Source organism: Somniosus microcephalus, chromosome 8 (assembly GCF_052327205.1).
Source record: "Somniosus microcephalus isolate GS21.2 chromosome 8, FLI_Smic_1.0, whole genome shotgun sequence".
Lineage (NCBI taxonomy): Eukaryota > Metazoa > Chordata > Chondrichthyes > Squaliformes > Somniosidae > Somniosus > Somniosus microcephalus.
In genome coordinates, this window is record NC_140994.1 from 6,090,755 (window position 1) to 6,162,094 (window position 71,340).

At 48.5% G+C, this 71,340-nt stretch overlaps 1 protein-coding gene and 1 long non-coding RNA gene across 3 annotated transcripts; one reads left to right on the forward strand and one right to left on the reverse strand.

Annotated features, from left to right (window-relative positions):
- Window positions 1-30,177: 30,177 nt before the first annotated feature.
- LOC147113265 (uncharacterized) lies at window positions 30,178-34,166 on the reverse strand. The gene is made up of 3 exons (XM_085994154.1): window positions 33,689-34,166; window positions 32,425-32,587; window positions 30,178-32,259 (listed from the first exon to the last, which is right to left on the reverse strand). The coding sequence occupies exons 1-3, from the start codon at window positions 33,965-33,967 to the stop codon at window positions 31,421-31,423; spliced, it is 1,281 nt and encodes a 426-aa protein (XP_085850280.1). The 5' UTR covers window positions 33,968-34,166; the 3' UTR covers window positions 30,178-31,420.
- A 110-nt stretch (window positions 34,167-34,276) lies between these two features.
- Window positions 34,277-56,240, forward strand: LOC147113266 (uncharacterized). Of its 2 annotated transcripts, XR_015079174.1 has the most exons (4): window positions 34,277-34,507; window positions 35,898-36,015; window positions 49,191-49,298; window positions 54,095-56,240. It is a non-coding gene; the product is annotated as an uncharacterized LOC147113266 (long non-coding RNA). The 2 variants fall into 2 exon arrangements; XR_015079175.1 differs by lacking the exon at window positions 35,898-36,015 and having other exon boundaries at window positions 34,278-34,507.
- Window positions 56,241-71,340: the final 15,100 nt, after the last annotated feature.

Here is a 71,340-nt window from a genome sequence, read left to right on the forward strand (position 1 = left end):
CTTATAAAATTCTAACAGGACTAGACAGACTAGATGCAGGAAGGATGTTCCCGATGGTCGGGGAGTCCAGAACCAGTGGTCACAGTCTAAGGATAAGGGGTAAGCCATTTAGGACAGAGATGAGGAGGAATTTCTTCACCCAGAGAGTGGTGAACATGTGGAATTCTCTACCACAGAAGGCAGTGGAGGCCAATTCATTAAATATATTCAAGAAGGAGTTAGATATATTTCTTAAGGCTAAAGGGATCAAGGGATATGGGGAGAAGGCAGGGACAGGGTACTGAACTTGGATGATCAGCCATGATCTCATTGAATGGCGGAGCAGGCTCGAGGGTCCGAATGGCCTACTCCTGCTCCTATCTTCTATGTTTCTATGTTTAAGGAGGGAATTCCAGAGAATATAGCTAAGGGGCTCACCCACCAATGGTGAGGTAAAGGAAAGGGTGCACAAGAGGCTGGAGTCTGATGGCTGCAGGAAGCAGGAGGGCATTTAGGGCAGGAGTTTGCAGGGACAGGGCAGCATAACGTCATGGAGGGATAGGAAGACGAGGGCGAGGATTTTGAATTCAACGTGTTGGGGGACAGGGAGATGTCAGCATACATACGACCCTCTAAGCTGTGGATCGTGACTGGCAAGAAAGATGAAGAGGAGAAATTGCCCTTAAAAATGGAAAAGAGAAATCCTCAAAGAAATTCTCCAAACTGAAGTATTTTTTTGCTGCTAAGCAGGATTTTTGACCTGTTTAAAATGTTTAAAAGGTTTGATCGATACGCGGTAACTATTTCCTCTGGTGGGGAAATGAAGAACGGGGGGACATGACCTCAACATTAGAGCTAGACCAGTTAGGAAGGAAATCAGGAGGCACGTTTTCACACAAAGGGTAGTAGAGATCTAGAATTCTCTCCCCAACAGGCTGTGGATGCTGGGGGACAGTCGGAGCTTTCAAGGCTGAGGTCGAGAGATTTTTGTTAGGTAAGGGTATCAAGGGATGTGGAGCTAAAGTGGGTAAATGGAGTTGCGGAACAGGCCCGAGGGGCTCAATGGCCTACACCTGCTCCTATGTCCCTATCTGCCATCTTTGAAATACGACATAAAAATATTTCCACATGGTAAGTTCAGAGGAAAAGGCTCTTTGGCCCATTTAGTCTCATTCTTCCAGACGACAGACTGCGGGAGCCCTCTCCCTGTTACAGTGCTCAGCTATTTCTTAAATGAGCCCAGTGTTCTGGCCTCAGGCACTCTTCTGGCAAACGCTGCTCCTGCTATGGACCGCCGCCCTCCGTGTAGAGAAATCCTTCCCGACATCTGTCGTCAACCTGCCCTTCACAAGGCTGGTCGTAAGTAACTTGCGATTTTGGAAGTCCGCACGTTGGTGAAAACAAATGCGGCAAAAAGCATCAAGTTGCTTCCAATTTTTAGATGGATTGTTTTGTGAATTGTTAGAAACGAGTTTGGAGGTACAAGGACATATGAACAAATTTCTGGCCGCACCTCCCAGACTGTGACCGCGATACTTCCCACACATTGACCATGGTGTGAAGGGCCAAGTCCAAAGTGAGCTCTATCAGGTCACCCCTCAGCCTTCACCATTCTGGAGAAAAAGAGACCCAGCCTGTTCAGTCTTTCCTGATAGTTCGAACCTCTCAGTGCAGGACAGCAGCAAGACTGAAAGGAGTAAAAGAGAAGGCCGGATAAGTGAAGCAGCTGAGATAAGGTGATACCAACCATGGGTTTTAAAAGCCTGCAGATTGTAGGAGGAAGGGGAGACTGAGGGAGGTGCGGAGTTGCACAGTTTGGAGGACCTGGGAAAGAATGAATTGGAAGAGGACAAAGTGCAACGAGACTTAATTTCAGCACAGTGCAGATATAAGTTGAGAGAGCTGTGTTGAACAAACCTGGCTACGCCGCCTCTCTTCAAATAATCACGTGTTCCCTTCATAACTCCATTCCATAATTAATAAACCTCTGCTAGCAAATGTCTAATTTGCCAATACATATGCTGACAGCAGCAGATTAACTGCCGATTGACTTATTGTATTATTGCAGCTCACACAGCTTCCAGTGTACGCGAGACTGCCATTAATCACCATCCTGTTCCTCAGCAACGTCTGGTCTTAAAAGAAGGTTTTACACAGTTGATAAATTTTTCACAATGCGCACCAGGTCCTTTCAGGTCCCATAAATCATCCTCATCTTTTCTCATACCTCATAAAAAAAGTATTGCCTTTTCATGCAGATTGCTTATGTAAATCATATATTTTGCATGGGATTAGAAACCAATGCTTAGCTGAGAATTCAAAGAATCGTCGGAATTTGGGAATAGATGGAGGCACTCGGCTTGTGATTCCTGTGTCAGTACCAGGTTCACCTCTAATCTCAAGCATCCATATCATTGATTTTAAAGTTATGAGGAGTGACTCAACATGTTGGCATTGGAGAAAAGGAGTTTGAAAGGGGACCTGATCCAGGATTTTAAAATGCTGAGAGTGGAGGATAATGTTGATTTTAAAAGTATGTGGGGGAGAAATTCGGTATCGACCCGTTTGGGGTGCTAATTTTTGAAATTGTGAAAAATTAGCACCAGGCGCTAATGAGTCTGGGCTTCCCCTAAATTGGCTATTAGCGCTCCTGAAAAGAACTGGAGCACTAAATCCAGCGCTAATGACATAAGCAGGGCACTACAGGGACGCTAACGGCAGAGTGATAATGAATTTCAGGTGCTGTGCAATCGAGAATGGTCCTTCACACTGACCCCTTCCAGCTTATAAAGGGGAGATTGCATCATTGTGCAGATCCTCATTATCAGCATTGCTGGCTGTGAGGGCGACCTGCAAGGAACTCAATCCCCTGATGGCTGACGTAAGAAAACTACTAGGCACTTGGTCTAAGCGTTAAACAAAGCTTTAATCAACTGCTTTACAACATGGAGGTCTAGTTGTGTCCTTCACTAGTTCCTGTTAAGAATGTCCTGCGCAAGCTGGGCCCGTGCCCGAGTATTTATACTCTCCCTGGACAGCGCCACCCACAGACCGCTCAGTTTTATTTCATAAGTCTTTCTTTCATGAATGACTGATTCATGTCAGTGGCTATGGCTGTTCCCACTCCCAGGGAGAGAGCTCGTCGGTTCACAGACGTGGCATTGGAGGTATTGGTGGCTGGAGTGGAGCGAAGGAGGGCAATGCTGATCCCGGCCACTGGAAGGAGGCCATCACCTCAGGTGTTCAGGGCAATGTGGAGGGAAGTGGCCCAGGAGGTCTCGGCTAGTAGTGTGGGCGTACGCAGCCTGACACAGCGCCGCAAGAAATTCAACGACCTCACTCGGGTGGTCAGGGTGAGTACAACCTTCAACAGGTCCTACATACCAGCATCTGAACCTCAGTCTGTACACACGGCAGAAACCACCACACCCCTGTGGCACCGACACTCAGTAGCCTTCCACCAGCCCTGCTGCAGCCACTGGGGAGACACTACGTAGGAGCAGTAGATTAGGAAATGGAACTGTAAAGAGGGGAAGTAAGGGTTTGCACAAGGGTGATTAGTTAATATTGATGCTGTATATATGTGGTTGGTGAATTTGGATAAATTTATTCTTGGAATGTTGCACATTTGAGGCTGTGTCTCATTTCATGTGGTGTGGTATGGAATGAGAAATTGATGGAATGATGGGGACTGGCTCAGCAACCGGGACGTGGCCTTGAATTTATTGGAACCAAAGTCTGATGAGTCAGTCACGGACCACCCTTCCGCAAGGCCGATGGAGTGGCTAGCTCCTCCGTCGCGGCTGTTCGTGCTCCTGCTCCTCCTCCTCCTCCTTGCCTCCCTCTTCCTCCTCCTGAGGTGGTGCGGCTATGCCTGGTGGCAATGGCTGTGCCCTCATGATGGCCAAGTTGTGCAGCAGGCCATGAGGAAAAGGCAGCAGAACCGTTGCTTGAGCACTCCGATGGTCTGCTCAATGATGTTCCTGGTGGCAGCATGGCTCTCATTGTACGAGTGCTGGGCACAAGTGTTGGGGTTACGAAGGAGAGTCATGAACCAGGTGAAGAGCAGATAGCCCTTGTCTCCGACCAACCTGCCACGAGCTTGATGTGGTGGCTGGGACAGAGCTGGCACACCGGTCTGGTGCAGGATGAAGACATCGTGGCTGCTGCCAGGATAGCGGGTATTGATGGTGAGGATTCGCTGTGTGTGGTCGCACACCAATTGCACACTAAGTGAGCGGTAGCCTTTGCAGTTACGGAATACCTCAGGATTGTTATGAGGTGTCCACAAAGCGACGTGGGTGCAGTCAATGGTGCCCTGCACCATGGGGCAGCCCGCTATCCTGGCAAAGCCACATGCACGCTCGCGCTGCTTCTCTCTGGTCATGGGGCAGGAAATGTAGTCCCTTCTCCTTCTGTAGAGAGCATCTGTGACCTCACGGATGCAGCAAAGGACGGTGAACTGCGAGATGTTCGCTATATCTCCTGTTGCACACTGGAAGGATCCACTAGCATAGAAAATGAGGGTGACGGTGACCTTGACTGCCACTGAGAAAGCTGTGGTGCTCCTGATCTGAGGCTGGAGGTCTGGCTGCAGGAGGTGGCAGGGCTCTGTGACCCTGTCCTTGGTGAAGTGGAGCCTTCTAAGACACTGCTCCTCAGTGAGATTGATGTAGGAGAACTGGTGCCGGAATAGCCTGGGTGGGTAAGGCCTCCTGTTGAGAGCCCTGTTGGCCCTCCTCCCTCTGGCAACATTTTGCACTCTTTCTCTCTGCCTCCGCTGCCTCTGACATTGACGCTGGAGGGCGAGGTCGAGTGCCAGCACAGCCCCCATTAAAGTATGGAAATGTTGCACTTTCAAATCGCACCTAAATGAAAGTGAATAATTTTTCTGAGGCAGACAACTCCTTCAACTGAAAAACGCTGAAATCGCTCAGAACGCGTTTGCCTATGTTAAACTGACGAGGCAGCATTCTTTGCCGATTAAAAATAAACCGGATGTTGACGCCCTGATATAGCATGCCTCCAGCGCTCATCCGACTTCAGACCGCCTCCTCGAGCTGTCGCTGCTAACGGCAGGCGCTCAGGCAGGGGGCGAGAGTGAAGTTCTGAGCTGGGGCACTGCACAGCCGGATGATGCCATGATCTCCAGCCACAGGGGAGCGTGGCGCTAGTGGTTACCGCCGCCACAAACCTCCACTTCAATCTCGCAGGCGTCGGTACTATCGCCGCGCCCGGTCGCTAAGCTGGTAGCGCCCCGTTAGTGCCCCCCCGAGGCGATAACGTAAGCCGCAAAGGTACCCAATTTCTCCCCATATTTTAAGAAATCTAAATAAAGGAAAAGATTCGTATGCAGGACCCACCAACGTCGAGAATAATATGAGAGGAGGTGAGATAAATTACATCGAATTTACAGCATAGAAACAGGCCATTTGGCCCAACTATGTCAGTGTTTAAGCTCCACACGAGCCTCCGCCCACCCTACTTCATCTCACCTTATCAGCATAACCCTCTATTCCCTTCTCCCTCATCTGCTTATTTAGCCTCCCCTTAAATCCATCTATACTATTCGTCTCAACCACTCCCTGTGGTAGCAAGTTCCACATTCTCAAATCAAAATCAAATCAAATCAAATCAACTTTTATTGTCATTGTTAGTGCACAAGTGCATTACAACGAAATGTAGGCTTGCGGCTCCCGAGAGTGTACAATTTGGATTAGGACACTTAAACATTTCAACATACATTTGTACATATATATTAGCATAAATATGACCATAATAAAGTGCATCGGCAGATGTGCAGGCTTTAGTGTTTATTTGTGGAGTTCAGTAGGATGACAGCCCTGGGAAAGAAGCTGTTCCTAAATCTGGTCGTACGGGTGCGAATGCATCTGTAGCGTCTTCCAGATGGTAGGAGGGCGAACAGACTGTGGCTGGGGTGGGTAGGGTCTTTGATGATGGACCGTGCCCTCCGTAGGCAGCGTTTCTGATATATATGTTCTATGGTCGGTAGCCGGGTGCCGGTAATGCGTTGGGCAGTTTTGACTACCCGCTGCAGGGCTTTCCGGTCATGGGAGCTACAGCTGCCGTACCATACCGTGATACAGTTTGTCAGGATGCTCTCTATAGTGCAGCGGTAGAAGTTAGAGAGGATCGGGGGTGACAGATTACATCCCTTCAGCCTCCTCAAGAAATATAGGCGCTGCTGGGCCTTCTTCACCAGAGAGGAGGTGTTGAGGGACCAGGAGAGGTCTTCCGTGATGTGGACTCCGAGGAACTTAAAGCTGGCCACCCTTTCCACCTCCGCCCCATTGATGTGGATGGGGGTGTGACTTCCGCCTTTGGACTTCCTGAAGTCCACGATTATTTCCTTTGTTTTCTTGGTGTTAAGGGCCAGGTTGTTGTCGGCGCACCACTTCACGAGATGCTGGACCTCCTCCCTGTAGGCTGACTCATCGTTGTTGGTGATCTGGCCTACTACCGTGGTGTCATCTGCGAACTTGATGATGGTGTTGGAACCATTAACAGCCACACAGTCGTGGGTGAAGAGGGAGTAGAGGAGGGGGCTCAGCACACACCCTTGTGGGGCCCCCGTGTTCAGGGTCGGGGGGGGGAGGTGTGGTTACCTAATTTGACAGACTGGGGTCTGTTTGTTAGGAAGTCCAGGGTCCAGTTGCAGAGGGAAGTGTTCAGGCCAAGAGTTTGGAGTTTGGTGGCCAGCTTGTTGGGGACGATGGTGTTGAATGCTGAGCTGTAGTCTATAAACAACATTCTGATGTAGGTCTCCTTACCATCTAGGTGATTCAGTGCCGAGTGTAGAGCAGTTGTGATTGCATCCTCCGTTGATCTGTTTGCCCGATAGGCAAACTGGTGTTGGTCAAGGGAGGCAGGAACACTGGCTTTGATGTGGGCTAAGACCAGTCTCTCGAAACACTTCATTATGATGGGTGTGAGTGCGATTGGTCGATAGTCGTTCAGACACGTCACAGCTGCTTGTTTAGGCACAGGAATGATGGTGGCGGTCTTGAAGCATGTAGGGACTACTGCCTGGGCCAATGACAGGTTGAAGATGGCGGTGAAGACATCAGCCAGCTGATCAGCACATTCCTTGAGTACCCGTCCAGGGATGCTATCCGGTCCAGTAGCCTTTCGTGTGTTCACTCTGCGTAGAGCGCCCCTTACGTCGGAGGTCGACAGAGTGAGCACCTGGTCTTCCGGGGGTGGCAAGGCTTTGGTAGCCGGCTCCCTGTTGTCCCTGTCGAAGCGAGCGTAGAAGTTGTTAAGCTCCTCCGGGAGGGAGGCGTCGCTGACCGGGGGACTGGTGTTTTTGCCCTTGTAGTCAGTGATGGACTGGATGCCTTGCCACATGCGCCGGGGGTCCGAGTTGTTGCGGAAGTGATCCTCTATCCGCAGTGTCTGTTTCCATTTGGCAGTCCTGATACCCTTTTTTAGGTTGGTCCTAGCTGCTCTGTAAGCTGCCGCGTCGCCAGATTTAAATGCTGCGTCGCGTGCTTTCAACAGTGAGTGGACCTCTCCGTTCATCCAGGGTTTCTGGTTGGGGTATGACCTGATATTTTTGTGGGTCGTGACGACCTCGACGCAGCTGTTGATGTAGAATAGCACTGTGGATGCGTATTCCTCGATGTCATTGTGGGCAAACATGCCCCAATCAGTGCGTTCGAAGCAATCCTGAAGCTCCGATACTGCCCCCTCTGGCCATACTTTCACTGCTCTCATTGATGTTCTCCCTCTTTTGATGAGCGGTTTGTATGCCGGGGCTAGAAACAGGGAGAGGTGGTCAGACTTCCCAAGGTGGGGGCAGGGAATGGCCTTGTAAGCATCTACAATGCTCGTGTAGACTTGATCCAGTGTGTTCTCCCCTCTTGTGGGGCAGGAGACATTCTGGTGGAATTTCGGTAGTACAGTTTTTAGGTTTGTGTGATTGAAGTCCCCCGCGACGATAAAAGCTCCGTCTGGGTGCGCAGTTTGTTGTTCGCTGATGGCCCTGTAGAGGTCCTTCAGTGCTAGTTTGGCATTAGCGTGTGGTGGGATGTTGACCGCAGTGATGAAAACATTCGTGAATTCCCGAGGCAGGTAGAAGGGTCTGCACCTTACCATGAGGAATTCCAAATCAGCCGAGCAGGATCTATCAATTATATCACTGTTGGTGCACCAGGCATTGTTGGTGTAAATGCACAAACCGCCTCCCTTGCTCTTACCGGAGTCTGCAGTTCTGTCGGCGCGGAAGACCGTGCGTCCTTCTAGTTGTATGGTGGTGTCAGGGATGCCATTGTTCAGCCAGGTTTCTGTGAAGATCATGGCGCAGCATTCCTTTGTCCTTTTCTGTGTGGTGAGATCCAGTTTGATCTCATCCATTTTGTTCTCCAGTGACCTGACGTTGGCCAGGAAGATACTTGGGAGGGAGGGTTTGTGTGGGGCCCTCTTCAGCCTGTTTTGGATCCCTGCTCTCTTACCCCGCTTCTGCTTGCGTTCCCTGCGCGGTCTGCGCTGACTTCCGGCTGGGGGAGGACGCCACGCTGGTCCCGGGGGTCGGGCGATGTCAGGAGGCAGATCGATGTCGCCGAATTTAAGCTTCACACAGTCGGCCCCGATGTCTAGGAGCGTCTGCCGGCTGTACAGTAGGTCAGCCTTTAATTCCTGGATCAGCAGAATCCAGAAGAGACTATCGGATTTATTAGTGACTCTCTTATATTGATGACCTCTAGTTTTGGACTCCCCTCACAAGTGGAAACGTCTTCTCTATGTCTGCCCTGTCGAACCCCTTCTAGCAGGTCACCCCTCACCCTTCTCTTTTCAGCCTGTTCAGTCTTTCCTGATAATTATAACCTCTCAGTTCTGGTATCATCCTTGTAAATCTTTTATTTTTTTTTGCAGCTTCCCTGGTGCCTCGATATCCTCTTCATCTGGCAGCAGTGATTAAATAGGACCAAGATTGGGCTTTAATAGCCTGCAAAAAGGGGACGCCTGAGCGAGGCGAGGCATCCCACAGTTTGGAGCTCCAGGGAAAGAATGAGTTACAGAAAGATGTGGCTCGACGGTTTCAACACAGGCGTACGCAGAGAACTTGGCTACAAATATCATCACAGACTGCAGGATGTGAACACAAAATTGGGAAAGCTAGAGCAAGCTCCGAGACAAGAAATATTTTTTCTCAGAGTAGCTGGTGAGTTGAATAACGGCCCATAACAAGGGAGCTGGGATGAACGCCTGGTTGTGAATTGGATTGAAGGTCAAGGACAGACATCAACAATTACAAGGGGAGCCACAAGGCTGTGGGATCAAGCCCCACTCCATAGACTTGAGCGCATAGTCTAAGCTGATGCTTCAGTGCAGTCATGAGGGAGTGCTGTATTGTCGGAGGTGCACCCTTTCGAATGAGATATTCAACCGCAGCCCCGTCTGCCCTTTCAGGTGGAGGTAAAAAATCCCATGGTACTATTCAAAGGAGAGTGAGGAGCAAGAAAAAAGAAAGACTTGCATTTCTAAAGCGCCTTTCACAACCTCAGGACATCCCAAAGCGCTTCACAGTCAAGTATTTTGAAGTGTAGTCACTGTTGTAATGTAGGAAATGTGGCAGCGTTTGCACACAGCAAAACCCCACAAACAGCAATGTGATAATGACCAGATCATCTGTTTTATTGATGTTGGTTGAGTGATAAATATTGGCCCCAGGACACAGGAAAAACTTCCCTGTTCTTCTTCGAATAGTTGCCATGGGACCTTTTACATCCACTGAGAGGACGTTTCATCCGAAAGACGGCACCTCCGACAGAGTAGCTCTCACTCAGCGCTGCACTGGGAGTGTCAGTCTGGATTTTGTGCTCAAGTCTCTGGAGTGGGAATTTAACCCACAACCTTCTGACTCCGAGGCAAAAGTGCTACCGACTGAGCCACAGGCTGACACCTTGGAGGCCCGGGGACTGTAGACAGAGGGGTCCATGGGAGGCCATGCTTCTCCTGGTTACATAGGATCTAGAGAGAGAGACTATCAGTAGTGTGGCCTGGGGTACAGCCTCAGAAATGTTTCCTATTTTGTTAATGAGGGGGGATGCAGAATTATACAGGAATCAAAGGAGTTTGGGTCAGTGGGCAGGAGAAGCATCTGTAGGAACAGCAAAAACACTTGCTGGAAGATCAGAGAAAAGATGGTGAGTTGCAGCAAAGGTCTGAGATCAGGGAGATTGGTAAGATCAACAAAGCAACATGAAGTCAGCAAAGATCAGAGAACAAGGGCTAGAGCTGGGAAACTGTAGTGTCCGTGTGTAGATAAAGACACTGAAGACAGGAGTTGGTTCATAGGTATTTACTAAGCAAGTCTGGAGGGGGTTTCTAAAGGATATACACAATACACAGGCTTATATAGCCCAAGTGGCAATTACCGGCATTACGCACACCTGGGGCTCGTAAAGGCACATACACCATAATTGCTCTTAAAGGCACATACACCACAATTCCTCCCCTTCTAGCTAACTAGTACATCATATTTTAAGTAATTATTAATTACATGTTATATGCAAAATAATATACATTGCTGTATTAATTAATTATAAGTTAGTCTCTCAGGAGGCTTCCTGGCTCGGTCCGGATAACGCCTCGGGGGTGTAGTAGTTTCTGGTGGTGTAGTAGGTTCTTCTGGCAAGGCTGATTCGGCTTGAAGGCCAGTGTCGGGTTCATCGGGCTCCAGTATCACCGGATCGGAGGTAGATATGGGTATCTCTACTTCATCGTTAGATGTATAGAGTGGTGGTGTAGGTTGTCCCTTTTCGGATGACTTGATGATTTGGTCAGCATGGCGCCTTATTATGCTGTCTCCGATGTCCACGGTATACATCAGTGGTCCTAATCGTGTGCAGATAGTTCCAGGCTGCCATTTCTCGGTACGGTAGTCCCGGGCCAAAACCGGTTGGCCTATCTGGAAGACCCTAGTTGGCCTTTCATTCATGCCCTGAAACTGCCGGTTCTCCACGTCCCTTCGGATGTTGGGCTTGACCAAATCCAGCCGGCATCTTAGGTTTCTATTGTAGAACATCATGGCGGGAGTTTGGTTAGTAACCATATGCGTTGCATTCCTATATGTAAATAAGAAGTTATCCACCTTGTGCTGAAGTTTTATGTCTTCATTACCCATGGCCTTGATGGCCTTCTTGAAGGTCTGGACAAACCTTTCAGCCAATCCATTGGTGGCGGGATGGTATGGGGCGGACGTGTAGTGCTTTACCCCATTGTTCTTTAACTTTCTGAATCCTTCGGACACAAATTGCGGTCCATTATCAGAACATATCTGCTCCGGCAGCCCATTCCTGGCAAATATGGTCCTTAATACTGTGATGGTTTTTTCCGTGGTGGTGGAGGACATCTTTATTACCTCCGGCCACTTGGAGTGTGCACCAACTGCGATTAAGAACATTGAGTCCATAAATGGACCAGCAAAGTCGATGTGCACCCTTTGCCAGGGAGATGAGGGCCACTCCCATGGATGTAGAGGGGCCTGTGGCGGAGCATTTTGGATCTTCTGGCATCCTAGGCAGCTCTTGGTCATGTCTTCGATGTCTCCATCGATACCTGGCCACCATACAAACGCCCTAGCTAGGTTCTTCATTTTCACTCCACCCAGATGCCCCTCGTGAAGCTCCTTTAGCACTTTATCCTGGAGTTTGGGTGGAATCACCACTCTGGATCCACACATCAAGGTTCCTCGGCACACTGCCAGCTGTTCTCTTCTTTGCGAGAATGCTGGCAACAGTGGTTCGCCATGTGCTGGCCATCCCTTCACTGTTAAATCGTAGACCCGTGAGAGAGTAGGGTCATTTCTTGTCTCCCTTTCAATGGCAGAATTTGTCACCGGTAGACATTCCACTATGGTAGAGTGGAATATCTCTACTGGGTCTACTGTAGGTGCCTCTTCTATCGTTGGCAACGGTAGGCGTGATAAACCGTCAGCATTCCCATGCTGTTTTGACCCTTTGTATTCAATGTTGTATTGGTGTGCCCCTAGAAAAAGGGACCACCTCTGTAGTCTTTGTGCCGTCATAATGGGGACACCTTTTTTAGGGTTGAATATGGGGATGAGGGGTTGATGGTCAGTCAGCAAGGTAAATTTTTGTCCGTGTAGGTAATGGTTGAATTTCTTCACTCCCCATACCAGGCTGAGTGCTTTCCTGTCTATCTGGGCATAGTTACGCTCAGCTGAGTTCAATGAGCGTGACGCAAAAGCTATCGGCCGTTCCGAGCCATCAGGGAATCTATGGGACAATACCGCTCCTATGCCGTAAGGGGATGCATCGCACGCCAGTCTGATTGGTAGTGATGGGTTGTAATGAGCCAAAATTTTCTCGGATGTGATTAAGTCTTTACATTTATGGAAGGCACGTTTACGGTCTTCGTTCCATTTCCAAATCACTCCTGTCTGTAGAAGATCATTAAGAGGGTGTAGAATAGTTGATAAGTTCGGTAAAAATTTATGATAGTAATTTATTAATCCCAGGAATGACCTTAATTGTGAAACATTTTCAGGTGCTGGGGCTTTTATAACTGCTTCAATTTTCTCAGGTGACTTATGCAACCCTTCCTTATTAATTATGTGGCCACAATATGATATCTGATTTTGGAAAAATTCGCACTTGGGGCGATTTGCTCGTAGGCCCCGTTCTTTCAGCCTAGTGAGCACCTGCTCCAAATTGGCAAGGTGCTCGTTGTCGTTTTCTCCTGTTATAAGGATGTCATCTAGGTAGCATTGAGTCCCCGGAATCCCTTGCAGGACTTGCTCCATAGCTCTTTGCCAGATAGCTGGAGCTGATGCTATTCCAAAAACCAGTCGATTGTACTGGTACAGGCCTTTGTGTGTGTTTATTGTGAGATACTTTTTAGAGGTCTCCTCAACCTCCATCTGTAGATATGCCTGTGCCAAGTCAATTTTTGTGAAACGTTTCCCTCCGGATAGTGAGGCGAAAATATCTTCTATCCTCGGAAGAGGATACTGTACCGTGTGAAGGACCGGGTTTACAGTCACCTTAAAGTCCCCACAGATGCGAATTTTTTCTGTTCCTCAGAGTTATTTTTCAATGTTTTTTTCATGACTGGAACGATGGGTGTTGCCCATTCGCTCCAATCTATTTTGGATAATACGCCTGCCTTTTCCAAATTCTTCAGCTCTGCCTCGACTGCCGGACGTATTGCGTATGGCACCGGTCTTGCCTTAAAATTTTTTGGAATTGCTGTATCTTCCACTTTTATTGAGGCGGTGATGCCTTTCAAGGTTCCTAGTTTCTCTTGAAACACTTCTTTGGCGTTGGCCAAGATGTCTTTTAATCGCTCAGGTATGATGTCATCATTGTTTTTTTCCTTACTGGTCACCGTCAGTGCCTGAATGGAGTGCCAGTCTAAACGTATCTTCCTTATCCATTCACGTCCCAACAACGGTGGACCACCATCTTGTAGAATGTATAAATACAACTTTTGTATTTCTTTGCCGTTGTATACCACAGGCACCCTTATTTTTCCTTTGGGGTAGACTTTCTGCCCCGTATATGTTTTTAAGATAATGGATGTGTCTTTTAGAGGTATATGCGAAAATAGCCTCTCGTAATCTCGTCGATTTATTACGGTTAGAGCTGATCCTGTATCTCGCTCCATTTTAACTGGGGACCCTGCTATTGTGAGAGTAACCCAAATGGTTTGGTAATCCTCTTTGGCAAGTACATTATGTAATTTGAGACAGCTTAGTCTCTTGTTTCCGGAGTCGCTATCGCTATTCTGGTCTTCGGAGCTATTGTCCGTCATCATTTGTACCTTCCTGTACTTTTCTTTATTGATTTTTTGTTTTCTGTCAGTGGATTTATTTTGTCCAGATTGGCATACCTGTGCAATGTGTCCAATCTTACCACATTGCCTGCATGCTTTGCCCTTGAACCAGCAGTCCCTCTGGTTATGGGTGGATCTGCCGCAGCGATAACATCTTCCGAACTCCTGTGTCATTTTATGGGTGCCGAAGTCCTGTGTCTCTTGTTGTATCTCTGCAGCTCCTTTTGCTGCTGCTTCGTATGATACAGCCATACTGAAAGCTTTGTCCAATGTTAAATCTTTTTCAGAAAGCAGTCTTTTTTGTGTTCCTTCACTTAAGAGACCGCAAACAAATTTGTCTCGAAGATAATCCGATAGTCCTGCTCCGAATTGGCAGTACTTTGATAGCTTTCTTAATTCGGTTAGGTAATCAGCGTTACTTTCATTCTTGTGTTGATTTCTCTTGAAGAACTTGAATCGTTCCGCTATCAGCAGCGGTGTTGGGTTTAAATGCTCCTGCAGGGTATCAACAATTTCTTTAAAAGTCTTGTCCTTTGGTTTGGCTGGAGTGATTAAATTTCATAACAGCCCGTATGTCTTTGCGCCCATTAAGTTCAGAAGTACTGAAGCTTTTTTTTCATCTGTTATTCCATTTGCAGTGCAATAAACCTCTACTCTTTCCATGTATGTGGTCCAATCTTCTATTTCACCATCAAAAGCCTCAATATTACCAGATTTAGGCATTTCAGAAAAGATATGGCGCTTCCCGCGCTTTTTTTTTTCTCTCTCTCTGTAGCAAAAAGATATGGCGCTTCCCGCGCTTTCCCGCCGCTGCTACCGATAACAACGCTGTTTTACTGTGGTTTCCGTTTATTCACTGTTGGAGACTCGTTCCCGACGGAGGTCTTAAACGCTGACCTGCTTGCCGCGCCGGCCGTCTCCCGAGTGCACCCTCCCAGTCCGTTATTGCTTGCCTCCGATTTCGCTGCCTGTCTCAGCTGCAGAGCCCGCCGCTGGAGCCCCAGCCTGACGCCCAGGAAGGATTAGCGCAGTACCTGCCACCAGCTTGGCCAGCTGGTGAAACCACAGTTTCTCTTACTTCCTTGAGTCTTCTGGACGCTGGAGGAATCGATGTCCTTGAGGTGCTGCCGAATTGCAGGTAAGTCCGTTTCCACTTCGTCGCCACTGTAGTGTCCGTGTGTAGATAAAGGCACTGAAGACAGGAGTTGGTTCATAGGTATTTACTAAGCAAGTCTGGGGGGGGTTTCTGAAGGATATACACAATACACAGGCTTATATAGCCCAAGTGGCAATTACCGGCATTACGCACACCTGGGGCTCTTAAAGGCACATACACCATAATTGCTCTTAAAGGCACATACACCACAGAAACGTCACAGGCAGCAAACAGAATTTTTTCCCCAATATTTATTTAAATTTTTCCCAAAATTTATTTAATAATAATTGTAACATTTAACACAGTAGATTGACTTACACTTTTTTGAATTTCATCCCTGTACAGTGCAATGTTCCTGTGGAGTTATAATGCAATGGTCCTCAGGAATTTTAATCATAGAATGGTAGCACAGGAGGCCATTCGGCCTGTCGAGTCTGTGCCGGCTCTCTGCAAGAGCACTTCAACTCGTCCCACTCCCCCGCCCATTCCCTGTAGACCTGCCATTTTTTTTCCGTCAGGTAATTATCCAATTCCCTTTTGAAAGCCACGATTGAATCTGCCTCCATCACCTTTTCAGGCAGTGCATTCCAGATCCTAACCACTCGCTGCGTAAAAGTTTTTCCTCATGTCGCCTTTGGTTCTTCTGCCAATCACCTTAAATCTGTGTCCTCTGATTCTCGACCCTTCTGCCAATGGGAACAGTTTCTCTCTATCTACTCTGTCTAGATCCCTTATGATTTTGAACACCTCTATCAAATCTCCTCTCAACCTTCTCTGCTCCAAGGAGAACAACCCCAGCTTCTCCAGTCTATCCACGTAACTGAAGTCCCTCATCTCTGGAACCATTCTTGTAAATCTTTTCTGCACCCTCTCTGAGGTCTTCACATCCTTCCTAACGTGTGGTGCTCAGAATTGGACACAATATTCCAGTTGAGGCCGAACCAGTGTTTTATAAAGGTTCATCATAACTTCTTTGCTTTTGTACTCTATACCTCTATTTATGAAGCCCAGGATCCCATATGCTTTTTTAACCGGTTTCTCATCCTGCCCTGCCACCTTCAATGATTTGTGCACATATACCCCCAGGGGCCCCAGGTCTCTCTGTTTATGCACCCCCTTTAGGATTGTACCCTTTAGTTTATATTGCCTCTCCTCGTTCTTCCTACCAAAATGTATCACTTCGCACTTTTCTGCGTTAAATTTCATCTGCCACGTGTCCGCCCATCCCACCAGGACTATGTCCCCTTGAAGTCTATCACTATCCTCCTCACTGTTCACTATACTTCCAAGTTTTGTGTCATCTGCAAATTTTGAAATTGTGCCCTGTACACCCAAGTCCAGGTCATTGATATCTTCTTCTTCTTAGGCAGTCCCTCGGAACTGAGGATGGCTTGCTTCCACACTAAAAATGAGTTCTCAGGCGACTGATGAGTCCAATGTGGGACCTACAGTCTCTGTCACAGGTGGGGCAGACGGTGGTTGAAGGGGCGGGTGGGTAGGGTGCTTGGGTTGACGTGCGCTCCTTCCACTGTTTGCGCTTGGCTTCCGCTTGCTCCCGGCGAAGAGACTCGAGGTGTTCGGCGCCTTCCCAGATGCTTCTCCTCCACTTTGTGCGGTCTTAGGCCAGGGATTCCCAGGTGTCGGTGGGGATGTTGCACTTTTTCAAGGAGGCTTTGAGGGTGTCCTTGAAGCATTTCCTCTGCCCGCCTGGGGCTCTCTTGGGAGTTTCATATCGGGCATGAGGACGATGTGGCCCGTCCATCAGAGCTGATCGAGCGTGGTCAAAGCTTCGATGCTGGGGATGTTGGCCTGAGCGAGAAAACTGACGTTGGTACGCCTATCCTGCCAATGGATTTGCAGGATCTTGCGAAGGCAGTATTGGTGGTACCTCTCCTGTGCTTTGAGGTGCCTACTGTACATGGTCCATGTCTCTGAAGCATACAGGAGGGCAGGTATCACTACTGCTCTGTAGGCCATGAGCCCCGAGACCGGAGAGGCAGCGGATCTGCGAGGGATCACCAGAGGCGGCGGAGGATAAAAGGAGCAGCCCGAGGCAGCGAGGCCCAGAGCCCCGAGCGGAGAGGCAGCGGACCTGCGAGGGAGCACCAGAGGCGGCGGAGGATAAAAGGAGCAGCCCGAGGCAGCGAGGCCCAGAGCCCCGAGGCCGGAGAGGCAGCGGAACTGCGAGGGATCACCAGAGGCGGCGGAGGATAAAAGGAGCAGCCCGAGGCAGCGAGGCCCAGAGCCCCGAGTGGAGAGGCAGCGGACCTGCGAGGGAGCACCAGAGGCGGCGGAGGATAAAAGGAGCAGCCCGAGGCAGCGAGGCCCAGAGCCCCGAGGCCGGAGAGGCAGCGGACCTGCGAGGGATCACCAGAGGCGGCGGAGGATAAAAGGAGCAGCCCGAGGCAGCGAGGCCCAGAGCCCCGAGTGGAGAGGCAGCGGACCTGCGAGGGAGCACCAGAGGCGGCGGAGGATAAAAGGAGCAGCCCGAGGCAGCGAGGCCCAGAGCCCCGAGACCGGAGAGGCAGCGGACCTGCGAGGGAGCACCAGAGACGGCGGAGGATAAAAAGAGCAGCCCAAGGCAGCGAGGCCCAGAGCCCCGAGACCGGAGAGGCAGCGGACCTGCGAGGGAGCACCAGAGGCCCGACCAATCCAGGTTCCGGGATAGAGGTAAAAAGTAATCCAAGTGTGACGTCAGCAGGAAGCAGGTAAGTGATTGGTTGGTGAGTATTTCTCTCTTTTTTAAACTTTAACTCTGGTTTATAGTTTCTAAGGTCTCTCTGGTGTAGCGGGGACTGTTGGTAAACTATTTAACTGTAGTGTAATTAGTGGGATTGATTGATTTAATTTAAACTCAATTAATTAAAGGGTAAGTCATGGCAGGACAGCCCGGCCCTGTGATCTGCTCCTCCTGCGAGATGTGGGAACTCAGGGACACCTCCTGTGTCCCTGACAACTACGTGTGCAGGAAGTGCACCCAGCTGCAGCTACTGACAGACCGCATTGCGGCACTGGAGCTGCGATTGGATGCATACTGGAGCGTTCACGATGCTCGGGACATCGTGAATAGCACTTTTAGGGAGTTGGACACACCACAGGTAGAGGTTGGACAGGAAGAAAGGGAACGGGTGACCAACAGGCAGAGTACTAGGCGCAGGCAGGTAGTGCAGGGGTCCCCTGTGGCCATCCGCCTCTCCAACAGATATACCACTTTGAGTACTGTTGGGGGGGATGGCTTATCAGAGGAAGGCAGCAGCAGCCAACTTCCTGGCACCAGGGGTGGCTCTGCTGCACAGAATGGGAGGAAAAAGAGTGGTAGAGCTATAGTAATAGGGGATTCAATTGTAAGGGGAATAGATAGGCGTTTCTGCGGCCGCAAACGAGACTCCAGGATGGTGTGTTGCCTCCCTGGTGCAAGGGTCAAGGATGTCTCCGAGCGGCTGCAGAACATCTTGGAAGTGGAGGGTGAACAGCCAGTTGTCGTGGTGCATGTAGGCACCAATGATATAGGTAAAAAGCGGGACGAGGTCCTAAAAGCGGAATATAGGGAGTTAAGAAGTAAATTAAAAAACAGGACCTCAAAGGTAGTAATCTCAGGATTGCTACCAGTGCCACGTGCTTGTCAGAGTAGAAATAGAAGGATACTTCAGATGAATACGTGGCTAGAGGAATGGTGCCAGGGGGAGGGATTCAAGTTCCTGGGACATTGGAACCGGTTCTGGGGGAGGTGGGACCAGTTCAAACCGGACGGTCTGCACCTGGGCAGGGCTGGAACCAATGTCCTAGGGGGAGTGTTTGCTAGTGCTGTGGGGGAGGGTTTAAACTAAAATGGAAGGGGGTTGGGAACCTGAGCAGGGAGACAGAGGAAAGGGAAACAAGGATAAAAGCAAAAGATAGGAAGGAGAAAAACAAAAGTGGCAGTCAGAGAAATCAACGGTTTAAATCAAACGTGGCCACAGTAAATAATAATTCTAATAGGTCTAAGAGTGTTAAAAAAACAAGCCTGAAGGCTTTGTGTCCTAATGTGAGGAGCATTTGTAATAAGGTGGATGAATTGGCTGCGCAAATAGAGGTAAACGAATATGATTTGGTTGGGATTACGGAAACGTGGCTCAAGGATGGCCAAGACTGGGAACTCAACATCCAGGGGAATTCGATATTCAGGAAAGATAGGCAAAAAGGCAAGAGAGGAGGGGTAGCATTACTGGTTAATGAAGGTATTAACACAATTGTAATGAAGGATATTAGCTCTGATGATGTGGAATCTGTATGGGTAGAATTGAGAAATACTAAGGGGAAAAAAACGTTAGTGGGAGTGGTACATAGACCTTCAAAGAGTAAGGCGGCGGTTGAGGATGGCATTAAACGGGAAATTAAAGAAGCGTGCAATAAGGGCACAGCAGTCATCATGGGTGACTTTAATCTACATATAGATTGGGCTAACCAAATTAGTAACAATACTGTGGAGGAGAAATTCCTGGAGTGTTTACGGGATGGTTTCCTGGACCAATATGTCGAGGAACCAACCAGAGATCAGGCCATCTTAGACTGGGTATTATGTAACGAGAAAGGATTAATTAGCAATCTTGTTGTACGAGGCCCCTTGGGTCGGAGCGATCATAATATGATCGAATTCTTCATTAAGATGGAGAATGAAGTAGTTGACTCAGAAACTAGGGTCCTCAATTTAAATAAAGGAAACTACAATGGTCTGAGGAGCGAGTTGGGTAGGATTGATTGGGGAATGGCACTCAAAGGGTTGACGGTGGATAGGCAATGGCAAACATTCAAAGACCGAATGGATGAACTACAGAAGTTGTTCATCCCAGTTTGGCATAAAAATAAAACAAAAAAGGTGACTCAACCATGGCTAACAAGGGAAATTAGGGATAGCATAAGATCCAAGGAGAGGACATACAAATTGGCCAGAAAAAGCAATAATCCTGAGGATTGGGAGCAGTTTAGGATTCAACAAAGGAGGACAAAGAGATTAATTAAGAAAGGGAAAATAGAATATGAGAGTAAGTTAGCAGGGAACATAAAAACTGACTGTAAAAGCTTTTATAGATATGTAAAGAGAAAAAGATTGGTGAAGTCAAGCGTAGGTCCCTTGCAGTCAGAATCGGGGGAATTTATAATGGGGAACAAAGAAATGGCAGACCAACTAAATACATATTTTGGTTCTGTCTTCACAAAGGAGGACACAAATAACCTCCCAGAAATACCGCGGAACATAGGGTCTGATGAAAGGGTGGAACTGAAAGAAATCAGTATTTGTAGGGAAATGGTGTTAGGGAAATTGATGGGACTGAAGGCCGATAAATCCCCAGGGCCTGATAATCTACATCCCAGGGTACTTAAGGAAGTGGCCCTAGAAATAGTAGATGCATTGCTGGTCATCTTCCAGAACTCAATAGACTTTGGAACAGTACCCATGGATTGGAGGGTAGCTAATGTTACCCCACTATTCAAAAAAGGTGGCAGAGAAAAAGCGGGGAATTATAGACCGGTAAGCCTGACATCGGTAGTGGGGAAAATGCTAGAGTCCATTATAAAAGATGTAATAGCAGAGCACTTGGAAAGCAGTGACAGGATCGGACAAAGTCAACATGGATTTACAAAAGGTAAATCATGCTTGACCAATCTACTGGATTTTTTTGAGGATGTAACTGGTAAAATAGATAAGGGAGAACCAGTGGATGTGGTGTATTTGGACTTTCAGAAGGCTTTCGATAAGGTCCCGCATAAGAGGTTAGCGTGCAAAATTAAGGCACATGGGATTGGGGGCAAGGTATTGACTTGGATAGAGAACTGGTTGGCGGACAGAAAGCAAAGAGTTGGAATAAACGGGTCGTTTTCCGAGTGGCAGGCAGTGACTAGTTGGGTACCGCAAGGATCAGTCCTAGGACCCCAGCTGTTCACAATATATATTAACGATCTGGATGAGGGAATTGGATGTAATATCTCCAAATTTGCAGACGACACAAAGCTGGGTGGGAGGGTATGCTGTGAGGAGGATGTCATGAAACTCCAGTACGATTTGGACAGGTTGGGTGATTGGGCAGAAACATGGCAAATGCACTATAATGTGGATAAATGTGAGGTTATCCACTTTGGTGGCAAAAACAGGAAGGCAGGTTATTATCTGAATGGCAATAGATTGGGAGAAGGGGAAGTGCAAAGAGACCTGGGTGTTCTTGTGCACCAGTCGCTGAAGGTAAGCATGCAGGTGCAGCAGGCGGTTAAGAAGGCAAATGGTATGTTGGCCTTCGTAGCAAGAGGGTTTGAGTACAAGAACAAGGATGTCTTGCTGCAGTTGTACAGGGCCTTGGTGAGACCGCACCTTGAGTATTGTGTGCAGTTTTGGTCACCTTACCTGAGGAAGGACGTTCTTGCCATGGAGGGAGTGCAGCAAAGATTCACCAGGCTGATACCTGGGATGGCAGAAATGACGTATGAGGAGAGATTGTGTCGATTGGGATTATACTCACTGGAGTTTAGAAGATTGAGAGGGGATCTCATCGAAACCTATAAAATTCTGTCAGGTCTGGACAGACTAGATGCAGAAAGGATGTTTCTGATGGCCGGGGAGTCCAGAACCAGGGGTCATAGTCTTAAGGATAAGGGGTAAGCCATTTAGGACTGAAATGAGGAGGAATTTCTTCACCCAGAGAGTGGTGAACCTGTGGAATTCTCTGCCACAGAGGGCGGTGGAAGCCAGTTCATTAAATATATTCAAGAAAGAGTTGGATATATTTCTTGAGGCTAAAGGGATCAAGGGATATGGGGAGAAGGCAGGGACAGGGTACTGAATTTGGATGATCAGCCATGATCTCATTGAATGGCGGAGCAGGCTCGAAGGGCCGAATGGCCTACTCCTGCTCCTATCTTCTATGTTTCTATGTTTGCTGCTGGGTTTGATGTCCTGGTCTTCAAACACTCTCTTCCTCAGGCGACCGAAGGCTGCACTGTCAAACTGAAGGCAGTGTTGGGCTTCATCGACGTCTGCCCTTGTTGGCAGTAGGCTCCTGAAGTATGGAAAGTGGTCCACCTTGTCCAAGGCCTCGTCATGGATTTTGATAATCGGGGAGCAGTACTGTGTGGCGGGGGCAGGTTGGTAGAGGACCTTTGTCTTACGAATGTTTAGTGTAAGGCTTATGCTCTCGTACGCTTTGGTGAAGGTGTTAACGATGGTTTGGAGTTCGACCTCAGAGTGTGCGCAGACGCAAGCGTCGTCTGCATACTGTAATTCGATGACAGAGGATGGGACGACCTTGGATCTGGACTGGAGGTGACGGAGGTTGAACAGTTTCCCGTTTGTTCTGTAGATTAACTCCACTCCAGCGGGGAGCTTACTGAGGGTGATATGGAGCATTGCAGCCAGGAAGATCGAGAAGAGCGTTGGTGCGATGACACAGCCTTGCTTGACCCCAGTTCGTACGTGAATTGGATTTGTAGTGGAACCGTTGGTCAGGATCATGGCTTGCATGTCGTCATGAAGCAGGCAGAGGATGGTGACAAACTTTTGAGGGCAGCCGAATTTGAGGAGAACACTGCATAATCCTCCACGGTCGAAGGCCTTTGTGAGGTCAAAGAAGGCCATGTACAGCGGTCGGTGCTGTTCCCTGCATTTCTCTTGTAGTTGATGCGCGGTGAAGATCATGTCCATTGTGCCCCTTAGTGGGCAGAATCCGCATTGCGACTCTGGGAGGAGCTCTTCAGCCACTGGTCATCGCAAGAATCCTCCTCAATCGCCTTCTCCCAGTCATTAATATACATCAAGAAAAGCAGTGGTCCTAGTACCAACCCCTGGGCAACACCACTGTATACCTTCCTCCAGTCCGATAAACAACCATTCACCACTACTCTCTGTTTCCTGTCACTTAGCCAATTTCGTATCCATGCTGCCACTGTCCCTTTTATTCCATGGGCTTCAACTTTGCTGTATATGTAAAGTTATTATGTGGCACTTTATCAAACACCTTTTGGAAGTCTATGCACACCTCATCAACTGCATTGCCCTCATCAACCCTCTCTGTTACCTCATCAAGTTATTTAAACACGATTGGCCTTTAACAAATCCGTGTTTCCTTTCCTTAATTAATCCGCACTTGTCCAAGTGACTTAATTTTGTCCCGGATTAGTTTCTAAAGGCTATCCCACTACCAGGGTTAAACTGGCTGGCCTGTAGTTGCTGGGTTGATCTTTACACCCTTTTTTGAACAAGGGTGTAACATTTGCAATTCTCCAGTCCTCTGGCACCACCCCCGTATCTAAGGTTGATTGGAAGATTATGGCCAGTACCTCCGCAATTTCCATTTTTACTTCCCTCAGCATCCTAGGATGCATCCCATCCGGTCCTGGTGACTTATCTACTTAAAGTACAGCCAGCCTTTCTAGTACCTCCTCTTTATCAATTTTTATCCCATCCAATATCTCAACTACCTCCTCTTTCACTATGACTTTGGCAGCATCTTCTTCCCTGGTGAAGAGAGATGCAAAGTACTCATTTAGTACCTCAGCTATGCCCTCTGCCTCTATGTGTAGGTCTCCATTTTGGTCCCTAATCGTCCCCACCCCCTCCTCTTACTACCCATTTATTATTTATATGCCTATAGAAGACTTTTGGATTCCCTTTTATGTTAGTTGCCAACCTATTCTCATACTCTCTCTTTGGCCCTCTTATTTCCTTTTTCACTTCCCCTCTGAACTTTCTATATTCAGCCTGGTTCTCACTTGTATTCTCAACCCGGCATCAATGCCCCCTTTTTCTGCTTCATCTTACTCTCTATCTCTTTCGTCATCCAGGGAGCTCTGACTTGGTTGCCCTACCTTTAACCCGTTGTGGGAATGTACCTCGACAGTACCTGAACCATCTCCTCTTTAAAGGTTCAATTAGTTTTGCCTGCCAATCTTTGATTCCAATTTACCCGGGTCAGATCCATTCTCAACCCACTGAAATTGGCCGTCCTCCAAAATTAAGTATTTTTACTCCAGAATGCTCCCTGTCTTTTTCCATAGCTAATCTAAACCTTATACTATGATCACTGTTCCCTAAATGATCCCCTACTGACACTTGCTCCACTTGACCCACCCTTCCCCAGAACCAGATCCAGCAATGCCTCCTCCCTCGTCGGCCAGAAACGTACTGATCAAGAAAGTTCTGCTGAATACACTTCAGAAATTCTTCCCCCTCTCTGCCCTTTACACGATTACTATATTAGGATAGTTGAAGTCCCCCATTATCACTAGTCAATAGCTGAAGCCCAACTCAAAAAAAACATCCAATTTCCCTTTGAAAATCAGCTCAGCTCAGGGTCAAATAGCACGACAAGGTTGCAAACGGTCTGCTTCAGCCTCAGACAGTGGCCAGGGAGAGGGATGGAGTCGGTGACGGGCCGCATGCGAACATGGCTCTTGACTTGTGCCAGTACAATTTTCTAAGTGTTGTATAGCTGATCTGGGCCCTTCAATTCTTTCTCTTTTCCAGTAGTTTCCTCAATTCCAGTTATATACTCTTATCAGGATTTGGTAAACTCACTCCTTAAAACAGGTAAGGATTGGGCAAATCTTTGGATCCATGCTTTCTTTCGCTCAATTAGTTTCTCCAGAATCACTTTCTGCTTCTTGATAATATGTGAGAGTTCTGTGTAAGAAACTGTGGGATTAAGTTTACCTTCCATCAACATTGCCCATCGTAATCCTTGATGTAGCCAAAATACCACCTTTGGGGGAAAAAAAGGACTTGCATTTATATAGAGCCTTGACGATTTCAGGACATCCCAAAGCACTTTACAGTCAATGAAGTACTCCTGAAGTGTTTGCACCATTATAATGTAGGAAATGTGGCAGCCATTTTGCACACAGCAAGCACTCACAAACAGCACTGAGATAAACAATCAGATTATCTGTTTCTTAGATGTTGGTTGAGGGATAAATGTTGGCCAGGACACCAGGCGAGCCTGAGAGAGCAGACAGGCATTTGGTTTAACGTCTCATCTGGAAGACGGCACCTCCAACAGTGCAGTACTGAGGGAGTGCTGCACTGTAGTGCCAGCCTAGATTATGTGCTCAAGTCTCTGGAGTGGGGTTTTTAAATGTTGTGAAAAATCCATTCTTTGAAGTAGCCAATGCCACACTCATTGGCTTTTGTCGGAATGTTAATGAGGCCCAGGAGTTAAAATCTCCCAGGCATCATGCTCTGGGGGGGGGGGGCGGGGGGGGATGAGGGTGAGGGGGGGCTGGATGGTTCATTGTCTGTTTCTGCCCCCACACGCACGAAACCTGGCCCCAGAATATCTCCAGCGGTCTGAACTTTACAGAAAAACATCCAGTCTCCGCTCTGGGTATGTGCAGTGCTGTTGTCACTCCCACTATAGTTTGTTTAGATTTCGATTTCAACAAAGATTAAAAACAATCAATCAGTGGGGGATAATTATAACCCCCCTTTAGGAAGGTTACACTGGATTCATCTGGACATCCCATGCCTTAAATGTTACTAAGCCTGAATAATCACAGAATCACAGAAACCCCACAGTGCAGATAGAGGCCATTTCGGCCCATCGAGCCTGCACCAACACATATCCCACCCGATCCCTGTAACCCCTACACCAACACATATCCCACCCTATCCCCGTAACCCCACGTATTTAATCCCCCTAACACTAAGGGTCAATTTTATCATAGCCAATCAACCTAACCCGCACATCTTTGGACTGTGGGAGGAAACCGGAGCACCCGGAGGAAACCCACGCAAACACGGGGAGAATGTGCAAACTCCACACAGACAGTCACCCGAGGCCGGATTCGAACCCGGGTCCCTGGCGCTGTGAGGCAACAGTGCTAACCACTATGCCACCGTGCTGCCCTACTGTCACTTTTACCATCACTAAACTGCAATAGCTTAATATTTTTATTAAGCACTAATTTCCTGCTTTATAGAGCAAGATGTTATAAACTCCACAGAAATATGACTTTTTCCTGGAGAAAAATTCCACATCACGTACTAAATGTGTAAAAATCTGTTTGAAGATATTTAATAGTTTTTACACAGAAAGCAGTCTGTACTTGGGGGGGGGGGGGGGGGGATGGCCTTCACTCTGCGACTCCTTCATTCCGATGAAAAGCCGATTTTCTGCACATTTCCTCTTTGTGGGTTGAGAGGGCGCTTGGCCAGACCCAACTTGCTGGTAGGAAACTGCTGGACTCTCGATCTCTCCACGGACAAACGGCATGTTAGTTCAGACATCAAATGTGAACACACGTGTACAGCCTTGGATTAACAGCGTCTCAACTTCTTCAGATCAAACTCCAGATACAATCGTGTGTGGAACAAAGTCTGGTTAATAATAAATAAATCATTCACCCACCAGCTTCTTTTCAAATTATTTGGAGAAACAAACTCAAACTGTTGTAGCTGGAAGAAAACCCTTCAACATCGAGAAACTGAGAAAAATACAATTTCAGTAAATAATCATTGGTTACAATTTTTCGGTATAAACAGGTGGTAAAAATCACTCCTCTCTCTCTCTCTCTCTCTCTCTCTCTCTGAGCATGGCTTGCTCTCTGAAGTAAAATAGAGCATTTGAGCCTGGTCAGATTTGAAACTTTACTTGAAAAAGGATCATAAGATTCAGTCACCAGCCTGCTTTTCAAATCATTTGGAAAAACAAAGAAACCGAAAAAAAGTTTGCTAAAAGATTAAGTGACAAAAGTTTCAAGTTATACACTGAAAATTATGCTGAGGCAGGTTTAGAAACTGCACACTCAGACTAAGGCATCCTAAAAGTTGCCGTCATGGTAACTGCCATCAGCCAATAGAATTTTGGGTAACCCATCATCTTTAAGCTGCGGCTTTTAAGAGAAGCTGAGGCTGAAAAGTAAAAACCTGAACGATGGTATAGAAAAGGCAAGTTTAGTTTAAACATTAATACAAAAGCAAAACACTGGCAATCTGAAATAACAACAGAAAATGTTGGAAATATTCAGCAGGTCAGGCAGCATCGGTGGAGAGAGAAACGGAGTTAATGTTTCAGGTCGATGAGCTTTGGTCAGAACTCATAATGTTTTAATATTATGGTAGACATCTTATTTTAAACCCGTAGTCAGCTAAGGAGCTAAAATGGCGCACAAAAAACATTTTCATGAAGTATTTTGAGTGGTTTTATTGGTTAACATTCTCCTTTTTTATTAATGGTAGGTTCTCCTGACCGGACAATAAGGATTCTCCTTGGAGCAGAGAAGGTGAAGGGAAGACTTAATATTGGCGTTTTGATAGAGTAGATGGGGAGAAACTGTTTCCAGTGGCAGGAGGGTTGGTAACCAGAGGACACAGATTTAAGATCATTGGCAAAAGAGCCAGCGGGGAGAGGAGGAGACACTATTTTACGCAGCGAGTTGTTGTGATCTGGAATGCGCTGCCTGAAAGGGCGGTGGAAGCAGATTCAATAGTAACTTTCAAAAGGGAATTGGAGAAATACTAGAAAAAGAAACATTTGCTGGGCTCTGTGGACAGAGCGGGGAGCGGAGTGAAACTAATTGGAGAGCTCTTTCAAAGAGCCGGCACAGGCACGATGGGCCGAATGACCTCCTTCTGTGCTGCGAGATTCTCTATTAGTTTTTACGTAAGTCCTTTGTAGTTTCTCATTGATAGTTTCCTGGCTGGTTTTGATTTGTAGTTTTTCTGCCTTCTCAGCCCTGATTTGCTGCTGTTTCAGTTTGAGTCACATCTACAAAGTGTGGCCCCAGAATCTGGCCCATGTAGTGCGACTGACAGAAACATGCACAGATAAATCATTTTTAATATGTGAGATATTATAGATATATAAATAAGACAGATGGATTTCGGATCATGATTCTCCTGTTCAGAATGATCCCGGGGCTAAAAAGGTTGAATTATGAGGACAGGTTGCATAGACTAGGCTTGTGTTCCCTCGAGTTTAGAAGATTAAGGGGTGGTCTAATCGAGGTGTTTAAGATGATTAAAGGGGTTGACAGGGTAGAGAGAGAGAAACTATGTCTTCTGGTGGGGGGGGGGGGGGGGGAGTCCAGAACAAGGGGGCAGAACCTTATAATTAGAGCCAGGCCGTTCAGGGTTGAAGCTGGGGGTCAATTGAAAATTTCAAAACTGAGATTGATAAGTTTTCTGTTAGACAAGGGTATTAGGGGTTACGGAACCAAGGCGGGTAAATGGAGTTACGATACAGATCAGCCATGATCCAACTGAATGGCAGAACTGGCCCGAGCGGCTGAATGGCCTCCTCCTGTTGCTATGTTCCAGTTCTTTCAGTAAGCTCTACAATTGGGGACTGTTATTTACTTTTGGATATACAGGAAACTTTGTGCTATCCGGCACCGACGGGACCGAGCTGTTGCCGTTCCCTCAAAACTGCCGGACACTCCAGCGTTAATGTTGAAGCATACGGAGCTTTTCATCTCCGTATCTGACAACAAACACTGTTGCTTAGCAACAGCTTCTAAACAGTCGGCCCGTACCTTGGAAGCGTCTCTGTAGCTTAGCAACAGCTTCAGAGAGACTTTGCAGAGCCTGACTGTTGGAAAAAAAAAGCCACGAGAAGAAAAAAAACCTAACAAAACGGCTCCTGATTTTTGCCAGTGGCTCGAGCTTGCCGGACACTTAGCCTCCGGATAAACCAAAGTTTCCTGTATTTACAACCACCAAACTGCTGTATAGATAAATGTGTACTGGTGCATTTTGGTAGGGAGAATAAAGAGGCCACATACTCCTTGGAAAATAAGTGTCTAAATGGGGTAGAGGAGCAAGGGGATCTAGGGTCCAGATAGACAAATCACTGAAAGTAGAAATGCACTAAAAGGTTAGTAAGACCATAAAAAAGGTAAACAAAACACTGGTACGATAGCAAAATACTGCAGATGTTGGAAATCCGAAATAACAACAGAAAATGCTGGAAAAACTCAGCAGGTCAGGCAACATCCGTGGAGAGAAATTTGAGTTGACGTTTCGGGTCGAACCCTTCTTCAAAACTGGAAAGAAAAGAAAATAGATCGAAGGCAGGGCTGCGATCGGACAAAAGAAGTGAAAGAAACAAAAGAGCTAGACGAGATGGTAATAGGCTGAGATTAGGTGCAAAGTGTACTGGCAGGGCAAGAGATAGCTGCCAGGTGTGAGAGAGAAACAAAAGGAAAGGGGGGGGGGGGGGAAAAGGAGTGGAAAAATTGCAAGAAAAAATGTGTAATAGGGGCCGAGGTTATGATCTGAAATTGTTGAACTCGATATTGAGTCCGGAAGGCTGCAGAGTGCCTAATCGGAAGATGAGGTGCTGTTCCTCGAGTTTACGTTGAGCTTCCGTGGAACAATACAAGAGGCCAAGGACGGTGAGGTCCGAGTGGGAATGGAGCGGTGAATTAAAATGACAGGCGACCAGAAGCTCGGGGTCACCCTTACGGACTGAACGGAGGTGTTCCGCAAAGCGGTCACCCAATCTACGTTTGGTTCATTTCTGGAGGAATAGAATTAAAAAGCAGAGAAGTTATGTTAAACTTGTACAGAACCTTGGTTAGACCGCACTGGGAGCAACGTGCACAGTTCTAGTCTCCATATTATAAAAAGGATAGAGAGGCACTGGAGAAGGTGCAAAAAACAAGATTTACAAGGATGATACCAGAACTGAGAGGCTATACTTATCAGAAAAAATTGAACAAACTAGGGCTCTTTTCTCTAGAAAAGAGAAGGCTGAGGGGTGACCTGATCAAGGTCTTTAAGATTATGAAAGGGTTTGATAGGGTAGACATAGAGAAGATGTTTCCACTTGCAGGAGACCAGAACTAGGGGCCATAAATATAAGATAGTCACTAATAAATCCAATAGGGAATTCAGGAGAAACTGCTTTACCCAGAGAGTGGTGAGAATGTGGAACTCGCTACCACAGGGAGTGGTTGAGGCGAATAGTATAAATGCATTTAAGGGGAAACTAGATAAACACGAGGGAGAAAGGAATAGAAGGATCTGCTGACAGGGTGAGATGATGAGGGGTGGGAGGAGGGTCGTGTGGAGCATAAATGCCAGCATAGTCCAGTTGGGCCAAATGGCCTGTTTCTGTGCTGTACACACGATGTAATTCGATGCTATTCAATTAGTCATATTTTGTCTTTTCCAGAGAAGTGAATATGACCCCCATTAGGTTTGCTTCTGGACAAGACCCTTCAGATTCTGAGCAACGAAAGAAGGAAAGACCGCAAGCTCTAGTAAAAGTAAATTAAATTTATTCAGTTGAGCAGTGCTGTACATGCCTAGTGTCTGCCACTCCCACATTACCCCTTTGTGTCTCTCATGCGGGTTCTCCATGTTGCTCGTGTATAGTGCCTACTACTAAGTGATTTAAGGAATAGCACTGGCGGATGGCTGTGTAGCCAACTGCATAGGTGCCGACGCAGGGAGCAGGAGTATGTAACTGCCTCCCTGGTGTTAATATTGGGGGTGCATTGAAATCCCCCCCCCCCCCCCCAATAAGAATGATTTCCACTGCCAAGCCTGGGCCGGTTTGTAGCCTTCCCAGCGTACAGTTCCTGGGGCTCTCTGGAAGCAGCACACTTACTGACGGTACAATCCATTGTCTAATTTAGTATTTGTCTTTTAATGCTGGGAAGGCGGGGAGGGGAGGGGAGTGGGATGTTAATCCATGTGAAGTTGGTCAGTCTAACAATGTAGAAAGGCATGCCAATAAGCAACGCGAGCGGAGGGTAAAATTTCCGGGCTTCAAAATTCAAAACGCAAATGCTTAACGCGCCCGTAATATATTCCTGCGCGTGCTACTTAAATAGGTTAATGCTTGTGAAGAAATGGCACACAAGAGTATCAGGCGGAGGCTTTAAGCGTTTGCTGGTGAACTTCACCGATCGGATGTTTTACCCTTCCCAAACCGCCAGATTCAAATAGACAAACCCCCAGCAGCATTATTCCGCGTATAATAAAAAACAATCTGAATTAATAAAGGGAACTGCAGAAGGGTGAGTCACTGGTGTGTTATCCTGCACCATTCTATCCTCTGCCTGCTCACTTGAGTCTCAATGGTTTGTTTCCCGCACCCACCCAAGTACCGATACTGCAGACGCTCCCCTCACCCGCCTGCTCCAGTTCTGCTGCACACCCTGTCCCTGCTGACCTGGCCGCGGAACAAGCCACCCAACAGGTACTTTTCTCACTGGGTCTCAAAACATTTTAAACTCCAATTTTAAATAAAAGCCCGTTTTGAAACACACCACACTGAGCAGAGCACGTGTTGGCTGCGACTGCAGCCGACTGCTGTACCAGCTGCTAACGGTCTGGCAGTGACAGACTCAGCATCAGGATTGGGGCAGGGAGATTGGGGGGGGGCAAAGCATCAAGACTCGGTGCTGATGCCCCAGTGTTTCTACACAAGTTAGCACCTAGAGCCAACTTTGTAGCTGCATAGAATACAGAAGTCCCGCTACCTGTATCTGCAACTAACCCTGATGGACCTGCATCAGTGCCAGAGGTCTCTGGTGCTGAGTCGCTCTGGACTCAAGACTTTCCGAGACAGCACCTGCACTCACCTGCGTGGGGTTTTTTGGTGGCACCAAACCCCCGCTAGAATGACTGCCAACTGGCCGAGCCTGTGCTACTCCACTAGTGGAGGCCATCCTCTCACGCTGACCAATAATCTGTGTGAGCATAGAGCACTGGGCTTCTATGAGACTTTGGAATCCCTCTGCCATGGTTGCCTGCAATCGCTCTCCAAGTGAGTTGAAGCCTGCCTTGACAGCTTCTTGCAGTTTTGACCCCAGAACGTCTATAGCAGCAGTGTGAGCATTCATAAGCGACGACCCGACTGTGTCTAAGGCCTGCGTAAGCGAGGTCTCCACTGCAGACGCCACAGGTGTTGCCACATGCTCAATGGCAGACTGTAGTGCACACAACCGTTGGTCCAACATAACCATACCATCTTCCACTGTTGTGTGTATGGAGGCAAGCGACTGTTCAACACTGAACTCATGTTCTAACAGCCTCCGCTTGAAAGCAGGCCCACTGAGATCTGTATCTGCATCTGCCTCAATTGGAGGGCCCAGCACGTGGGGCCTCCACCCTTCAAACGAGGACCTCTCATCATCTACCAATATTGGTCCCCCTTCCTCACTAATGTTCAGTGACTCACCCAGCTCCTCCTCATCCTCAACACTACCATCTCCTCCAGTGGGTGTATCTGTGCTGGTGCCTGCTTCATGTCGAGGGGGTGACATTTGGTACTTGGGTGTATGGTGCTGTTTGGCAGCTATGGTTGATGATCCGCTTGTTTCTCCTTGGTCTGCGAAGAGATACAGATGGCAAGGTATGAGTAGGGAGGCTCACATCCATCTCAGCTCTGCAGTTTCATTACAAACAGTCGGATGCACTTGTACACAATCAGTGCGTACGGATACGTTAGTTACCTTTTTGCAAAAATCATAAAATATTTTATTTATACACTCACCACTGAGTCTTGACAGGACACCAAGATCCACAGTATCAAGGCCTTCAAAGCTATCCTTGCCGAATAAAAGGATCATGTCATTCTCGAACTCTGTCAATGTTTTGATGTCTGGCCGGCCGCCACCCGATACCTGGCGTGATCTTCGGTTATAAGCGAGTTTTTCCTTTAAAGATAAAAGCAGCGGAGATTAGAACAGAGCGATTCGCACCATACAAATGCCTTCCTGCAGTTCCAACACACATTGTCCATCATGCCGTTTGCATAATGCTGCTGTATTCACTTTGAACACTTGGCACATTCTTGCTCACATTTCTGTGTTGTCAGTAAAGTCTTTGTGCATGTGTGCGCCTTTAATAAAAGTAACAGTCAAGCTTAGGTTTGTGCTGGAGTCTCCAGGAATTAAGGATTAATCTCCAGGACACTGCTGCGAGCAGGACAGGGAAAAAAATCACAGGGGTGTTAAAACGACAGGGTGTAGTTGAGGCGAATAGCATTTAAGGGGAAGCTGGATAAACACATGAGGGAGAAAGAAATAGAAGGCTATGCTGATAGGAGGAGATGAAGAGGGGTGAGAGGAGGTGGGTGTGGAGCATAAACACCGGCACGGACCAGTTGGGCCGAATGGCGTTTCCGTGCTGTAAAATGTATGTAATGTAAAATTGTGTGTACTTCTCATTTTTGTTAGTTGTAAAACATAGAAGATAGGAGCAGGAGTAGGCCGTTCGGCCCCTCGAGCCTGCTCCACCATTCAATGAGATCATGGCTGATCATCCAAATTCAGTAAATATTGGACACCATTCACAACTTTGATTGCTGTGATTATCTCTCTGCCGAGGTGTGATAAAGGGCAGTTAGAAAGATTACCTGTAATCATCTGGCAGTGTTCTCTGACTATATATGCTGTGCCTATATGCATCTCTTCACTTCACCTGATGAAGAAGCAGCGCTCCGAAAGCTTGTGATTTCAAATAAAGCTATTGGACTATAACCTGGTGCTGTGTGACTTCTCACAGTAAATATTGGGGAGGGTAAAAAAAAAAGAGGCTGTTTAACTGGGCGGGGCAGCTGGAGGACATGTGATGAAAGCTGGAGTAAATATGTCCAACCAGAGAGCTGCCTCCCCAACACTCGGACCTTGGAGCAGAGGCCAGAGACTGTGGCACCATGTGGGAGGCAGATGGAGGTTGAGACTGGAGGGCGAGCGGTGCGGGGCGCGAGGTGGAGGAGCCCCCCCGGTGAAGCCGCCGGTGCGGGGGGGTCTTACCTTGGTGCTCTTCTTCAGGTCGTGGACCTTCTTGCGCACCTCCTCCCAGGTGCGGCGGGTGCCCGACACGGCGTTGACCCTCTCCATGACGAAGAGCCAGGCCTGGCGGCGGCTCTGCATGGTGGGCGGCTGGCCGCCCTCGCCGAAGATGTCGCCCCGCCTCTCCATGACGGAGTCGATCAGCACGCGCAGGTCGCGGTCCTTGAAGCGGGCTTTGCGGATCCGCCGGTCGGGCACCTTGCGGAAGGGCGGCGCGCCGCTCCACAGCTGGTTCCTCATCCTCGCCCGCCCCTGCCAGGAGGTGGCAAGTCAACCAGCCCAGCACCACTTCTCAAGAGTTTCCGTCAGGAGAGGAAAAAAAATTTCGTTAACAGCCTCTCACATTTTCGTTCGGTAAGAGCAATGTCGGCAGCGGGCGGCTCGGCACACGGCGCGCCCGCCAACTACAGCTCCCGGCGGGCACAGCGGGCGCCGGCCAGCCCCCCCGCGCGCGGCGCCTGCCGGGAGCTGTAGTTTCCCGGGCCCCGGCACATGCGCGGCGGGGGCGGCCGGCGGGAGCGGCGCGGACTACAACTCCCGGCGAGCAGCGCGGCGGGGGCGCGCAGGCGCAGGGGACGCCGCGGCCTAGCTGCGGGAGGCGGTGTTGTCCGACCGGCCGTCCTTCGTCGTCGTCGTCGAAAATTTTTTTTTACCTCAAGAGACCGAGGCCTCGAGGGGGAGGAAGAAGGAGGCAAGGACTTCCCCTCCCACTGTGGGACATCAACCCCACGCACAATGGAGCCCGACTCCATCTTACACGACAAGGCGATGAAATTGATGGTGAGTGCGGGCCGGGGAGGGAGAGGCCGCTGGGCCGGTCACCGGCCGCGCCGCCATTTTGGCCCCTCAGCCGGGCCTAGCGGGCAGTGTGGAGCCTGGGAGTCAGTGTTGGTGCAGGGGCCGGGCCTAGCGGTCAGTGTGGAGCCTGGGAGTCAGTGTTGGTGCAGGGGGTGGGCCTAGCGGGCAGTGTGGAGCCTGGGAGTCAGTGTTGGTGCAGGGGGTGGGCCTAGCGGGCAGTGTGGAGCCTGGGAGTCAGTGTTGGTGCAGGGGGCGGGCCTAGCGGGCAGTGTGGAGCCTGGGAGTCAGTGTTGGTGCAGGGGGCGGGCCTAGCGGTCAGTGTGGAGCCTGGGAGTCAGTGTTGGTGCAGGGGGTGGGCCTAGCGGGCAGTGTGGAGCCTGGGAGTCAGTGTTGGTGCAGGGGCCGGGCCTAGTGGTCAGTGTGGAGCCTGGGAGTCAGTGTTGGTGCAGGGGCCGGGCCTAGCGGTCAGTGTGGAGCCTGGGAGTCAGTGTTGGTGCAGGGGGTGGGCCTAGCGGGCAGTGTGGAGCCTGGGAGTCAGTGTTGGTGCAGGGGGTGGGCCTAGCGGGCAGTGTGGAGCCTGGGAGTCAGTGTTGGTGCAGGGGGTGGGCCTAGCGGGCAGTGTGGAGCCTGGGAGTCAGTGTTGGTGCAGGGGGTGGGCCTAGCGGGCAGTGTGGAGCCTGGGAGTCAGTGTTGGTGCAGGGGGTGGGCCTAGTGGGCAGTGTGGAGCCTGGGAGTCAGTGTTGGTGCAGGGGGTGGGCCTAGTGGTCAGTGTGGAGCCTGGGAGTCAGTGTTGGTGCAGGGGGCCGGGCCGGGCAGTCAGCAATGTAAAGGCACCCTCATCACACACTGACCTTAAACTGCACAGCATGTGCAAGGTAGGTGCTGTTATTATTATTCTACATTAAGTCAACACTTGTCAGCACTGAAATATTTAACATGGCTGGTTAATGTGCAAGTTGTTGTACATTTTCATACATGCAGCAAAAAATGTATAAACACTGCATGCTAATGTGGTGCACACATTATCTATATTTATGCAGCAATATATATCTGCAATGATCAGCCATGATCGCATTGAATGGCGGAGCAGGCTTGAGGGGCCGAATGGCCGACTCCTGCTCCTATCTTCTATGTTTCTATACTTTTATTGATTCCCTTGGCGTTGCACACAGGGAGTCAAATGTAAAAAACAAAGAACTTGCATTTCTATAGCGCCTTTCACGGCCTCAGAAAGTCCCAAAATGTTTTATAGCCGGTGAAGTACTTTTTGAAACCTAGTCACTGTTGTAATGTAGGAAACGCGGCAGACAATTTGTGCACAGCAAGCTCCCATAAACCGCAATGTGATAATGACCAGATCATCTCTTTATAGTGATGTTGGTTGAGGGATAAGTATTGGCCCAGGACACCGGGAAGAACTCCCCTGCTCTTCGAATAGTGTCCTGCGATCCTTTACGTCCACCTGAGCGAGCAGACGGGGCAGTCTTCAGGTAGGTTTGCCAACTCTGGTTGGAGTCATTGCTGGAGGTTTTATCAGGTGACGTCTCGCCGTGTGACGTCCGACCACATGGCGTCTCATCATGTCACATCTGATCACGTGATGTCTGCAAATGTTCTTGCACGTCTCTCCCTATCTCCTTGGACTCTGGTTCCGTTTGAAGGTAATCACTCTGAACCGGGGGCCTCAGTCAGAGCCAACCTGTACTTGGACTTCAGACGTCAAAACCGAGCAGCATCTGAGCCAAACCGAGAGATCGCACAAAGGGCGGCAGGCTCGGTGTTCGGGCACTGCTCACAGGGCACATCGTCCCAAACTCAGCGCCAGCATTTCTAAGCCACTCCCTGGGCTCGGACTCAATAAAAGAGTTTTCATAGAATGAAAGAAATTGCAAGAGAGGTGGAGGACATTCGACTCTCTCCTGTAACCCAATCCCCCATTTCTTTTATATTTCTTCTTTTCAATACTTTTCCCGTTCCCTTTTGAATGATATTCCAGTCTCAGTACTTGTGGAAAAGCATCCCACGGTCTAATAACTCTATCTCTGTAACATCCTACAACCCTCCGAGATCGCTGTGTTCCTCCAATTCTGGCCTCTTGCACATTCCCCAATTGTCATCGACCCACCAGTGGCGGCCGTGCCTTCAGCTACCTGGGCCCTAAGCTCTGGAATTCCCTCCCTAAACTCCTCTACCTCTCGCTCCTCCTTTTAAGACGCTCCTTAAAACCTATCTTTTTGACCACGCTTTTGGCCAGCTGTCCTAATATCTCCTTATCTGGCTCGGTGTCAAGATTTGTTTGATAATGCACCTGTGAAGCGCCTTGGGATGTTTTACTATGTTAAAGGTGCTATATAAATGCTAGTTGGTTTTGTCCAATCATCCCCACATCCGCCACCTCAATTTCACACACCACCATCAATCCCACATAGCCCAATCCCTCTTCAATTGCGCCTTTACCCACCCACGCTCAATCCTTTTCTACCTGTTGTCCAGGTGTGACAGTTTAGTGACACAAGAATTGTGCATTAGAAATCTATGGCTCACTAATGTAGAAGGTGTACTATCACATTACTTAGTAATATTGAAAGTATGTTATGCATTAACACAATCATACACTGTATAATATCTATATAAAATGTGTTTATGGTGATGTACTTAATGTACAATAGCTTCTACATTTATGCATAAGAATTGTCAGAATATAGATTGTATAGTATATTAATGTGTAAAAGCAAATGCCTTCTAGATATATTGAGAGAATGCACATTGCATTAAACAGATACATAACACATTGTATCTGATGCATTGTCAAAGGATATGCATAATATCCTTTGACAATGTATATTATTAGACGTGTGTGTGTATATATGCTATATATCTCGTATAGTTAATAATTAGTGTCAAATAATTATTTACACTGCTACAGATGCATTCATGCAATTATCATATACTTTCAATATACAGTACATATTAGCTCTACCAAGGAGCCGGCACAGGCACGATGGGCCTCCTGTGCTGTATCATATTATTATGATGTATATATCTCTATAATATACTGAAAATTTTACATCTGCGCATTTCCAGTCACCTTTTTTCCATTATAAATTGCTGTGTCTATATTAAAAATGTAAACTGTATATGTAAACATGTCACGCTGTAATTACACCCTCTCTCCAACAGCGAGGTGCTGAAGTGCCACCACTGGCAGGAGGGTGTAATTACAGCGTGACAAGTTGACGTAGGAAATTTCCATTATACATGACATTGGAATTTATAATGGGTGTGTAAAAACAAGGTCCGCACGCGTGACCTTAAAATGGGTACTGAATTACGTGTGGACCAATGTTCCCGTTACGCTGCCAGGCGGTCTGGAGCGCCCACGCATGCCGCGTGCTGGCTTTCCAATTGGAATAACCGCACATGGGCAAACATTTGAATGGGCCACACAGCCACTTAAAGGGGCCGCCGACCCAAAACAAATGATAGGGAACATTGGTCTGCATCCCCATGTCCACTTACCTGCCAGTCTGCTGACCCGCTTTACATGAAGACTACACTTGGTCCTGATTTCACCAATAATGCTGCAACCCTTTTCCAATGGCAGATCAACTAAAAGCCTTGCGTTTTCTGTAAGTGTTGTACTTAAATCCTGTAGCACTTTCTTCATCACACTTGTCAATTGGATCAAAATAAATACAACAGCAAATTAAAGCTAAAAAGTTATGGAATGCACAAATCAAAAGTGAGGAAAGTGGCAGAAAAACTACTAAGGATTTGTGAAACCCACCAATCCTGAATGACCAGTCAGCTATATCTCCTGATTGGTCAGTGAGGTCTGATACCTATTAAAAAAGATGAACCAATCGGATCACTGAACATATTTTACCCATTTTTTCTCAGTACTGTAACTGAAATTTCTAATATCTAAAAACAAGGTTTGAAACAAAATAAAAAACATCATAGATATTTCATGACATGATTTAAAATTTACCCATTGAATTGTCTTTTAAAACCTTCATTAAATGTTTTACATGAAGGACTCGGCCTCTCCCAGAAGTCTGCATTTGGCCGTGCTATTTTTGCCCTCAATTAGCTGACGGCGGATCCTTCAGTCTGACCGTGTGCACATTTCCCAGGCTGCAGCAGTTGCATTCCGTCACATTTCCCTTCAGCTTTTAAGTCTCTGTTTTGTTTTTCAAAATGCTTTGAATAGAAGCTAGAGGACAGATTTCCAAAGCTTTGTTTGGGTAAGATTTATATTGAGTATTTTTAAGAGGCTGAGGGAGAAAACACAGTTCTCTTTCAAGTGTGACAGAGTGTACTGATTACACACCTGTTGCAGCTTTTTTATGTTCAGTTATAAATAATCTTATTTATTTTTTCTCAGTGGAAAAGTCAAATTGTGTTTCTGTCAATAACAATATTTTAGAATGTGTATTTTTGAAATTGATTTAAGTACAAAGTAGACAATGAATTTAAATAAGTTTTCAATTAACCTTTTACATAAAAGCTATTCATTTTTACTTTCGAAGGTGTTAAGCTGGGGGAGAGGTCATAGAGAAACGGTGTCTCTCCTCATCCTAATTTGAGTTCTTTTTTCATTCCCATACAAATAAATGCAATTTTAAAAGCTTCTCTGGCAAATGGAAAGGCTCTGATTAACATCACCTGTATGTTAATAGAAAACATAAACATTCTAATCAGTGACTGCTACAAGGCAGTAATGCAACAAGGCACACCTTCTGAAACTGATCACAAAACACTGATATCAGTGTTTCCAGAGATGTTGTAGAAACACACATTTCTGCTGCCAGATCCAACCTTCCCCTCGAGTGCTGCCTTCCCCCACCCCACACTAGTGGCAGACCCCAGGAATCCATCAGTGAGCTAAACCCCACATTCCACCCTCCAGTTCTGCCAAACACCATGTTCCCCCTCCACAGTCGTGTCAGGCTACATAACACCCTCCTACTGCCAAAACCCAACACCTCCACCCCAATGTTGCCAAACTCTCGGACCCCACCCCAGCTCTGTCAAACTTTAGGACCATCCCCTCAGTACGACCAAAGCCCAAACTTAGCACTCTCGCTTCTGAGTCAGAATGTTGCAGGTTCTTGGGCAAATAGAAAGGCTCTGAGTTAGAGATTATACAAGTGTATTTATAACATTAAAGCCTATTGGTGTAAGTGCAAATTTTACAATACTTTGTTCTGATGCAGTAAATAAGCCCAGTGTCAATGCTGAAGGCATATTCTTCGATAATGGTTTGTAGATGTGTGCAAAGACTGCATTAACTGTGTCTATTGGTGAATATATCCAGGTGTAATCCATAGTCGAGATGTTCAAACTGCAGCCCTCTGAGTCCTCCTCTACATTGGGGAGACCAAACGCAGATTGGGTGACCGCCCTGCGGAACACCTCCGTTCAGTCCGTAAGGGTGACCCCGAGCTTCCGGTCGCCTGTCATTTCGGTTCACCGCTCCATTCCCACTCAGACCTCACTGTCCACGGCCTCTTGCATTGTTCCACGGAAGCTCAGCGTAACCTCAAGGAACAGCACCTCATCTTCCGATTAGGCATTTTACAGCCTTCCGGACTCTCTATCGAGTTCAACAACTTCAGATCATAACCTCGGCCCCGATTATATTTTTATCCACACTTGGTTTGTGCCTTTTCCTTTCTCTCTCCCACACGGCAGCTGTCTCTCACTCTGCCAGCGCATTTCACACTTCATCTAGAGCCATTGTTTGTTTCTTTACCTGTCCTATTACCATCTCGTCTCACCTTGAATATCTCTTAATGTCTCTTCTTTCATCCCCTCCCCCATTTCCCAGCCCCCAAACTGCCTTTTAATCTTTTCATTTCCTGCCTCTTTTTCTCGGTTCTGTAGAAGGGTTTCGGCCTGAAACGTCGACTCTGTTTCTCTCTCCACGGATGTTGCCTGGCCTGCTGAGTTTTTCCAGCATTTTCTGTTATTTTGGAATTCCAGCATCCGCAGTATTTTTCTATCGCCCTCCGAGTCCTGTTCATTCGGGTCACAGAGCGTGATCCAACCCTGTTGGTGCGTTGTTTTACTCCTCAGTTTGCCCTGTTTGAATTTCAGGGTCTGGAGATTTGGAAAAGCACTGCAGCATTATTGGTGAATAAATGTTAAATCCGAGCACCAAGATCTGTCGGTATCTGTACGTGATCTAGAGGAACATGGATTTAAACTTGTATGTCGTTCCAGCTCTCCTCCAGATTCCCTGCTACATATCTGCACGGCCCTCAAAGACTATAAGCAATATCAAACATGATGTGCTCCTGACCTACAGCACGCAGTTTGATGTTGCTTATGTGAAGTGCATTCGGTATGTAGGTGTGCGGATTGTACGCGGATTAGACTGCTTATGATGTATACAGATTGTGACACATCTTCCGGTGTGATATTAGGAAGGGTTGTAGATTCCGGTTATCATTGGAAAAACAGAATACAGGCCCCAAAATCCCAGAAGGCCATGTAACGAGACTGAAGTTTGACTTATTCAGTCGTTGTATAAACCAGTGGCCCTGATTATAGGGAAACGCAGCCTAGTACATTACAGCAAAGGTCATCAGGTTTCTGTTTTCACAGAAAAAGAGGGACTTGCAGAATACAATTCCCAGAGCATCAGTAAATCGATACACGGCTGCAGTCATTCTGTTGGTGGTATATGTTGGGCTCGGTTCAGTATCTGTAAAATTATTTAATTGCTGGCTGATTATGGCTGCTCATTTACAACCATAAATATTGGAACATTTTCTTAAATATAACATTTACAAAGCAATAAAAAATTAAAAATGTAAACCTAATTTCTGGCAGGGTCAGAATATAAATATTAGAAAATGTTTTTAAATATTTATATAATTCTATTTTTGTTGTCTCTATCTTAATTACATTCAAAACGATTTGTGTTGGGATTAATAGGCGGGTTAAGGATTTCAGGACCAGTGTGGTCAAAGTTGATGTACAGAGTGGGGGGTTGAGCGATGGAGGTGAAAAGGGGCAGAGTGTTTTAAGAACAGGCCCTTCAGCTATGTGTGCCAGTGCTTTTCTCCACATGAGCCAAATAGTCTAATCCCATCTTCCTACTCGTTCCGTGTACTCTTTTAATATTCCTCTTTGTTTAATCAAGCAACTATCTTTTTGAAGGAATTCCTGGACTCTGCTTCAGCGAGGGTTTGTGGTGGGGAATTCCACATTCTAAACGCAGTCTGTGTCAATACATTGTTTGAAATTCTCATTGCCTGTTGGTTTCTCTCTGGGGATTGGGTGGATTTCCTCCTGGTGAAGCCTCGGATTTTTAAAGTACATAATGCATTTTAAATAAAAGACTTCCACAACTCAGTACTGGGGAATTCCTTTTCATCTGCTGCTGAAATCCTCATCCATGCTTTGTTACCTTTAGACTCAACTATTCCAATGCTCCCCCGCCGGGCCTCCCATCTTCTACACTAAATGAACTTGAGCTCATCCAAAACGCTGCTGTCTGTGTCCTAACTCACACCAAGTCCTGCTCACCCGTCACCCCTGTGCTTGCTGACTTACGTTGGCTCCCGGTCCGGCAACGCCTCGAGTTTAAAATTCTCATCCTTGTTTTCAAATCCCTCCATGTCCTCGCCCCCTCCCTATCTGAGACTGGTCAGCTCCTAGCTTTAATGTACAGATATCTGTAAGGCTCATGCGTCACATATCTGCGAAGCTTCACACTTCAGTAGGTTGTGGAATTGAGTCTTGCTTAAGAGACTTGAGCACGTAATCTAGGCTGACACTCCAGTACTGAGGGAGGGCCGCACTGTCGGAGGGGCAGTGCTAAGGGAGTGCTGCACTGTCGGAGGGGCAGTGCTGAGGGAGGGACGCACTGTCGGAGGGGCAGAGCTGAGGGAGCGCCGCACTGTCGGAGGGGCAGTGCTGAGGGAGTGCTGCACATTTACGTTCATGGTATGTGGGCATCGCTGGCAAGGCCAGCATTTATTGCCCATCCCTAATTTCCCTTCAGAAGGTGGTGGTGAGCCGTCTTCTTGAACCGCTGCAGTCCGTGTGGTGAAGGTGCTCCCACAGTGCTGTTAGGAAGGGAGTTCCAGGATTTTGACCCAGTGACGATGAAGGAACGACGATATCCTTCCAAGTCAGGATGGTGTGTGACTTGGAGGGGAACTTGGAGGTGGTGGTGTTCCCATACGCCTGCTGCCCTTGTCTTTCTAGATGAAAGAGGTCGTGGGTTTGGGAGGTGCTGCCGGAGAAGCCTTGGCGAGTTGCTGTAGTGCATCTTGTAGGTGGTACACACTGCAGCCATGGTACGCCGGTGGTGGAGGGAGTGAATGTTTAAGGTGGTGGATGGGGTGCCAATCAAGCGGGCTGCTTCGTCTTGATGGTGTCGAGCTCCTTGAGTGTTGGAGCTGCACTCATCCAGGCAAGTGGAGAGTATTGCATCACACTCCTGACTTGTGCCTTGTACATGGTGGAAAGGCTTTGGGGAGTCAGGAGGTGAGACATTCGTCACAGAATACCCAGCCTCTGACCGGCTCTTGTTGCCACAGTATTTATGTGGCTGGTCCAGTTAAGTTTCTGGTCAATGGTGACCTCCAGGATATTGATGGTGGGAGATTCGGCGATGGTAATGTTATTGAATATCAAGGGGCGGTGGTTAGACGCTCGCTTGTTGGAGATAGTCATTGCCTGGCACTTAAGTGGCAGGTAACATTCGCGCCACACATCAGCCCAGGCCTGAACGTCGTCCGGATCTTGCTGCATGCGGGCATGGACTGCTTCATTATCTGAGGTGTTGTGAATGGCGCTGAACACTGCAGTCATCAGCGAACATCCCTAACCCTGACATGATGGAGGGAAGGTCATTGATGAAGCAGCTGAAGATGGTTGGGCCTAGGACACTGCCTTGAGGAACTCCTGCAGCGATGTCCTGGGGCTGTGATAATTGACCTTCAACCACCACAACCATCTTCCTTTGTGCTAGGTATGTCTCCAGCCAGTGGAAAGTTTTCACCCGATTCCCATTGACTTCAGTTTTACTAGGGCTCGTTGACGCCACACTTGGTCAAATGCTGCCTGATGTCAAGGGCAGTCACTCACCTCACCTCAAACTGTCGGAGGGTCAGTACTGAGGGAGCGCCGCACTGTCGGAGGGGCAGTGCTGAGGGAGCGCCGCACTGTCGGAGGGGCAGTGCTGAGGGAGCGCCGCACGGTCGGAGGGGCAGTACTGAGGGAGCGCCGCACTGTCGGAGGGGCAGTACTGAGGGCGTGTTGGAGGGGGCTGCACTGCTAGAGGTCTCGTCCTTTTGATGAGATGTTAAACCAAGGCCCTGTCTGCCTTCTCTGGTGGTTGTGTTTCCCCTCTGTAACGTCGCCCGTCTCCGCCCTTGCCTCGGCTCATCCACTGCTGAAACCCTCATCCATGCCTGTGTTACCTCTAGACTTGACTATTCCAACGCTGTCCTGGCTGGCCTCCCACATTCTACCCTACATAAACTTTTAGACGCTCCTTAAAACCTAGCTCTTTGACCAAGCTTTTGGTCACCTGCCCTAGTTTCTCCTTATGTGGCACGATATCACATTTTTTGTCTTTTTAATACTCCTGTGAAGCACCTTGGGATGTTTTACTACGTTAACATAAGAAATAGGAGCAGGAGTAGGCCCTTCGAGCCTGCGCTGCCATTTACTAAGATCATGGCTGATCTTTTACCTCATCTCCACTTCCCCGCACTATCCCCATATCCCTTGATTCCCTTAATGTTCAAAAATCTGTCGATCTCTGTCTTGAATATACTCGACGACTGAGCCTCCACAGCCCTCTGGGGTAGAGAATTCCAAAGATTCACCACCCTCTGAGTGAAGAAATTTCTCCTCATCTCAGTCCTAAATGGCCGACCCCTTATTCTGAGACTGTGACCCCTGGTTCTAGACTCCCCAGCTAGGGGAAATATCCTCTCGGCATCTATCCTGTCAAGCCGTGTAAGAATTTGATATGTTTCAATGAGATCCCCTCTCATTCTTCTAAACTCTAGAGAATATAGGCCTAGTCTACTCAATCTCTCCTCATAGGACAATCCCCCCATCCCAGGAATCAGTCTGGTGAACCTTTGTTGCACTCCCTCTATGGCAAGTATATCCTTCCTTAGGTAAGGAGACCAAAACTGTACACAATACTCCAGGTGTGGTCTCACCAGGGCCCTGTACAATTGCAGTAAGATGTCTTTTCCCTTCAACCAACATCACTTTAAAAAAAAGATGATCTGGTCAATATAACATTGCTGTTTGTGGGAGCTTGCTGTGCGCAAATTGGCTGCTGTGTTTCCTACAGTTCAACAGTGACTACACTTCAAAAATACTTCATTGGCTGTAAAGCGCTTGTGGTCGTGAAAGACGCTATAGAAATGCAAGTCATTCTTTTTTCAATTTACAGGAAACTCTGTTTGCCGGCACCTAAATAACCGGAAACCTCTCTTAACTGGCAAAATTCAGGAGTAGGTTCAGGTAAGTTTTACTTCATATTAGTGGCCGTGTAACCGGGGTTCCTGGATCTGTGGCCGTGTAACCGGGGTTCCTGGATCTGTGGCCGTGTAACCGGGGTTCCTGGATCTGTGGCCGTGTAACCGGGGTTCCTGGATCTGTGGCCGTGTAACCGGGGTTCCTGGATCTGTGGCCGTGTAACCGGGGTTCCTGGATCTGTGGCCGTGTACGGGGCTCTTGTACCTTAGTAAGTATACCTCTCTGTAATCTGGACTTTTTGATCAACCGGCACCACGCCGGTGCCGGATAAAGAGTTTCCTGTACTTATGCTTAATGTGCACTTTAGCGTTGTGTGATATGCGCTCACAGACCACTAACTGCCAATACTTGGCTCCAATATTGCACAGTTCAGAATTCTCTCTCTCCGGACACCATCCATGTTTTGAAGGACAAAATCTATAATTGTACAGCTGCGTATTTTTTATGGTTCAAGTGGAGTTCGCATGAGAATTTCACGTGTTTTACTAAAATCCGAGTCGCAATACTGAGATTTTTTAATTCATTCTCGGGATGTGGGCGTCGCTGGCAAGGCTGGCATTTATTGCCCATCTCTATTGATACAACTGAGTGTCTCGCTGGGCCACTTCAGAGGGCAGTTAAGAGTCAACCACGCTGGTGTGGGACTGGAGTCACATATAGGCCCAGACCGGGTAAGGACGGCAGGTTTCCTTCCCGAAAGGACATCAGTGAACCGGTTGGGTTTTTACAACAATCCAACAGCTTCATGGTCACTCTTACTGACAGCAACTCTTGACTTCCAGATTTTTTTTAACTGAATTCAAATTCTCAAGCTGCGTGGTGGGATTTGAACTTGCGTTCTCTGGATTACGAGTCCAGTAACATCACAACATTCCCGCTCTACTCACCAATTCTGTCATAGTTGGTCCCTTGTCTGAGTTTAAACCAGAAATTCTTCCACTCCTCGCTGCAGACAGCTGTCTACACATCTGATGCACATGTGTCTCCTGCTCCTGAGGAACCCTCCGTTATATAGCGGAGCTCTAAACTAACACCGCTCTGCTCGACTGTGACCTGCTCACTTGGCAGCGCACCAGGCAGTGAGAAGTGCGACTGCTCCACTGGACCGATGAATGCATTCCAGCATCGACACATGCTCCCTGCGTGAGGTTTTGCATGAGCGGCAAGCTTCCTGCGCTTACTATTACTGCAAAGCTCCCTCCCTACAAACACCTGTCTGTGCGGGCAAGGCACATGTTGAAATTCTGTTACATCGGAGGATGGTTGGTTTTTACTACGACCCACTCTCCCACGTCTGGTAGCTCAGCGACTCAAGACAGCTGTCTGCAGAAAAGTGTGAATGGAGTCTGGAAATTCAGATGAATGGTTAGAGGGTGGCACGGTGGCATAGTGGTTAGCACTGTTGCCTCACAGCGCCAGGGACCCGGGTTCAAATCCGGCCTCGGGCGACTGTGTGGAGTTTGCACATTCTCCCCGTGTTTGCGTGGGTTTCCTCCGGGTGCTCCGGTTTCCTCCCACAGTCCAAAGATGTGCAGGTTAGGTTGATTTGGCTATGATAAATTGACCCTTAGTGTTAGGGGATTAAATACGTGGGGTTACGGGGGTAGGGTGGGATATGTGTCGGTGCAGGCTCAATGGGCCGAAATGGCCTCTATCTGCACTGTAGATTCTGTGATTCTGTGAATTACAGAATTATTAGCTGGAAAAACACTGCAGATCCTTCACACTAAGGGGTGACCCTGTCAGCGATCAACTGACCGCAGAAAACGCCGCGATACCAGAGCGGGGAAGGAGAAGGCAGCAAGATGGGGATGAGGGAAAGGAGAAGGCAGCAAAAGACCATTTGATGTTCTATATTGGTGCAGAATTTCCCACTGATGCCACTGCTACCTTGATTGTACATTTGTCACAGAGATGCTGAAAGTTCATTGAGATTTCTAACAGTTGAATTTTTTTACATCAACTGCAACGGTGGTTTTACAATGCTTTGTAATGTCACCAGGCCTGCTTAATATATTGGGGAAAATATGTCACTGTAGTGTACCTCAACTAGCTTTTTGTCTGAGCTTGCAATCCCAATCAGTATCACTTTCCGGGGCCAGTCATCAATGTTCCAACAGGCGGCAGCACAAACCAATGGGATGCACATTCACACCAGCGATTTCCCCGACACAGTGATGGGATGTGGGTCTGTACCGGTGATTCCCTCACGATGGGACGTCAGTCTGTACCTGTGATTCCCCCACACAGTGATGGGATGTGGGTCTGTACCTGTGATTCCCCCACACAGTGATGGGATGTGGGTCTGTACCTGTGATTCCCCCACACAGTGATGGGACGTGGGTCTGTACCTGTGATTCCCCCACACAGTGATGGGACGTGGGTCTGTACCTGTGATTCCCCCACACAGTGATGGGACGTGGGTCTGTACCTGTGATTCCCCCACACAGTGATGGGATGTGGGTCTGTACCTGTGATTCCCCCACATGGTGATGGGATGTGGGTCTGTACCTGTGATCCCCCCACACGGTGATGGGACGTGGGTCTGTACCTGCAATTCCGCTCCCCACTGATCTGATTTTAAATGTGCTGCTGTGGAATTCACCAGTTGAGACCAGGCAGTTTCACAGAGCAAGAGCTGAGGTGTGGGGAGGGTAAATGCTTTTGAAATAAAGCTTCATTATTATTGCAACCTCTCTGTGGGGATAACCCTCTTTTTCCTAATAACGTTCCCTTGCTGCTTTTTGCTGGAGAGAAAGAGAGAGGCCCTGATTTCCACTTCTGTCAGCATCTCGCGGTTGGAAAGGCAGCCTGTGAACGGAGAGCCGAAGGCACACTGAGCAACAGGCCATGGGGAAAGGGGCTGCGAGTGGCCACGGACAGCATTATGTATATCACTGCATTGTAGGAAATGTCAGTACACCCGAATGTTGATGTGCTTCATGTATGACAGTTCTTTTCAAGTTTCTCCGAGCACGATAGAGAGAGCCCTGTAACGCCCCCAATACTTCACTCTAAATTATACAGCTCAATGCACTCTGCAGGCACAACCCAAGTTTGGAAGGACAAACATCTGTAATTGAAAAGTAGTGCTTTTCACTGTTCAATTAGACACAGTATAAAAGGTTCACCAATACGACACTTCACTGAAATTCTAATGCCAGCAATAGCTTTGTGCTGCTTGCAGTTACTATTTAAAGCTTTACTTTGTGCATCAACTGTGGCTCAGTGGGCAGCACCCTCGCCTCTGAATCAGCAAGTTGTTGGTTCAAGTCCCACACCAGAGACTTGAGCGCAAAAATCTAGGCTGACACCCCAGTGCAGTACTGAGGGAGCACTGAGAATGTCTGAGGTGCCATCTTTCGGATCAGACGTTCAACCCCGAGGCTCCCTCTGCGCTTTCAAGTGGACGTAAAAGATCCCATGGCACCATTTTGAAGAAGAGTAGGGGAGTTCTCTCCAGTGTCCTGGCCACTATTTATCCCTTAATCAACGTCACTAAAACAGATTATCTGGTCCTCATCGCATTGCTGTTTTGTGGGAGCTTGCTGTGTGCAAATTGGCTGCTGCATTTCCAACATTACAACAGTGACTCCACTTCAAAAAGTACTTCATTGGCTGTAAAGCGCCTTGGAACGTCTGATGGTCGTGAAAGGCGCTATAGAAATGCAAGTCTGTCCTTTTTTTATCACTGGGATTTTATCTGTGAAAAGATTTAGTTCCCCGTTTTCTTTTGAGATATATGAACTTTTTGCAGAGACACTATATAACGGGCACTCTGCAGTAGACAGGCCATGCACTGCTGGTACCTAACCCAGTTGTAAAAAGTCAAAATGCTCTTGGTGCAAGGAGCATGATCATTTTCCAGCTTTTCATGTGGGCTCCTAACCTGCACAAGGGGAAAAGAGCCCGGCGCCTTTGACTGATGAATTCTGTTTGTGACATTTCTGATGTGACGGATACAGTTGCCGGGAGTCGGACTGACTCTGTGGTTCAGATCTGAACATGCTGGGTTTCTCGTTCTGTAGGGGTGGACTCACGAACCTGTTGTAGAATGCAGGCGGTGTCATTCTGTGCTCATCTGATTTTTATGTTGTCTTTTCCCCCTCCCCCCATCTCATTGTGCTCCTTTCTTTCACAGTGTTCTGTGCCCAGGTCTCTCTGGTTAGGCTGCTCCAGTCTGGCGGACAGCATGCCCTCGCTGAAATGCCTCCAAACCTCGGGGACTGGCACTTTCGCCACATTCCAGGTACTCTTTCTGTTCACTCACTTACAACTGGTGTGTCCGCTGCTTGTCTGTAGCGTCTTGAGTTTACAGGAGAAGATCTGACCCTAGCTGTGTTCTGTGACCTCTCCTTCCCCAGAGACCCGTCTGTTGAGTCTCGATAATATCGCAGCAGCTTGACGGACACCAGTGTCATTTTTTCATTTATAATCCTTTTTATCTATTCTGTTTTTTTTTAATTGTCTGTTATATTTGCCTACCAAACAACACTTAATTTGTCAGCTGTAAGGCACTTTGGGACATGCTAGCAATGTGAAGTGCACAATGGCCCAGAAATTCGGGTCAGGGGCTTCCCGTGGGTGCAAGCCCCCGACCTACACTTGCCTAGCGCGCCGGCCGTTGAGCTGTGGGATTCCGATCCGGGGCCTGGTCCAGCTGCCGGCGCGCAGTGCTTGCGTATCCCAGGGGCGCAGTTAGTTCGAAGCGTCCCCTGGGATCACATGAGCCATGGGGAGCCAATCGGAGCAGGGAATGCTCCATTCATAAGTCTGACAGGAAGTGCTGTCAAACTTAGAAATACTACGGGCCCCTTCTTGCAAAACATCACTAAATCTTCAAATAAATTTTTTTTTTAAATCACATTTTTTAAATAAACTATAAATTAAATGAAATAACTATTTTAAACAATTTAAATTTTTGAAAAAAATAATTTAATTTTCTAACAGGGCTAAAAATAAACTTACCTTGCTTTAAAGTATTTAAAAATAATAAACCTGTGGAAAAAAAAATGTTTTAATTTTAATTAATTCACCACTTACCTTGTCAAAAGTAGGCCTTACGCCTGCTTTTTGCATTTCTAAATTCTGCAGACTTACCTTCCCGGGAAAACCTGTATATAAAAAAAAAACGAAGTTCGATGCGCACGCGCAGCCTCCCCCGCGCACGCGTTTCACCTCTTAACCCTACTTTCAGGGGAACGGAAGTGTCGGTTTCCCGTGCATGCAGGAAACCGGCACTTCCATTGGGCTTACGGGTGAGTACCCTGTGCGTACTCACCCGTGGAGACCCGAAGTTCTGGGCCTATGTAAATGCAAGTTCTTTGATTTCTACACTGCGTGAGTGTGGCACTCTTTCACCAGCAGTCAACCAGAGTGTGATTATTCGGTTAGTGCCCAGTGAGATGTATCAGACAATCACAGCACAGAAGGAGACCATTCGGCCCATCGTGCCTGTGCCAGCTCTTTGAAAGAGCTCTCCAATTAGTCCCATTCCCCTGCGCTTTCCCCATAAGCCCTGCAAATTATTCCGTTTCAAGTATATATCCAATCCCCTGGTTTTGCGGTGTGGACCCAATCCCACTAGGAACGGGTTTAAGCCTGTCTAAACTCTGATCCTGCAGGACCCTTGTAACCTGCAGCCAGAGGAGACGTTCATCCCCTCAGTCTGGACAGGGCTTGTACTTGTGACCTGCTTCGCCACTCACTGCATTTTATTTTAATCTGCAACATTTATCTCCCTTCGGGGATGCAAGCAACAGCAAGTGTCGCCCCTGATTATTAACCCGCACTGGCAGAGTATTCTGGAACAGCATACTTCAGATAGTCGCTTCCACTTGGGAGCTCTTCTCAATGAACAACTTCACTGCTGTGTCATAATGACCAGTCGGCATTGCTGCATTAAACGGATTGTAATACCTCAGCCTTTGTTTGAAAAGTAAATTGACAGCCGCAAACACTTAAAATCCTGATGGGTAATGGGCTCTTATTAAAATGGTGTAAAAGTTCATCCTGATTTTTTTTTTGTTAAAATGCAACCTATACAGCACCGCCCCCCCAGCCCCAGTGGATGGTCCCGTTGATGATGTCACGTGTAGAATCTTGGCTGTGGGCTCATGTTCTTCGGTTAACCCATGACATCGTTTGGTGGAATCGCTCAGACGAGGAGAAGGGATTACCTGAGTTTTGGCCGTAAAGTGTTAGTGCCACTTCAGCTTCAGCCAGTCCAGGGAGCAGTTAGCTGCTGTTCTGGAAGGATGCTCTTACCACGGATCATTGATTTGTTTTGAGGATGTTACCTTTGATTGCAATGTCAGCATTCCGATGGTGCTTTGATCTGTGGGGTTTTTTCTGCCTAATTGCAATTTGCATGTCACGCGATGGAATCCCTTAATAGTGAAGAGCTGTCTGCTGTGTGTAAAGAGATGCTCCCACAGTACTGGAGCACAGCTGACTGCAGGCGCACCGTTCATCCTCATCGACTGCACGCCACAGCATAAGCCAGCCAGCTGACTGGTCGGATCACAGCAACTAATGGAAGTAAATGAGCGGAATGGGTCCTGCATGTAGGGACTCAAAGCCTCCCTATTAATAGTCGAGCCCAGCAATAGTGCAGGGCAGAGCTCCCCATCACAGTTATAAAAAGGGCGAGTGACACACGGCATTTACAAAACACCACCAGGAACTCTGTCAAATATGACTTGGAATTACTTAGAATTTTACAGGCCCGAAACAGGATATTCAGCCCAACAGGTCTATGCCGGTGATAATGGTCCACACGATCCTCCTCCCACCCCTCTTCATCTCACCCAATCTTCATAACCCTCTATTCCTTTCTCCCTGATGTGTTTATCCAGATTCCCCTTAAATATATCTCTGCTATTTGCCTCACCCACTCCCTGTGGTAGTGAGTTCCACATTCTCACCACTCTCTGGGTAAACAGGTTTCTCATTAATTCCTTACTGAATTTATTAGTGACTATCTTAAATTTATGGCCCCTCGTTTTGATCTCCCCCACAAGTGGGAATATCTTCTCCTACGTCGACTCTATTGAACCCCTTCATAATTTTAAAGACCTCTATCAGGCTGCTCCTCAGTCTTCTAGAGAAACGAGTCCCAGCCTTTCAGTCTTTTCTGATGGGTATAACCTCACAGTTCTGGTATCATCCTTGTAAATCTTTTTTTGAACCATCTCCAGTGCCTCGATATCTTTCCTTGGAGACTAGAACTGTTCCCAGTACTCCAAGTGTGATCTAACCACGGTTCGATACAAGTTTAGCATAACTTACCTGCTTTTCAGTTCTACCCCTCCAGAAATGAACGCCGGTGCTTTGACTGCTTATTTAATGACAGCACCTCGAGAGGGGTTTCATATTAGAGGGCCTAGTGGCTCACTGAGTTTGGGTGCCAGTGCACTGTACCAAGCCGTACTGGCATGCAGGGTGATTTCTCACATTAGCGAGTTCACGGCTCGGGTTGGGCTGTCGAGTGGAGAGGGGCGGCAACCAATGTGCCCTGTAATTTTTTGGGGGGGCCGTGTGGACCCTCTAACGGGCTGGCCGGCCCATTCAAAAGTCTGCGCATGCGTGGGTTTTATTTCAATTTCAAAGCTGGCTCACCGGCTGTACGGGACCCCCGGAGCGATGTGCAGCTTAAAGAGAACATTGGCAGAGAAAAAAATACATTAAATCCATAATAAAATTAGAACTTGCTGAAAACATTCAGGCAGCGTCTGGAAAAGAACAAAAAATGACCCGAGTGCACAAGAAAAGAAGAATAATCAGCTGTAAAGTCATTAGTGATTTTCTTTTTTTCTCCCACCCCTTTTCCCTGGTTGTGTTTTTCCTTGTATAAGCTGTTCATCGCCACACGCAACATCTTCCCATTCACTTCCAGGGGTGGGAAAGGGAGTCAGTGGAAACGTTCATTGACAGAACCCTATGGTAGATGTTAGTGCAGCTTGGGGCTTTGTACAGCCTGAACAGTCAGGTACAGCAATCCCAATCTTGATTCCAACTCATGGGAAAAGGATTTGGTGTGAGACGTAACCAGGAGGGGGCTGTCGTCTCACGCCACCCTTCCCATTCGAACCTACCTCTTTCAATGGAGACAGCCTGATGCACAACATCATTTTTGCTTGTATTGCAACATTTTATTTCTGCGTGATGGTGAAACACTCTGGATACTTTAGTGTTGCAGCTGCCAGCTTGGCTCGGTTGGTAGCACTCTCCCTTCCTGAGTCAGAAGGTTGTGGGTTAAGAACATAAGAATTAGGAGCAGGAGTCAGCCATTCGGCCCCTCGAGCCTGCTCCGCCATTCAATAAGATCATGGCTGATCTTCGACCTCAACTCCACTTTCCCGCCCGATCCCTAGAGTCCAAAAATCTATCGATCTCGGGTTCAAGCCCCACTCCAGGACCTGAGCACATAATCTGAGCTGACACTTCAACTCCAGTGCTGAGCGAGTGCTGCGCTGTTGAAGGTGCTGCCGTTCGTTGGAAGATGCATTAAAGTGATGCCCTGCCTGTTCAGGGTTCAAGTGGAAGTTAAAGCTCCCATGACGCCATTTGACGAAGAGCAGGGAGTTCTCTTTGTTATACCCCATGTTCTAACACTACAATATTAACTGCTAATTCATCTCATTCCTGCCTGTGTGATCTTTCTGTATGCAAATCGGCTGCCCAACAGTAACTGTAATTCCTTGGCTTTGAAGCGATTCGGGGAGACACGATAAGGTGCTGCATAAATGCAAGGCTTCCTTTTCCAGTCTGACCCAGGCCCGACCTAGTTCCTTCCAAAAACACACAAACCGGACAAGCTGGAAATACTCAGCAGGTCAGGCAGCATCTGTGAAGAAACAAATCAGTCCGCCCACATTTCTGGTCTCCTCGGCACCTGCCGAGTATTTCCAGCATTTCCTGTTTTCCTACCGATCGACACTTAGTCGCAGTCATTGACTTGGAGTTTACTGATCACAGTTAAAATCAGGTGTTTTTTTCTTTTTGTTCTTTCATTTTTTAATGTATTTTCTTTTCCTCCTTTAGGTGTCCTTGTGCCATGCACCGTGCCCTGGCTGAGAGGGCAGCTGGGCGACCTGCTGCCAGGGCTTGGTGCTGCTCCCGAGCTGGCTGCTTGAATGTATGAGAGCTGACCAAGGCAGCTCCCCCTAACCTTTATTTTATGTTTCCAGTTTGTTAATAAATGACAGCCAGCACGGATTTGTTAAAGGCAAATCGTGTCTGACAAAGTTGATTGAGTTTTTTGCTGAAATAGCGGAGAGGGTGAATGAGGGTAGTGCGGTTGATGTGTATATGGACTTTGGAAAGGCTTTGATCAAGTGCCACAAAGTAGACTTGTTAACAAAATTGAAGCCCATGGGATTAAAGGGGCAGTGGCAGCGTGGATACAAAATTGGCTACGGGACAGAAAGCAGAGAGTAGTGGTGAACAGTTGTTTTTCGAACTGGAGGGAAGTATAGAGTGGTGTTCTCCAGAGGTCAGTATTAGGACCACTGCTCTTTTTCATATTAATGACCTGGTCTTGGGGTATACAGGACATAATTTCAAAGTCTGCGGATGACACGAAACTTGGAAACGTAGTAAACAGTGAGGTGGATAGTAACAGCCTTCAGGAGGACATAGACTGGTGAAATGGGCAGACGTATGAAGTGCATTTTGGTAGGAAGAATGAGGAGAGGCAATATAAACTAAATGGTACAATTTTAAAAGGGGGTGCAGGAACAGAGCGACCTGGGAGTTCTCACACACAAATCTTTGAAGGTGGTAGAACAAGTTGAGAACGTGTTTTAAAATTAAAAGCATACAGGAACTTGGGCTTTTTAAATAGAGGCATAGAGTACAAAAACAAGGAAGTGATGCTAAACCTTTATAAATCACTGGTTAGGCTTCATCTGGAGTATTGTGTCCAATTCTGGGCACCACACTTTACGAAGGATGGCAAGGCCTTGGAGAGAGTGCAGAGGAGATTTACTAGAATGGTGCCAGGGATGAGGGACTTCAGTTATGTGGAGAGACTGGAGAAGCTGGGGTTGTTCTCCTTACAGCAGAGAAGGTTAAGGGGAGATTTAATAGAGGTGTTCAAAAATATGAAACGTTTTGATCGAGTAAATAAGCAGAAACTGTTTCCAGTGGCAGGAGGGTCGGTAACCAGAGGACACAGATTTAAAATAATTGGCAAAAAAGTCAGGGGTGGAGGAGATGAGGAAAAATGTTTATACTCAACGAGTTATGATCTGGAATGCACTGCCTGAAAGGGTGGTGGAGGCAGATTTAGTAATAACTTTCAAAAGGGAATTGGATAAATACTTGGAAAAAGAAAAATGTGCAGGGCTATGGGGAAAGGGCGGGGGGGGGGGGTGGGTGGGACTAATTGGAGAGCTCTTTCAAAGAGCCGGCACAGGCACGATGGGCTAAATGGCCTCGTTCTGTGCTGTGAGATGCTACAACTGAGGCTCAGTGTGTAAAGGCAACGTCTGGAGTGGTACTGAGTAACAGCGCCAGCTTTAATTCCTGGTCTGTGCTGATCTCCATCATGGGGCATTACATTGGGCATGGTGCTTCTGAGCTGTAGAGGGGCAAAGCTCAGCCATGCTTCTTGCCCCCGATTGCTATGCTGTGCCCCCAGCTTGAACATTTGTGTGTTAGCTAAGGACAAGATTGAGTTGAGCTGCGATGCCCCACTGGAGCTTGCTGTCTAGGCTCACACTTGATGAGTAGCTACCTGGGGGTGAAGCAGTAAGTCACAAGAACAAAAACAATAGGAGCAGGAGTCGGCCATTCGGCCCCCCTCGCCTGCTCCACTGTTCAGTAAGATCATGGCTGATCTTTGACCTCAACTCCACTTTCCTGCACTATCCCCATATCCCTTGATTCCCCTAGAGTTGGCAGTCCTTGGGATGGGGGGAGGAGGAGGAGCAAAGATGGAGGAGCAAACCATATAAATTGGATGGATTCATGCCCTCACTCAGAACCAAATTTTCAATGTATTAGACATCTTTTCATTGCATGTCTTGCTAAACAATGTAACTTGGTTATTGTAATCCAGGTGACTCCATATTGTATCTGTTGGGCCATCACAAGTACTCTGAAGAGTCATGGCAATCCTTTCCACTGTTCATACTTGAAGAATGTAGAACATTTATTTTAATAAAGTATTTTTATTTTAAAAAAATCCTCCATTTACTTTTTAAAACCTCTATTTACTTTTTAAGACACTTTTTTCTGACCCTGTATTTATTTGGGGCCTCTCAGTTTCTTTTCTACCCCTTTCCCCAGTACCAGGCACTGTTCCTCCTTGGCCAAGAGCAGGTGAATCACTCCAGAATGCCGTTCTGTAGCCCGAGATGTTTGAAGCACGGCCGCAGTTAATTTATGGCAAGCTTGTGTCTCCTTGTGGGGGTGATGAGTGATGCCTTGCACCTCTCCTTGGCAGACCAGCCACCATCAGGAAGTCAGTGTCGTGCGGCGCAGGCACTGCTAACCCTCATAACCTAAATGCCATGAGACCAAAAGGTGTTGCCTTGGGAATCGCAAAATGAGGGGGCTAAATTGAGAAAGCTGGGTGAAGGGTCAAGGCCCACAGTGCAAGACATTACCACATGAGGTTGAAGGATGAGGTAACTTGAGTTGTAGTTGGGTAAATTCAAGCGGGAGTGTTAAACCTGCAGAACACAAAAGGAAAGAGCATTTTCAGGTCCTGGAAAAGAATGGGTGGAGTTAGAGGTGGTAAAATGAGTCTTCAGTCTGCAAAGGTGCCTCAACAATACTTCATTGATTGTCACTTTGGGACATCTAACGACACGATAAACTGCTATATCGATGAAAGTTCCTTTCTGTTTTCTTGTGCTCCAAAACGATTCGCGTTTCTCTTTGGTTTTCTACACTCCCTTTGTCTCTCTGTCTCTCCCTTTTTCCGCCCCTTCAAAACAGTGAGGATACAGGAAAGAGGAGGATGGTGTAGTTGGAACTGGAAGTAATGAAGAATATTCAGAGGAATACTGACCATAGTAGTATCAATCAATAGAGCAGAAAGATTGCAGTGAGCGCTACTGGTTTAGAGGTGAGAGAAACCCATCGGTTGATGATCGTTTGTCCCATCTAGAAGTGTGCGAGAGGTATTAGAAGAGTTTCCCAGATATGGGAACAGATTTGGAGCCTTGGACAGACTTGTGCTTTATAGAGCACTAGCTGGGGAGCCCCGCATTGCGAGGGCAATTTTGGGGCGCTTGGTCTCCCTGCCCCTGTGTGTCCCCCCTCTCCCTGTCATGCCCTCTCCCTGTCCTATCCCTCTCTCCCTCCCCTCCCCTGTCTCCCTCCCCCACCCCCACACCTACCCTCCCCCACTCCCCTCTGTCCGGCCCCTCCCCCTGCCTAGCGCCTGAGGTCCGGTGCCGTTGCGATAGCGGCCGTGCGGGGCCTAGCGCTTAAGGCGTGGTCGGGTTCTGAGGCCGGGACGGACCGGAGCTGAGGTCCCCCGCGTATCGCGCGACTGATGGACGGCCGCTGCGGGCGGGCGGCGCATGCGCGGTCAGTGCGGGCGGCGCGAGGCGGCCTGCGGGGAGCAGGCAAGGGCGGCTTGGCGGCCGTTAGCGAGCGGGAAACTTTGGGCGGTCCGTCCGCGACACCGTGAAACCTGAGAGGGGGAAGTAGAGAGAGACAGAGGGAGAAGGAGAAGGAGAAGGAGAGAGAGGGAAGAGGAGAAGAAGAGGGGGAAATTTTTTGAGCTTCAGGCCCTGCGTCCCCCCTGCGCAAGGGTGAGGAGGAGGGGGGTGGTTGCTAAACACAATATAAAACTCAAATAAATTGTTAATTAATTCCCTAACACATAATTCAAATGTTTACGTTACTTCCCTAACACACTGAAAGTGTGGGTGAAAAATCAAGATGGCGGCCACTCACCTCGGTTCAGAAGGATAAGGCCCGCCCACACACGCACCGATTGGTCGACCGGTCAGGTCACCGAAGCGTAGGATTAGTCAATCGTCGAGTCACTCAACTGTAGGAAGGAACCCGCCGTCCGATTGGTGGACCTCGACGTCACACGGTCGCTAATGAGATGCTAATGAGCGGAAGGCTGAACGTTTTTGGGATACCGCGAGCGGGATTTTTGTGCGGCCGAAACGTAAATATGCCTATGACCGGTCCGGAATCGCAAGCTTTCTTTTGAGGCGACGCGCGCGTCGGTACGCTCTGTAACTTTCAAACGTATAGAGAACGGACAGACAGACAGACATCGGGACAGACAGAAGAGCTCTTTTATTTATATATATATATATATATAGACTAGCTGGGGAGCCCCGCGTTGCGAGGGCAATTTTGGGGCGCTTGGTCTCCCTGCCCCTGTGTGTCCCCCCTCTCCCTGTCATGTCCTATCCCTCCCTCCCCTCCCCCACTCCCCTCTGTCCCTCTCTCCGGCCCCTCCCCCTGCCTAGCGCCTGAGGTCCCCCGCGTATCGCGCGGCTGATGGACGGCCGCTGTGGGCGGGCGGGCGGCGCGAGCCCCCCGCGATTTCCCGAGGCTCGCCCCCCCCCTATTAAATTGCTATTTAATTCCCTAACACATCATTAAAATATTTACCTTAGTTCCCTAACACACAAAGTGTGGGGGAAAAAATTGTGACCTCATGTAGTGATACAACAGTGTAAACAGTGATAACCATAGTGTAACGATAGTGAACGATAAAAGTGGTTTACCACATTCACCCCTTGTTTAGATTTGAGTCCGGCGGGGTGAAGTGTACTACCACTTCGGGTATGTCAGTCTGTCCGGAGGCCTCGTAAGTCTTTATGATCGGCGCAGCGGCGGCGGTGTTGCAGTATCCGGTGTTAATGCTGGTGTCTGCGTGGTCGACGAAGGCTCGTGGGGTTCCGGCATGCCGTCTACCTGGGCTGGATTTGGGGGGGTGGTGGGGGTTAACGGTGGTGTCTCAGGGGTGCCCGAGGGTGCAAGGTCTCGTAAGGAGACTGTGTCCTCCCGCCCGTCTGGGTATGCCACATAGGCGTACTGGGGGTTGGCGTGCAGGAGGTCCACCCTCTCGACCAGGGGGTCCGTTTTATGGGCCCTCACATGCTTTCGCAGCAAGACGGGCCCCGGAGAAGTCAGCCAAGTTGGCAGCGTGGTTCCCGTAGTCGACTTCCTGGGGAAAAAAAACATTCGTTCATGGGGGGTGGCGTTAATGGCAGTGCAAAGCAGTGACCGGATGGAATGCAGCGCTGCCGGGAGGACTTCCTGCCAGCGAGAGGTTGGGAGGCCCTTAGACTTTAAGGCTAAGAGAACGGCCTTCCAGACAGTCGCGTTTTCTCTTTCCACCTGGCCGTTCCCTCGGGGGTTGTAGCTGGTGGTCCTGCTTGCAGCGATACCTCTCGCTAATAGGAACTGGCGAAGTTCCTCGCTCATGAAGGAGGAGCCCCGGTCGCTACGTATATAGTTCGGGAACCCGAACAAGGCGAAGAGGTCGTTCAGGCATTTGATGACCGTGGTGCTGGTCATGTCTGGGCAGGGGAAGGCAAAGGGGAAACGGGAGTACTCATCAATAATGTTGAGGAAGTACACATTGCGGTCAGAGGACGGGAGGAGCCCCTTAAAATCGATGCTCGAAGGGGCGGGTGGCCTTGATCAGGCTTGCTCTGTCCGGCCTAAAGAAATGTGGTTTGCATTCGGCACAGGTTTGGCAGTTCCTGGTCATGGTCCTGACCTCCTCGATGGAGTAGGGCAGGTTGCGGGCCTTAATGAAGTGGTACAGTCAGGTGACCCCGGGGTGGCAGAGGTCGTTGTGGAGGGTCTGCAGTCTATCAGTTTGCACGTTGGCGCATGTACTTCGTGATAGAGCATCTGGGGGTTCGTTCAGTTTACCAGGCACCCGGTACAAGATATCATAATCATAGGTGGAGAGCTCGATTCTCCACCTCAAGATCTTGTCGTTCTTGATTTTGCCCCTCAGTTTGTTATTAAACATAAAAGCGACCGAACGCTGGTCGGTGAGGAGGGTAAATCGTTTGCCTGCCAGGTAATGCCTCCAACGTCGTACAGCCTCCACGATCGCCTGGGCCTCCTTCTCGACTGAAGAGTGTCGGATCTCGGGGCCCTGGAGGGTCCTTGAGAAGAAGGCCACTGGTCTCCCCTCCTGGTTGAGGGTTGCGGCTAGGGCGAAGTCGGATGCATCGCTCTCCACTTGGAGAGGGCTAGACTCATCCACCGCGTGCATCGTGGCCTTAGCAATGTCTCCCTTCATGAGGGAGAAGGCTGCGCACGCTTCTGCCGTCAGGGGGAAGGAGGTGGACTTCATGAGGGGTCTGGCTTTGTCCGCATAATTTGGCACCCATTGGGCATAGTAGGCGAAGAGCCCCAGGGTTCTCTTCAGTGCCTTTGGACAGTGGGGGAGGGGAAGCTCCATGAGGGGGCGCATTCTTTCGGGGTCGGGGCCGATGACTCCGTTCTCTACTACGCAGCCGAGGATGGCAAGGCGCGAGGTGTTAAACACACATTTCTCCTTATTGCAGGTGAGGTTCAGCCGTTGGGCCGTACGGAGGAATCTTTCCAGGTTAACATCGTGGTCCTGCCGGTCGCGGCCGCAGATGGTGACGTTATCTAGATAGGGGAACGTGGCGTGCAGCCTGTTCTGGTCAACCATCCGGTCCATCTCCCTTTGGAAGACCGAAACCCCGTTAGTGACGCCGAAGGGAACCCTAAGGAAGTGGTAGAGGTGGCCATTCGCCTCGAAGGCTGTATACTGGCGGTCCTCAGGGCGGATAGGGAGTTGGTGATAGGCCGACTTAAGGTCGATGGTGGAGAATACCCGGTACTGTGCAATCTGATTGACCATATCAGATATGCGGGGGAGGGGGCATGCGTCCAGCTGGGTGTACCGGTTTATGGTTTGGCTGTAGTCGATGACACGGCGGTTTTTATCGCCGGTCTTAACGACTACGACCTGGGCACGCCAGGGGCTGTTGCTCCTCTTGATGATGCCCTCCTTCAGGAGACGCTGCACCTCAGAGCTAATAAAAGCTCTGTCCCCGGCGCTGTACCGCCTGCTCTTGGTGGCGACGGGTTTACAGTCGTGGGTGAGGTTAGCGAACAGGGAGGGGGGCGGGACCTTGAGGGTGGATAGGCCGCAGGTGGTATGCGGTGGGTGGTTTAAAGGCTGCTGGTTGTCGACTGTGAGTGGGGGGAGGGGTCCACCGTATGCCAAAGTGACACTTTGCAGGTGGGATTGGAAGTCCAGCCCTAGTAGGACGGCAGCGCAGAGCTGGGGCAGGACGAGGAGTTTAAAATCTTTATACTCCGTGCCCCTAACCGACAGGGTCACAACACAGTAGCTGCTGATGTCTGTAGAATGGGACCTCGACGCCATCGAGATCCGGTTGCGCGTTGGCCGGACAGTGAGGGAGTAGTGGCTCACCGTGTCTGGATGTATGAAACTCTCCGTGCTTCCGCTGTCGAACAGGCAGGCCGTGGCGTGGCCGTTTACTTTGATGTCCATCATGGACTTGGACAGGTGATGCGGGCGAGCTTGGTCCAGTGTGACGGAGGCTAGTGTATGGTTGAGCGAGCTGCTGTAGTCTGCGGGTGAGGCGGTGGTCGGGTCTGGCGACAAGGTGGCGGTCGAGTGTGGTGGACAAAATGGCGGCGCCCACGAGGTTGAATAAAATGGCGGAGAAGATGGCCGCCCCCACAACTCACATGAGGCACTGCTGGCGTCGGTGGCCTTGATCAAAGATGGCCGCCCGTGACTCACACGAGGGGATACTGGCATCTGTGGCCTTGATGAAAGATGGCCGCCCCCACAACTCGCATGAGGCACTGCTTGCGTCTGTGGCTCTCCCCCTGCAGGCCTTCGCGAAGTGGCCTTTCTTATGGCAGTCGGAGCAGGTCGCGTTTCTTGCAGGGCAGCACGCCCTCGGGTGTTTCGCCTGGCCACAGAAAAAGCAGCCGGCGGCCCGATCGCGGGGCTCCGATGTCGCAGCCGGTACCGGGGGTGGCGGTCCCGATCGGGTCCTGGACGCCGACGCTGAGGTAGGTCCCAGAGGCGGCGGTGCGAGGGGTATTGCGGTCGGGGTCGGGCCCGAGTCCCAGGGTCGCGCAGTACAGTACCTGGAATACGCCTCGAGGTCCCGATGGGCCACTTCCAGAGAGCGAGCGAGGGCTGCAGCTGTGTTCAGGTCGAGGTCCTTTGATTCGAACAGTCTTTGCCGTGAGTAGTCGGACCGAAGGCCTTTCACGAAGGCATTGCGGATATTCTCTTCAGTATTTTCTGCAGCCGTTACCGCTTTAAAGTCACAGTCCCTGCCGAGTGTTTGTAGCGCCCGTAAAAATTCATCTACAGACTCTCCTGGCTGTTGCGGGCAGGATCTTAGGAGATGTCTGGCATACATAGAATTTACTGTTTCAGCAGGTTGATGGCAGCCTCGTATGTAGTAAGGTCCTGTATGAGTGCGAATACTTTAGGGCTCACTTGGGCGGTCAGAACACTTAGTTTGGATCTCTGAGGCACGCCGGATTCTCCCAGGTAGGATTCGAAACAACTCAGCCAGTGTTTGAAGTCGAGGGCTGAGTTTGCTGCCTGTGGGTTTAGATCCAGGTACGGCGGTCGGAGGGCTCACAGCCAGGCCGGCTGCTGTGGCTGTTGTAGCTGGGCGTCTGACGGGTCGTTAGACATTTTTAAAATTTAGCCAATAAAATTGATATACCTATCAATTCATCCAATGAAAAGCGACGAGTTAAGAAAGTAACTATAGGTTTTTATTGGCTAAATAACCGAGCCCACCCTCGTGGGTGATCGGATCCAACAAGGAGGAATACCAGCCAGTCGACCACCTTTATACCTGGGCAGGTAGGTGGAGCCATGGGCGGAGTCAGCAGTGGTCAGCCCAGGTATAACAGCGTGACAGGAGGCGACCTCGTGTAGTGATACAACAGTGTAAACAGTGATAACCATAGTGTAACGATATAACAGTGATAACCATAGTGTAACGATAGTGAACGATAAAAGTGGTTTACCACAGGTGGCCACTCACCTCGGTTCAGAAGGATAAGGCCCGCCCACACAAGCACCGATTGGTCGACCGGTCAGGTCACCGAAGCGTAGGATTGGTCAATCGTCGAGTCACTCGACACTCAACCGTAGGAAGGAACCCGCCGTCCGATTGGTGGACCTCGACGTCACACGGTCGCTAATGAGATGCTAATGAGCGGAACGCTGAACGTTTTTGGGATACCGCGGGCGGGATTTTTGTCCGGCCGAAACGTAAATACGCCTATGACCGGTCCGGAATCGCAAGCTTTCTTTTGAGGCGACGCGCGCGTCGGTACGCTCTAACTTTCAAACGTATAGAGAACAGACAGACAGACAGACATCGGGACAGACAGAAGAGCCGCTTTATATATATGGATACAATAAATCTTTGACTCTAAAGAGGAAATCGAGCGTCATGGAGGCAGCTGTAGGGATGAATAAGCTGAGCAGAACCATCCGAACAAACATTAAGGCCAAATACAAATATTTTTAAAAGATACAGAAGCAAAAGGTTAGTAAGGCTGGTAGTCTTGACAGAAGTCAGATGGGAATACCCAAAAGAAGCATTAAAAAGGATTGACAGCAGAGAGCTAGATTGCAAATGGCAGCAAGCATAGCCCAGGTCCTGCCAGGCATAAGATCTCAGCAAATAACTTTGTTCTCGGGGTGTGGCAAGGCTGGCATTTATCCCTGTTACCCTGAGAAGGTGGTGGTCGACTTTCACCTTGAACCACTGCAGTCTGTGGGGTGATGGTGCTGTTAGGTACACTGCTTTTCTCAGTACCGCTGAGTAGTCTGTGCGCTCCTAGATCAATGTCATAATAGCCACATGAGCTGCTATTACTTTTGTCAATCTCTGACCTAGCCAGCTGTCCGGGCTGGCTGATCTCTGGGTCCTTGCCCAGATGATTGTTCTTCAAGTGTGCGCTATGCGAGTGAGTACTGGCGGGCTCCTCCAACAAGCCAAGTCTTCTGAGCACTTTCCTGGTTAGCGGTCAGGAGCACGTCTGTTCAGGGGGCACTGAAGCCAATTGTAATGTCATAACTGCTCCCCGACTGCACATATAAATGCATCCCCTCCCTCATTGGACACAACAAACAAACAACTTGCATTTATATAGCCCCTAACGGTGTAAAACGTCCCAAGATGCTACACAGGAGCGCAATCGGACAAAATTTGACCCTGAGCCGCACGAGATGTTGGGACAGATGGCCAAGAGCTTGGTCAAAGATCAATTTTGAGCAGCACCTTCAAGAAGGAGAGAGATAGCAGAGCGAAGAGGTTTAGGGAGGGAATTCCAGAGCTTAGGGCCGGGGCAGCTAAAGGCACAGCTGTCAATGGAGCAAAGGGAATCGGGGATGCGCAAGAGACGAGAATTGGAGGAACACAGATTTGGGAGGGTTGTAGAGCTGCAGGAGATTAATACAAGTTATTCCTAGTTCTGTCATTTCTAAAGAACCCATATAAACTTATTTTAATTTACCCCACATCCCATTGTATTATCGCCGGTTCTGTGTAGTAAAATTGTGGGGGGTTGGGGGCTTTCTATGAGGACTGTTATTCAATATCCTGCCCCCTCCGTTGGATTTAGTTGGTTAAAAATAGCCTTGAGTAAAATGTTAGCTGGATTGTAAATATTTGACATTTGGAGCGAGGTGTAAAGATCAATTGAATTCTGTTTACGCCTCCATCCTTGTGGTGGCACGTTCAAGAGAGAGCTGTGCGGAATCATCTCTTTAATGCTTTTCTAAAAGCAAATGACTCCCCAGTGCAGAGATCAGGAATGCTTCAGCGAAGAATTGCTACAGTTGCACAGCCCTTTGCCCGGTGTGAGGCAGCAGTGCGTCTGTGTGCAGGTTCGAGGGTCTGTGTGGAATGTACTGCTCCCATCAAATTAATGCGCGTCATTCCACTCCACAATTACATTTCCAACTCGCTTCCGTAATGCACAGGCCCTGATCTTAGCTTTAAATTTCGTGGTACACTAGCCACACACTTATCAAGATACAGCTGTTATAATGCCGCTTGTCATATATAGGAGATGATGAATGATGGAATTGTTTCTCGCTCTCTAGCATAACCCAGTATCCTGCAATATCCTGTGTCTACTGGCACAGGCCTGCAATTACTGTCATCAGATGAACTCCGACCAACTGCCTACCTTTCCCAAAGCCACTGAGCCCTGCTGGGTATGATTCCATGGATGCCAACTTGGCAGTGAGTGGCGGCACACTATTGGAGGATTTCGTAGAATTTTACAGCACAGAAACAGACCATTCGGCCCAACTGGTCCGTGCCAGCGGTGTTTATGCTCCACATGAGCCTCCTCCCACCCCTCTTCATCTCACCCTGTCAACATGCCCTTCTATTCTTTTCTCCCTCATGTACTTCTCTAGCTTCCCCTTAAATGCATCTACGTGGTAGCGCGTTCCACATTCTCGTCACTCTCTAGGTAAAGAAGTTTTTCCTTATTGGATTTATTAATGACATCTTATGTTTCTGGCCCCTAGTTTTGGATCCCTCACAAGTGGGGGGTGGGGGAGGAAAGCACAAAAGGATGTCCGAGCCAAGCCTAATTCTGACCTTTCCCAATGTTCAGGCTTACTGGAAGCAGGAATCCTGGCCTCCCTGGGTTGCTGAGACCAGCTGAACCTCCTGACCAAAGATCAAACCTGGGAGCCTCCAAGTCTGTCTGGCTTTGGTTCATACCAGATGTTGCCTTTATTCACTTGGCCAATGGAGGAGCCAAGGTGTCAAGCCATTGAATGCTGGAACTCCTAGTGTGTGGTTGTGGCAGGTGTGGACCTCCTTCCATACCTGTACTGCAGTGTATGAGAGCACTGGGCTACTAGGCTTACAGACCCCAGTCACCTCGGGGGGGTCATTTTAACCTCGCTCGCCGGGGCAGGAAACCCACGGGAACAGGTGGAACGCTGGTTTTACACCTCGCCCAAGATCACACTTGACTTCAGTGGAGAGTAAAATCAGGCAGGGTATAAAAGCAGCGTTGCCCCCGATCTCATCAGTTTCACAACGGGCGGGTTAGGTTCAGATTGATCCCAATTATGCATTAGAGATGTGTTCGGTCACAATACCTATAGAATGTTTGAGATTTCGTATGCTGTCTACGATGTAGAAAACTGTCCAATCGTCAGCTTGAGAATATTTAGGAAGAGAAGGCAACCATTAGTGCCAACCCTGCCAACCTTTCTTCTCCCAATATCCTTCCTGCTCTTCTTTCATTGTTTCTTTGACCTAATTATACTAGCTTTCTTTAATGGCTTTCTCTGGGCATTTACTCCATAGCCATAAGTGGAAAAAGTTCCATTTGATTTCCTTTCTTACTCCTAACCTTTCATGCTCAGCAAAATGTTGGGAAATGAAACACTTTCTATCTTGGACAATAGCACAGATACAGAGTAAAGCTCCTTCTGCAGTGCCTCACCAACGTGCCTCTGCTCCAGCCTCACGAGCCCACTCCTTACTGCACCAGAGTGGCATTTGTTCCAACACCAACTGTCCTTGGGCCTATTTGAGTGGCACGGATGCCAGCTGTGCTGAGACTGACCAAACCCATTTCACATGGAACCCTGGCAGCCAGAGGCAGACGAGACTTATCCTAGCAAGGATTTGAACCCAGAGGCGAAAGGTTAGTGTCTAACCCACTGCACCACCCAATCCCCCTCTCACTCTAAATTTATATCTTCTGGTACTTGAGGCTTCCATCGCGATGAGCAATCTGCCCAGGTCAAATTTTCCCATCCTCTTTGTAAAAACTGCCGCTTATAAGCATTAAAAAAAAATCATTCACATGATGTGGGCGTCGCTGGCAAGGCCAGCATTTATTACCCATCTCTAATTGCCCCTTGAGGTAGTGGGGGTGAGCCACCTTCAGAGGGCGGTTAAGAGTCAACTACATTGCTGTGGGTCTGGAGTCATATGTGGGCCTGGCCAGACCGGGTAAGGACGGCAGAATTACTTTCACTAAAGGACATTAGTGAACCAGATGGGTTTTTATGACAATCCGGTAGTTTCATGGTCCCCATTACTGACACTAGCTTTTTTTAAATTCCAGATTTTTATTTGATTAGCTGAATTTAAATTCCCCAGCTGCTGTGGTGGGATTTCAACTCTTGTCTCTGGATCAATCCAGGCCTCTAGTCCAGTAACATAACCACTATGCTACCATACCGCTTTGCTGGGAGTTCATATGATGCCTATCAGTAGTTAAGGAGTAACTCTCACATCTTACTGAAAGACTTGTTGAAGAGTTGGTGTGTTGGGGCACTGAGTGCACAGAATGGTGGGATACAGATTTACATCTACAGACTCATCACCTGACTGTTCTGCATTGCACCTGGCAGTCAGCATGGCACAGGTGGGTCCTGGCACAGGTGGGCATAGCGTGTGTATGTTGCGGGAGGGGAGGAATCAGTGTTGGAAGAGACGAGAGGTGTATGTACATCATAAGTAGAAACTCTGGGTTAAAAACATACATGTTTTTTTAACAAAAGCTCTAATTTTTCTTCCCCTGGTCCCTACCCTTGCTTTAAGTGTGGAAAGAAAGCAAAGCGATGCAAGGTTATGAGGAGAAAGGCTGGTGGTTTTGAGATGAGGAGTACTTGGTGCTCCTTAGTTCTCAGCGCTGGCTGGCGGAATGGGACCAAGTCCTGCAAAAGGGCAATGTTTCAGAAGCAGCCCTCGACGGGAGCTGGTTAGAGACATCCATATCCCGGGTTGATGAGCCCCGTGTTGCTTAAGAGGCTGTAAATGCAATGCTTTTGAGTGGCAAGCCAAGACAAAAGACTCATTCCACCTGACAGGCATGGTGGATCATGGTGGTAAAAATGTCAGGCTCTCTCGGCTCGAGTAGCAGCCCCAGGCTTTGAAAGACTTTTTTTTTTGTCTTGGAGATGGAAACATAAATTGGATCCCTGCCCAAGAGCTCAATCTAGGCTGTAATTGTATCTCTCAGCTCGGAACCGAGGGAACATGTGCAAAGTGGCCCGTAAATGATTCCATCGGAAGAAAAAAGAAAAAAATATATACAAGGTCGCATTCCTGCATCGGTGATTCCACCCTCCCCCTCCCCAACCAGAGACTTGACCTCTATCAGAGAGAATATCTCTGCAGTGTTTGATATTCCCTGATGGCATTTCCTCGCCGAGCAGCTCAGTCTGTCACAATAAGAGGAGAATTTCAGCGTTGACGGATCGGTAATAGGACATGAGAAAGTGCTCCCGTGTCACTCGCTGATGTCTCGGAACACGCTCTCTTCGCAAAAGTGTTTTTTTGCCGGTGATTGACAGAGACGGATATTTATTCTGGCAAGCTTTGCCCCATCCTTTGTGACGTCGCACAGGCTGGAGGAGCATTGTTGGGTCGTAGCAAGTGCTCGGGGAAATGAGGGTCAGGCAGGGGGAAGAGCTCTCGTGGTCTGCGCTGCGTGGCAGGGGTGACACCGAGCTGACGTTCTGCCTGGGAAACGTCTGGTGATTCTCCCGCCAACAATCGTGGTACAGGGACAAGAGGCTATTCAACCCCTCCATCTTGTTACATGACTCCGTGGGCAGCACCCTCGCCTCTGAGTCAGAAGGTCATGGGTTCAAATCCGACTCGAGGGACTTGAGCACAACAATCTGGGCTGACACTCCAGTGCAGTGCTGAGGGAGTGCTGCACTGTCAGAGGTGCCGTCTTTCAGATGAGATGTTAAACTGTCTGCCCTCAGGTGGATGTAAAAAAAACCATGGCACTTGTGGTAAACCACTGTTTGTATTCCTGTTTGTCCTGTTTGTATTCCACTGTGTACATGCCTGGACATGCCTCGGCTGACTCCTCCCACAGGTCCTAGTATAAAGGTGACTGCTCCCCAGCCCTTTGTATCCTGGACCGGTCGACCACTCGAGGCAGACCTCCATTCTGTTGTTAATAAAAGCCTTTAGTTACTCTTCTAACTCTCAGTCTTTTATGAGTAATTGATAGCGCATCAGCACTATTTTGAAGAAGAGCAGGGGAGTTATCCCCGGTGTCCTGGCCAATATTTATCCCTCAACATCACTTAAAAAATGATCTGGTCATTATCACATTGCTGATTGTGGGAGCTTGCTGTGTGCAAATTAGCTGCTGCACATAACTACATTAAAACAGTGACTACGCTTCAAAAAAAAGTACATCATTGGCTGTGAAGCGCTTTGGGACGTCCAGTGGTTGTGAAAGGCGCTATAGCAATGCGAGTCTTTTACATAGGAACAGGAGGAGGCCATTCAGCCCCTCTAGCCTGTTCTGCCATTCAATTAGATCATGGCTGATCTGTATCTCATTGCCATTTACCCACCTTTGCTCCATATCTCTTAAGAACATAAGAAATAGGAGCAGGAGTAGGCCATACGGCCCCCTTGAGCCTGCTCCACTTTCCCGCCCTATCCCCATATCCCTTGGTTCCCTTAACCAACAAAAATGTATCGATCTTAGTCTTGAAAGCTCCAGTTGACCGCCCCCCCCCTCCCCCCCCAGCCTCAACAGCCCTTTGGGGGAGAGAGTTCCAGGTTTCCACTGCCCTTTCTGTGAAGAATTGCTTCCTGATTTCACTCCAGAATGGCACGGCGCCAGTGGTGGAGCGACGGAAATTGGGGATGCACAAGAGTTCAGAATTAGAGGAGTGCAGAGATCTCCGGGGGGGGGGGGGGCTGCTGTGCAGCTGGAGGAGATTGCAGAGATGGGGAGGGTTGAGGGCATGGAGAGATTTGAACACGAGGATGAGAATTTTAAAATCGAGGCGTTGCTGGGCGAGGAGCCATTATAGATCAGCGAGCACAGGGGGGTGATGGGTGAACGGGACTTGGTGCGAGTTAGGACACATAGAGTCAGAGTTATACAGCATAGAAAGAGGCCCTTCGGCCCATCGTGTCCGCACTGGCCATCAAGCCCTGTCTATTCTAATCCAATTTTCCAGCACTTGGTCCGTAGCCTTGTATGCTATGGCGTTTCAAGTGCTCATCTAAATGCTTCTTGAATGTTGTGAGGGTTCCTGCCTCTACCACCGTTTCAGGCAGTGAGTTCCAGATTCCAACCACCCTCTGGGTGAAAAAGTTTTTCCTCAAATCCCCTCTAAACCTCCTGCCCCTTACCTTGAAACTATGCCCCCTGGTTATTGACCCCTCTACTAAGCGGAAAAGTTCCTTTCTGTCGACTTGATCTCTGCCCCTCATAATTTTGTACACCTCAATCAGATCCCCCCTCAGCCTTCTCTGCTCTAAGGAAAACAACCCCAGCCTGTCCAGTCTCTCTTCATAGCTGAAACGCTCCAGCACAGGTAACATCCTGGTGAATCTCCTCTGCACCCTCTCTAATGCAATCACATCTTTCCTATAGTGTGGCGACCAGAACTGCACACAGTATTCCAGCTGTGGCCTAACTAGCATTTTGTACAGCTCCATCATAACCTCCCTGCTCTTATATTCTATGCCTCGGTTAATGAAAGCAAGTATCCCATATGCCGCCTTAACCACCTTATCTACCTGCCCTGCTGCCTTCAGGGATCTATGTACATGCACATCAAGGCCCCTCTGATCCTTTGTCCTTCCTAGGGTCCTACCATTCATTGTGTATTCCCTTACCTTGTTAGTCCTCCCAAAATGCATCACCTCACACTTTTCAGGGTTAAATTCCATTTGCCACTGTTCTGCCCATCTGACCAACCCGCCTATATTGTCCTGTAGCCTGAGGCTACCCTCCTCGCTATTTACCACTCCGCCAATTTTCGTGTCATCTGCGAACTTACTGATCATACCTCCTACATTCATATCCAAATCATTAATGTACACTACAAACAGCAAGGGACCCAGCACCAATCCCTGCGGTACACCACTGGACACAGGCTTCCAGTCACAAAAACAACCTTCGACCATCACCCTCTGCCTCCTGCCACTAAGCCAATTTTGGATCCAATGTGCCAAATTGCCCTGGATCCCATGGGCTCTTACCTTCTTGACCAGTCTCCCATGTGGGACTTTGTCAAAAGCCTTACTGAAGTCCATGTAGACTACATCAACTGCACTACCCTCATCCACACACCTAGTCACCCCCTCGAAATATTCAATCAAATTGGTTAGACATGATCTGCCCCTGACAAAGCCATGCTGACTATCCTTGATTAATCCTTGCCTCTCCAAGTGGAGACTCATTCTGTCCCTCAAAATCTTTTCCAATAACTTCCCTACCACTGATGTTAGGCTCACTGGCCTGTAATTCCTTGG

What these genes read in the sequence shown, in the direction of transcription:
- LOC147113265 (XM_085994154.1), bottom strand. Translation starts at nt 33,967, where the DNA reads ATGAGGAACCAGCTGTGGAGCGGCGCGCCGCCCTTCCGCAAGGTGCCC. An exon ending in ACCTGAAGAAGAGCACCAAG is followed by an intron (nt 32,588 to 33,688) that starts GTAAGACCCCCC and finishes TTATCTTTAAAG; the next exon opens with GAAAAACTCGCTTATAACCG. An exon ending in TGTCCTGTCAAGACTCAGTG is followed by an intron (nt 32,260 to 32,424) that starts GTGAGTGTATAA and finishes ATCTCTTCGCAG; the next exon opens with ACCAAGGAGAAACAAGCGGA.